The sequence below is a fragment of the Chrysemys picta genome, chromosome 1 (genome assembly GCF_011386835.1).
Source record: "Chrysemys picta bellii isolate R12L10 chromosome 1, ASM1138683v2, whole genome shotgun sequence".
Taxonomy (NCBI): Eukaryota; Metazoa; Chordata; order Testudines; family Emydidae; genus Chrysemys; species Chrysemys picta.
Genome location: NC_088791.1, coordinates 237,912,372 through 237,983,264, shown reverse-complemented (window position 1 = coordinate 237,983,264; position 70,893 = coordinate 237,912,372). Strand labels below are relative to the sequence as shown.

The 70,893-nt window shown below is 44.0% G+C and overlaps 4 protein-coding genes across 6 annotated transcripts in view; 2 read left to right on the top strand and 2 right to left on the bottom strand.

Annotated features, from left to right (window-relative positions):
- The window catches only part of PDCL3 (phosducin like 3), a 12,409-nt gene extending 10,406 nt beyond the window's left edge, over positions 1-2,003 (bottom strand). Inside the window, exon 1 of the mRNA XM_008167388.4 lies at positions 1,759-2,003. Coding sequence (XP_008165610.2) covers positions 1,759-1,764 — 6 coding nt within the window. The 5' untranslated portion in view covers positions 1,765-2,003. The remainder of the gene's footprint in view (positions 1-1,758) is intronic.
- Positions 2,004-16,962: 14,959 nt separating this feature from the next.
- Positions 16,963-19,276, top strand: LOC101934633 (histone H2A-beta, sperm-like). 2 transcript variants are annotated; one of them, XM_065580889.1, is made up of 2 exons: positions 16,963-17,119; positions 18,706-19,276. In XM_065580889.1, exon 2 carries the CDS (start codon positions 18,707-18,709, stop codon positions 19,193-19,195), a length of 489 nt encoding a protein of 162 aa, XP_065436961.1. In that variant the 5' UTR covers positions 16,963-17,119; position 18,706; the 3' UTR covers positions 19,196-19,276. The 2 variants fall into 2 exon arrangements, with proteins under 2 accessions (XP_065436961.1, XP_065436960.1); XM_065580888.1 differs by having other exon boundaries at positions 16,971-17,135.
- Positions 19,277-26,263: 6,987 nt separating this feature from the next.
- On the top strand, positions 26,264-31,646 carry LOC101937784 (histone H2A-beta, sperm-like). Of its 2 annotated transcripts, XM_065580886.1 has the most exons (3): positions 26,264-26,415; positions 27,228-27,445; positions 28,438-31,646. In XM_065580886.1, the coding sequence occupies exon 3, from the start codon at positions 28,450-28,452 to the stop codon at positions 28,861-28,863; it is 414 nt and encodes a 137-aa protein (XP_065436958.1). In that variant the 5' UTR covers positions 26,264-26,415; positions 27,228-27,445; positions 28,438-28,449; the 3' UTR covers positions 28,864-31,646. The 2 variants fall into 2 exon arrangements, with proteins under 2 accessions (XP_065436958.1, XP_065436959.1); XM_065580887.1 differs by lacking the exons at positions 26,264-26,415; positions 27,228-27,445 and adding an exon at positions 27,554-27,666.
- A 21,850-nt stretch (positions 31,647-53,496) lies between these two features.
- On the bottom strand, positions 53,497-57,177 carry NMS (neuromedin S). The gene is made up of 5 exons (XM_065597980.1): positions 56,678-57,177; positions 55,414-55,469; positions 54,687-54,734; positions 54,165-54,224; positions 53,497-54,072 (listed from the first exon to the last, which is right to left on the bottom strand). Exons 1-5 carry the CDS (start codon positions 56,811-56,813, stop codon positions 54,025-54,027), a joined length of 348 nt encoding a protein of 115 aa, XP_065454052.1. The 5' UTR covers positions 56,814-57,177; the 3' UTR covers positions 53,497-54,024.
- Positions 57,178-70,893: the final 13,716 nt, after the last annotated feature.

The window sequence follows — 70,893 nt, the reverse complement described above, 5'->3', positions numbered from 1 at the left end:
ATTTAGGTTTTCTTTATTTTGAGATTTATAGACGTCTGCTCCCCACATGTACTTGAACAAGCAGTGTGTAATTAAGGAAATGAACTAGACTGAGGACATATAGGTTCAATTAGTGGCTCTGCCATAGACTCCTTCTTTCTTAGTTCAAGTCTATAAAATGGGGCTAATGATTCCTTACTTTGTTAATACAGGGAGTCACTCAGATACTTGCATGTTTCGCATCACTTCAGTATCTGTATAGATTACTTGGGTGACTAATGCAAGATGTACTTCTATAAACTCTCCAAGCAATATAGCTTTGGAAGATCGAGATGGGCTCTATCATTCTGTCTCACAGATCAATAGCACTATCATTTCCTATTGCACCATCAAATTTTGTAGGTGCACAAGTGCCACTGAAGGTAGAAATTGGCCAGCAAAATTGTATTATTGGTGGTGATGCACAAGCCAGAAACAATCCAAGTAGGCTTCCAGAGCCAAGGGTGTATTTGTAAGTCTGTCACCTAGGAAAACAAACCAACTTCTTTTTTCCTTGTAAGCCAAAACAAATTTCATCTGAGCTTTGAGACAATAAACAATCAACTTCACAATGCTACCCAGCCACTCATAGTTCAGACTAAGACCACACTTTACATAAACATCCACCTTTCTGACTACAAGACCTTGTGGCAGACAATGCTTTACAGGACATCAAAATAAAGACAAAGCATGTTGTCAGTGCATGTCAAGTCACCGTTTACACATTAATATATTCTAGGGCCGTATGGGACATGAGCACAGATAGTGTTTTAAAATAAGGGGGGCAGACACAATGCTAAGAACAAGTATCATAAGACTGTTGGGAGTAAGACCACTGGTAAGTCAATACAATTAGGCTTTATTTTGAGGCAGTATTGGAATTTTACATTTTGTAATAAATATGACTGTGGTCAGGCTGAGCTCAGGGCCTGGTAGAATTGTCCCTCCACCCTTCCCTCTTCAGCCCAGAGCCTGGGAAGTGTGTTTTGATAGAGTTGAAGTTTCCTGTAGTATTGCTGTAGCTGTGTGGGTCCCAGGATATTAGAGACAAGGGGGGTGAGATCATCTCTTATTGCACCAACTTCTGTTGGCGAAAGAGACAAGCCTGGGAGCCACTCAGTGCTGTTCTTCGGGGCTGCTCCAAAGCCTGTCTCTCCCCAACAGAAGTTGGTCCAATAGCCGATGTCACCGCACCCACCCTCTCTCTTGAAGTCTCCTGTCCTGGCGCTTTGGTAGCTCGTGTGGGAGCCCAGCCCCAATGCTGCAGGCCCCCCCGGGGGCTATTAGCAATGCAAGACGCGTGCCCAGAGCAGGCGGAAGGGGATCGCGGCGGAGGCTTTTCCCCCTTACAAGGAGCATCCCCCATGCAACGTTGTAACCCGAGGCCCAGGAAGGGCAAAGCGAGTCCGCACCGCGCTCCTTATGTGGCTATGACCGGCCAGCACTACTCCCCCGCACCGCGGCTAGCGGAGCACGGGGGGGCGGCTCCTCCTTGCAGCCCCGGCCAGCGCACAGCGGCGCCCTGCCCAGGGGAGGCCCCGAGCGAGCCCCCAGCTGCGCCGAGCGGAGCAGGCCCCTTACGGGCCATGCTGCAGCTGGGGCCAGGCGACGCCGATCCCCGCCAGGGGCAGCCGGATCCAGCCCGCAGCGCGGGGGCTTTGCGAGCCCTTCCCCCGGCCGGCGAGGCAGGAACGCCGCCTGCCTCCCGGGAACCTCCCCACGGCGCTCGCGGCGCCTCACCTGCATCGTGTCCCCGAAACTGCAGCAGCAGCAGCGCCTCTCTGGGGCCGGCCACAGGGCAAGTTCCCCCGGCTACGCTCAGCCCCCGCGTGCCGCTCCTGTCTGCCAGGCCCCGGAGCAGGAACTGTGTAACGCGGCGGGAGCGGCGGCTTCCGGGGTAGCCTTGTAAGGCCAGACAGGGGCTGTAGGGACAGCCAGGATCATCCCCCACTTCGCATTCGGACTCTGCGGGGCTGTGTCCTCTGGGGCTGGCAGAGAGGGGGTGCTGGCCATAGTGAGCGGGGCTCCAGCCCCAGGGCTGCCCGGGGCCACCACAAGAATATAGTATTCTATAGTATTGCAACTTTTTGTTATGGAAGGGGACCCTGAAATTGCTTTCCCCAGGCCCCCTGAATCCTCTGGGCGGCCCTGTCCAGCCTTAATCAAGGATTTCATAATGTCCCTTTTCAGAGTGGTAGCCATGTTAGTCTGTATCAGCAAAAACAAGGAGGAGTACTTGTGGCCCACAAAAGCTTATGTTCAAATAAATTTATTAGTCTCTAAGGGTACGTCTATACTTACCTCTGGGTCCGGTGGTAAGCAATCGATCTTCTGGGATTGATTTATTGCGTTTTGTCTAGACGCGATAAATTGATCCAGGATCGATCCCGGAAATACTCGCCATCGACGCTGGTACTCCTGCTCCGCGAGAGGAGTACGCGGAGTCAGTGGGGGAGCCTGCCTGCCGCGTTTGGACCCACGTTAAGTTCAAACTAAGATACGCAACTTCAGCTACGTGAATAACATAGCTGAAGTCGAAGTATCTTAGTTCGAAGTAGGGGGTTAGTGTGGACCAGCCCTAAGGTGCCACAAGTACTCCTCTTTCTAATTTCCCTTGTAACTCTAGTGTTACCTGTTAAGCGGTCTCCTCACACATCAGAGCTCAGGGCCCTTCTCACAAGCCTGGATGAAGTGGATTCTGCTAGGCTAGAGAATGCCAAACATATCCGCACTCTGAGAGAGTAACCCTCTCCAGGTATTTAACTGGTTTCAATTGGAGTGCAATGGAGTGGAGATCCTAGGCTGTCAGTATTAAAAATGTCCTTTGAATTTATCAAAATCTCAATTCAAGAAGTGTTGGAGACAACCTGGGGGAATTATCTGCTAGCCCTCCCCTTCACAGATAAAGAGGAATTGATCACAGAACTAAGGATTACTGTTTGTTTAGGTGCAAGTGATCATAGTTTGAGTACATTTGTTATGTGCAAACAGAATCAAGTCCTAACCAGTAACTTCACTTGCTTTTAAAAAGGGCTCGTTTTGCAAAATCAAAAACAATTAGGAGCTGAATCAGCTGGGGGAAAGTTTTCACATTTTTCTGTTTAACTGTCTAGTTGGGAATTTTTTAAAAATAACAATAGACCAGCCTGTCTTAGAGGGGAAGTGAAAGCAACTATAAAAGATTTATATAAAAATAAATGAAGAATGAATGTAAAGTAGAAGGTAGGAAGTATAGAAAATTGATAAGGGAAACAAAAAGACACAAGGAGAAATCTGTGACCAGCAGCATGAAAGACCATAAAAAAAGAGTTTTTAAAGTATGTCAAAAACAAAAACAATCTTAACAATGGTACTAGTCTGTTACTGAGAGAATTGTCAATAATAATGCAAGAAAGGCAGAAGTACTAAAAAAATATTTCTGTCCTGTGTTGGGGGGAGGGAGGAGGTAAAGAACAAGATGTATTTGCATCATATTATGATTAAATACTTTCCACCCCAAGAGTAAAAAGTAGGGTTGACAATTTTGGTTGGATGTGTTCCTGGAGATTTCATCACATGACAATCTTAAATTAAAGATTAATCTTTAATTCCTGGAGACTCCAGGCCAATCCTGGAGGGTTGGCAACCCTAGTAACAAAGGATGATGTGGAAAAACTAACTACTAAAGTTAGACATTTTTAAAGCAGCAGGCCAGGTAACTTGCATCCAGAAGTTTTAAAAAAGCTCAAGGAGCTCTGTGGACTGTTAATGTTGCTTTTCAGTAAACCTTAGAATAATCAGGGAAGTTCCAAGTGACTAGAGGAAAGCTAATGTGCTAGTATTTAAAAATGACCTGTATCAGACTGACATCAGTCTTGGGCAAAATAATGGAATAACAGTGTCATTTAATAAAGAGCTAAAGGAGGGTAATATAATAATGCTAATCAACATGATTTTTGGAAAACAGGCTTTGTCAGACTAACTTGGTATTTTTTTAAGAGATTAGAAGTTTGATTAAAAAAGATAATACAGTTAATGTAAAATACCTAGACTTCTGTAAGGCATTTGACTGGTAGAATAGAACATCTGGGTTTTCAGCTCCTACTTTGGAAGTGCCAGGACCATCCTTCATTGGAACAGGTAATACCTTGCTGCTTTTAACAGTGGGCAACATTATATGCCAGTGGCACTGCCCACAGCCTCTCTGATAGGCTCTCTATATGTAATGTGGCCTGAGAAATGTGGTAGATACAGATAAGCCTCCAACCTCTCAGACACCCTCCTCAAATTAGTAATAACTACCTGATGACCAGTTTCCTAGATTAGGTACACAATGGGAGCAGAAGTTCTTACACAGTTACTCAACCCAATAGTTTGCACCGCAATAATAGGCTTCTGTTATTCTTCAAAACTCTCCTGCTAAGGAGAGCTGAGTATACACTGCAATCAGGGCTTAAATTCTCAGAGTATTTCCCGGAGCACTGGGACTCAGGGCTTCAGCTCTGTTGGGGGTATTGGGGCTTGGGGCTTCAGCCCCGTGGGTTTGAAAATATTTACCGGAGTTCGGCTCCAGACAGCTCCAGCTGAATTTAAGCCCTGCCTGCAATACAAAATAGGTCAGTCAGGCTAGCCCTACTCCTAGTATAATTGCTTCAGTAGCATTAAAGAGCGAAGTTCATATTGTTTAAAAGCTGCAAGCTTAAACACTTCCCTGGGAAAATGTTATTGAATTAACAGACGAGAACAGAATCAGATAGTAGATTGGAATTAAGTTTATTTGAACAGTTAAAAACCCCACACATTAAGATAATCAGTCTGAATATTTAGCAGCAATTTGCGCACACAACATATTGATTAACAAGAGTTACATGTTGATGAAGAACGGGAGACGAGGAGGAAACGTACATTTTCTCTGGGTCAGTCATTACTGGATTCTTCCTGGGAAGGAACAGCTTTCTTTTCTGTTTAGGAGTTCTCTGGGGAAGAAGCTGGGCAAAACTCCTCCCCCTGCAATGGTCACATCTGCAAATAGCCTCTTCAGCGCTTTATCGTTCCTTGCAGCCAGATGGATGTGTTGTGGTAAAATCTTGACTCCCGTTTTCACGGACAGCATTTCCTGACAGTTCCCGTTTTTCAGCAGTCAGATATTCCAGCACAGCCGCCAGGTAGACCGGAACACCAGCACCTATTCTCTCAGCATAGTTCCCTCTTTTGAGAAGCCGGTGGACACGACCCACTGGGAATTGCAGACCAGCTCTTGATGACTTTGTTTTCCTTATAAGCACAGTTTTTCTGTTGGCCTTTTTGCCAGTTGATGACATTTTTATTCAGCTGGGTGGGGGGTTGGTGAAATCTCATCATTCAAAGCATCATGCCCATAAGATTTACATTTTTGATAAAAGTACAGTAGTAGAAGAGCTAGTAAAAATTCCAGTCAGTATCCTTACAATTTTTCTTCACTGATAGACTGCTGTAGTTATACATAGCACTAGATAAATACCAGTCTGTCAGAGAGAATGATTTTTGAACCATTGGTGTTCTAATGTTCTGCTTGTGCACTCCATCTGTCATAGCTCATCTGTATGAGTCACAATGATTTTCTTGGTCAGTGTGTGGTGAGTGGATGGTTTGGGGTCAAGGTGTCAATGGTAGTGGGCAACAGCAGATTATACTGTGGTACTAACTCAGTGGCACCTTGGCCTTGTATTTGTGTAGCTTGTTCTCTTAAGGTGAGTTGGAAACCTAGGGAGTTCAGGAGTAGAGCTGGTTAAATACTTTTCCAATGAAATGTTTTTCTATCTAATTTTTTTCATGGGAATGTTTGACAAAATGTTTTTTTTTAAGCATTTCTATGTTGTCATTTCAAAACAACTTTTCTTTTAAAAATTGAAATTGAACATTTCAATTGACCCAAAATATTTTTTCAAAAAAATTTGTTTTGCAGGAAATTCAGAAATTTTGTTTTCATTCCAATTTGGAACAAAACCAAATTTCAGGATGTCAGGATTTCACATGAAACAGAAATTCTGAATTTCTGAATTCTAGTTCTGTTCAGGTGCAGGCCAGTTGCTCACTATCTTGGTGGGAAAGCTCTGCTCTCTGCCTGGAGACCAGGAGAGTGGTAAATTGGTAATGTCTCCATTATCCAGTCCCAGGCTGAAGTTCTGTAGGACTAGGGGTATGTCTACACTACGAAATTAGTTCGAATTTATAGAAGCCGGTTTTATTGAAACCGGTTGTATACAGCCGATTGTGTGTGTCCCCACATAAAATGCTCTAGGTGCTCTAGTCGGCGGACCGCGTCCACAGTATGAGGCTAGCGTCGACTTCCGGAGCATTGCACTATGGGTAGCTATCCCACAGTTCCCGCAGTCTCCACCGCCCCTTGGAATTCTGGGTTGAGATCCCAATGCCCGGATGATGCAAAAACAGTGTCGCGGGCGGTTCTGGGTACATGTCGTCAGGCCCCTCCCCCCCGTCACAGCAACGGCAGACAATAGATTCGCGCCTTTTTACCTGGGTTACCTGTGCAGACAACATACCACGGCAAGCATGGAGCCCGCTCAGCTCAGCTGAGCTCACCGTCACCATATGTCCTCTGGGTGCCGGCAGACGTGGGACTGCATTGCTACACAGCAGCAGCTGCTAACTGCCTTTTGGCGGTAGACGGTGCAGTAGACAGGTAGCCTTCATCGGCGATCTGGGTGCTGGCAGCCGTGGTGCTTGCCTTTTGGCAGTAGATGGTGTATTACGACTGTTAACCGTCCTATTACAAGTCAGGTCATCGCACGTTAGCAGAGTCTTCCCCGAGCACCCGATCGTGCAATAGGCCTGAAGACCATCGTCGTACACTAACTGCCAAGCGCCCAGTATTTGCTGCCAAGCACCCAGAAAGATGCCGAGGGCTATCAGTCACGCTGCACCGTCGTCTTAAGATGTAAAAAATAGATTTGCTCTGTATTCATTTGCTTCCCCCTCCCTCCGTCAAATCAACGGCCTGCTAAACCCAGGGTTTTCAGTTTAATCTTTGGGGGGACCATTCTGTGTGACAGTTGTTTGTGTTTCTCCCTGATGCACAGCCACCGTTCTTGATTTTAATTCCCTGTACCTGTACGCCATGTCGTCACTCGGCCCGCCCTCCCTCCTTCCCCTAGTCCGTCAGATACTACTTTCGCGCCTTTTCTTTGAATTCTGGGTTGAGATCCCAATGCCCGGATGATGCAAAACAGTGTCGCGGGCGGTTCTGGGTACATGTCGTCAGGCCCCTCCCCCCTTGTCACAGCAACGGCAGACAATAGATTCGCGCCTTTTTACCTGGGTTACCTGTGCAGACAACATACCACGGCAAGCATGGAGCCCGCTCAGCTCAGCTGAGCTCACCGTCACCATATGTCCTCTGGGTGCCGGCAGACGTGGGACTGCATTGCTACACAGCAGCAGCTGCTAACTGCCTTTTGGCGGTAGACGGTGTAGCATGAGTGATAGCCGTGGGGCTGGCAGCCGTAGGGCTGCATTGCACCAGCCCCTTGCCCTTTGGTAGGCGATGGTATATTATGATTGGTACCCATCGTCGTCGTACTGGAGTGTCTGTCAATCGTGGCCACCTGGGCAGACATGCTACTGTTTCGATGATGATGGCTACCAATCGTAATGTACTATTTTCTGCCAATTGCCCAGTATTGTCTGCTAAGCACCCAGAAGAGGCCGAGGGCGATGCTGGGTGCTGGCGGACGTGGGGCTGGCAGACGTGGGGCTGCATTGCTACACAGCAGCAGCCCCTTGCCTTTTGGCAGACGATGGTATATTATGACTGGTATCCGTCATCATCATACTGGAGAGGCTATCACTCATGCTGCACCGTCGGCTGCCAGCTTAAGATGTAAAAAATAGATTTGTTCTGTATTCATTTGCTTCCCCTTCCTCCGTGAAATCAACGGCCTGCTAAGCCCAGGGTTTTCAGTTTAATCTTTGGGGGGACCATTCTGTGTGACAGTTGTTTGTGTTTCTCCCTGATGCACAGCCACCTTTCTTGATTTTAATTCCCTGTTCCTGTACCTGTACACCATGTCGTCATTCGGCCCTCCCTCCCGCCCTCCTTCTCCTGGTCCATCAGATACTACTTTTGCGCCTTTTTTCTGACCAGGCGCCATAGCTAGCACTGGGATCATGGAGCCCGCTCAGATCACCGCGGCAATTATGAGCACTATGAACACCACGCGCATTGTCCTGGAGTATATGCAGAGCCAGGACATGCCAAGGCGAAACCCGGACCACCCGAGGAGGCGATTGCAGCGCGGCGAAGAGAGTGATGAGGAAATTGACATGGACATAGACCTCTCACAAGGCACAGGCCCCAGCAATGTGGAAATCATGGTGTCACTGGGGCAGGTTCATGCCGTGGAACGCCGATTCTGGGCCCGGGAAACAAGCACAGACTGGTGGGACCGCATCGTGCTGCAGGTATGGGACGATTCCCAGTGGCTGCGAAACTTTCGCATGCGTAAGGGCACTTTCATGGAACTTTGTGACTTGCTTTCCCCTGCCCTGAAACGCCAGGATACCAAGATGAGAGCAGCCCTCACAGTTCAGAAGCGAGTGGCGATAGCCCTGTGGAAGCTTGCAACGCCAGACAGCTACTGGTCAGTCGGGAATCAATTTGGAGTGGGCAAATCTACGGTTGGGGCTGCTGTGATCCAATTTGCCAGGGCAATGAAAGACCTGGTGATATCAAGGGTAGTGACTCTGGGCAACGTGCAGTCAATAGTGGATGGTTTTGCTGAAATGGGATTCCCACACTGTGGCGGGGCCATAGACGGAACCCATATCCCTATCTTGTCACCGGAGCACCAAGCCACCGACTACGTAAACCACAAAGGGTACTTTTCAATGCTGCTGCAAGCCCTGGTGGATCACAAGGGACGTTTCACCAACATCAACGTGGGATGGCCGGGAAAGGTACATGATGCTCGCATCTTCAGGAACTCTGCTCTGTTTCAAAAGCTGGAGGAAGGGACTTTCTTCCCGGACCAGAAAGTAACCGTTGGGGATGTTGAAATGCCTATCGTGATCCTTGGGGACCCAGCCTACCCCTTAATGCCATGGCTCATGAAGCCGTACACAGGCAGCCTGGACAGGAGTCAGGACCTGTTCAACTACAGGCTGAGCAAGTGCCGAATGGTGGTGGAATGTGCATTTGGACGTTTAAAAGCGCGCTGGCGCAGCTTACTGACTCGCTCAGACCTCAGCGAAAAGAATATCCCCATTGTTATTGCTGCTTGCTGTGCGCTCCACAATATCTGAGAGAGTAAGGGGGAGACCTTTATGGCGGGGTGGGAGGTTGAGGCAACTCACCTGGCCGCTGATTACGCGCAGCCAGACACCAGGGCGGTTAGAGGAACACAGCAGGGCGCGGTGCGCATCAGAAAAGCTTTGAAAACGAGTTTTGTGACTGGCCAGGCTACTGTGTGAAACTTCTGTTTGTTTCTCCTTGATGAACCCTCCAAACCACCCCCCCCCCCCCGACCCGGTTCACTCTACTTCCCTGTAAACCAACCACCCCACCCCACCCTCCCCTCCCGCTTGCAGAGGCAATAAAGTCATTGTTTTTTCACATTCATGCATTCTTTATTAGTTCCTCACAGAAGTAGGGGGATAATTGCCAAGGTACCCTGGGATGGGTGGGGGAGGAGGGATGGAAAAGGACACACTGCATTTTAAAACTTTAACTCTTATTGAAGGCCAGCCTTCTGATGCTTGGGCGATCATCTGGGGTGGAGTGACTGGGTGGACGGAGGCCCCCCCACCGTGTTCTTGGGCGTCTTGGTGAAGAGGCTATGGAACTTGGGGAGGAGGGCTGTTGGTTACACAGGGGCTGTAGCGGCGGTCTCTGCTCCTGCTGCCTTTCCTGCAGCTCAGCCATACGCTCGAGCATATCAGTTTGATGCTCCAGCAGACGGAGCATTGACTCTTGCCGTCTGTCTGCAAGCTGACGCCACCTATCGTCTTCAGCCCGCCACTTGCTCTTTTCATCCCGCCATTCAGCCCGCCACCTCTCCTCTCGTTCATATTGTGCTTTTCTCATGTCCGACATTGACTGCCTCCACGCATTCTGCTGTGCTCTATCAGCGTGGGAGGACATCTGCAGCTCCGTGAACATATCGTCCCTCGTCCTACGTTTTCTCTTTCTAATGTTCACTAGCCTCTGCGAAGGAGAAACATTTGCAGCTGGTGGAGGAGAAGGGAGAGGTGGTTAAAAAAGACACATTTTAGAGAACAATGGGTACACTCTTTCATTACAAGGTCGCATATTTCGGCTTGCAGGCAGCCATGGTAGGCCACAGTGTTTTGGCTTTTTTAACCTTCTTAACATGCGGGAAAGGTTGCAAACAGCAGCGCATTTCCCATATCAAGGATGAATTGGGTTGTCCATTTAAAATGGGTTTTCAATGTAAAAGGAGGGGCTGCGGTTTCCCGGTTAACATGCGGCACAAACACAAGTAAACCACCCCCCCCCACACACACACACACGATTCTCTGGGATGATCACTTCACCCCTCCCCTCCACCGCGTGGTTAACAGCGGGGAACATTTCTGTTCAGAAGAGCAGGAACGGGCGCCTCTGAATGTCCCCTTAATAAAATCACCCCATTTCAACCAGGTGACCGTGAATGATATCACTCTCCTGAGGATAACAAAGAGAGATAAGGAATGGATGTTGTCTGCATGCCAGCAAACACCGGGACCATACGCTGCCATGCTTTGTTATGCAATGATTCCAGACTACGTGCTACTGGCCTGGCGTGGTAAAGTGTCCTACCATGGCGGACGGGATAAGGCAGCCCTCCCCAGAAACCTTTTGCAAACGCTTTGGGAGTACATAAAGGAGAGCTTTCTGGAGATGTCCCTGGAGGATTTCCGCTCCATCCCCATACACGTTAACAGACTTTTCCAGTAGATGTACTGGCCGCGATTGCCAGGGCAAATTAATCATTAAACACGCTTGCTTTTTTGTGTGTAATGTTTACAAATATTTACAAAGGTACACTCACCAGAGATCTCCTGTGTGCCCTGAGGGTCTTGGGTGATTTCGGGGGTTACTGGTTCCAGGTCCAGGGTCACAAACATATCCTGGCTGTTGGGGAAACCGGTTTCTCCGCTTCCTTGCTGCTGTGAGCTACCTACAGTACCTCCATCCTCATCTTCCTCGTTCCCCGAACCGTCTTCCCTGTGTGTTTCTCCAGTGAGAGAGTCATAGCACACGGTTGGGATAGTGGTGGCTGCACCCCCTAGGATCGCATGCAGCTCCGTGTAGTAGCGGCAAGTTTGCGGCTCTGCCCCGGACCTTCCGTTTGCTTCTCTGGCTTTGTGGTAAGTTTGCCGTAGCTCCTTAATTTTCACGCGGCACTGCTGTGTGTCCCTGTTATGGCCTCGGTCCTTCATGGCCTTGGAAATCTTTTCTAATACTTTTCCATTTCTTTTACTGCTACGGAGTTCAGCTATCACTGCTTCATCTCCCCATATGGCGAGCAGATCCCGTACCTCCCGTTCGGTCCATGCTGGAGCTCTTTTGCGATCCTGGGACTCCATCAGGGTTACCTGTGCTGATGAGCTCTGCGTGGTCACCTGTGCTCTCCACGCTGAGCAAACAGGAAATGAAATTCAAACCTTCGCGGGTCTTTTCCTGTCTACCTGGTCAGTGCATCTGAGTTGAGAGTGCTGTCCAGAGCGGTCACAATGAAGCACTGTGGGAAGCTCCCGGAGGCCAATAACGTCGAATTCCGTCCACACTACCCCAATTCCGACCCGCAAAGGCCGGTTTTATCGCTAATCCCCTCGTCGGAGGTGGTGTAAAGAAACCGGTTTAAAGGACCCTTTAAGTCGAAAGAAAGGGCTTCGTCGTGTGGACGTGTCCAGGCTTAATTCGATTTAACGCTGCTAAAGTCGACCTAAACCCGTAGTGTAGACCAGGCCTAGGTGGTATAGAAGTAGAACTGATTTGTAATAAATAAATAAATAAATCTCAAACTGTCAGAACCAAAACTTTTAGTGGAAACATATCAGTTTCAACCAGCCTTTTTGGGAAGGTTTCTCAGATCCAGGATGGAGTGTTTCTGGCCAAAACCAGGAAGAGAAAGTGAGAAACCCTACAACAGCCCAGTGTTTAAGGTACTTATCTGAGGTGTAGGAGACTTAGGTTCAAGTGTCTGCTCTGAATCATGCAGAATGGGGACTTAAACCTGAAGTGCCACATCCCCAAGTGAGAGCCCTAATCATTGAGTGATTGGCTATTCTGGTGGGTAGAGGGGAGGTCTAATTTTTTGGCAAAAAGTTTTGAAAGGTCTCATTTTTGTTCTGATGAAGAGCAAAAACAATTCCAAAACCTCAATATTTTTCACAAAACAGAATGGTTTTCCAGCAGCTCTATATACAAGTACTAAAAGTAGGTCAGTAATTATTTAATTATATTGACTGTTCAGTGTAGGGGATATTTTAGCAACATACCACATTTAACCATTCTGACATTGTCACCAGCTTTATTTTTATGGAGATATACATTCATAAATTTACACATGTCCAGTGCTACAGAGAAGTATCACTTCCCAAAGCATCTCCTGCCTTTCTTGTTAGCAATAATAGCTTAGACCAGTCATAAGCGTATAACAGAGTTAGTCTGAGAACTGAACTGTTTTTTCCCGTGTGGGACTAGCATCTGAGTCTCTTAGTTGCCCCTACATTCAGGAACACTACCACACTCTTCCCTGCTCACCATCACTACCTCCAACATATCCTCAGGAGGAAAACAGTGTGTGAGAACATCTAATATAAATTCCCTTTAAGATTTTTCCAAGTGCAGGAAATTATACTTAGTATTTCAAAATGGTAGAGGAAAGACCCCTTCCAGTTCTCTTTTCATTTGATTTACTACTTCCCCATAGCGTCTCACTTACACTTAGTGAAGTGCAGGTCTGTACTTACACCCAAGTAAAAAAGCTTTAGTGTTTCTTTGTGACATTTCAGTCACATATGTGTAGTAGTAGAGAATAAAAGTCCACTCTTAGAAGGAAAAAGTCCTTCACATTAAAAGCATCACATACTAAGACATCAGTGGATTACAGTACATTTAAAATATTATAAGCCAATAATTTACCTTTTCATACTTTTTTCCCCTCTCAGAAAATTCTAATGTATATTTAAGACTCCTGTCCTTCTAGACTTGGGCTATGCCTCTTGTTTTTAAGCAAGGACCACTCATTAATACTTTTTTCAGAACAATTAATCCAGAGGAAATGACACCTCTGGCATTAATCAGCTCCAAAAGACATAAGATTATGAGGAGGAGAGAGAGGAACACTTCAGAGATTGAAATTACTGATTTGGAAAATATCAACAATTTTTATTGATTGATTTTTTTTATTGAAATCCTTGCAATAAATCCAGTCTTCATTTTCAGCATTTCTATGTTTATTTGTTTAAATAATCACTAATGCCCTTTTCTAATCTACTAATTTATGCATCAATCCTGCAAAAATGTATGCATGTGTGTAGCTTTACTATTATGAGTAGTTCCTTTGATTTCAATGGGGCTGTTCACAATAGTAAAGTTAACCACATACACAAGCGTTTGCAGGATTGGGGCTCATATGCGTAAAGTTCATACATGTTGTAGGATAAGTATAAAATTAAAGAATTAAAATTATCTTAAATTTGGTTAAGGAAATACATATGTGTTGTAAAGAAAGGCTCTGACTTGCAAGTAGAAGGAAAGTCTTGGAAATAATCAGTATTGAGGCCAGAAGAATAAAGTAGAGAGGATGTCTGGTGCAAAGAATAACTAAAGAGATATGGGGAAGTTTCTGAAAAGAAGGCCTCTGACCGCTAGGTGTGACTGCAGATGGTTTTAAATCAAACTGAGAATCTGTCTTAAAATGAGCTAACACAGCCCTTCCCTAACCCACACACCAGTGTTACAACCTGTGTGAACCCTGGTGCAATGGGAAAACTGTTGGATAGCAAGATGGAGCGGAAGAAAGGCCTTGGTTAAAAAAAAAAAAAAAAAGAGGTTGTAAATCTTAGCTGGATTAAAACAGGAAATAAGGGTTAACTGTCTTCAATTGTTTTTTAGCTGAAGTCAGTAACTGGCAATGACATCACTTCTTTGTTAAAGGGTATAAAAAGTAAACTAAAGGGTTTATTGCTAATAACCGTCTGACCACCTTGGAGCTGACCAATATGAGTCTAAGCATCCCTGGGTTTAGCCTATTTGTAAGTATCTTGGGCAAATGCTTATAAATGTTTTGTTACTGTTGGGATGTAGTAAATTGCTTATTATTTAGGCATGTTTAGAGTAAGGGTATAAAGTACAATTTGGCCTTTGGATTTAATAAAGGAATTTATGGTTAAATTAGTGTTTTCCCATATCAATATAAATAATTTCAGGTATTATTACCAATTCCAACATGTTTGCAGAACCGAGGCCTTAGTTGCTGGTTCCAATTTGTGCTATGCTGGGAGTCAGTGCTGGCCAGATCCACAAAGGAACTTAGCAACAAAGAGTCCTGTGGCACCTTTAAGACTAACAGATGTATTGGAGCATAAGCTTTCGTGGGTGAATGCCCACTTTGTCGGATGCATTCACCCACGAAAGCTTATGCTCCAATACATCTGTTAGTCTTAAAGGTGCCACAGGACTCTCTGTTGCTTTTTACAGATCCAAACTAACACGGCTACCCCTCTGATAAAGGAACTTAGGTGCCTAAAGCCTAGATTTAGGTGCTTAAATCCTAGTTTTATGCACCATTGTGAGCCACAAACTCCCTGGTTAGCTGCTGCTGAACCTTGTAGATGTTTAAACTCACTCAGCCCCTACATTTTTGCCATAAAAGTCCTCTTGGTGCCTAACTTATTGCCTCTGGGGTTGCACACTGCGGCCTCAGGTAGGCATCTGGGTGCCTAAGGCCCAGCACAGCCCTGAAACCAGGAGAAGATGGGCAGAGGAACATCTTACCAGCAGGGCTCAATCCAGTAGGGGTGATTATAGGCCTCTCACAGAAAATGGCTGGGTGAAGAGGCCTCCCTTTTAACCTTTAGCCCAGTGGTTGAGGTTCTCATTTGGGCTGTGAGAACCCCCTGGTTCAATTCCCCTCTCTGCCTAACAAGGGGAACATATCTATCATCTCTCAGTTAAGTGGGGCTATGGGGCAGCCTGCTGTGGGGGTGGCACCAGGGGATATTCCCTCAGTCTCTTTTGTTGAAACCATTCCACTTTATTGGAGAAAAGACAAAATAAGAAGGACTTTATAGTCCAGTGTTAGGGCACACACCTGAGTGGGAGTCAATTCCCTGTGCCAATCCCTTTTTCATCCGGCAGAGAGGGAGACTAGAACCAGGGCTGGCTCTAGGTTTTTTGCCGCCCCAAGCAAAAAAATTTTGGCTGCCCCCACCCCAGCCTTGTAGAGCAGTCCCCTGCACTCATGGCAGGACTAAGTATTATCTCAGGGATCGGCAACATTTGGCACACAGCCCACCAGGGTAAGCCCCCTGGTGGGCTGGGCTGGTTTGTTTACCTGCCCCGTCCACAGGTCCGGCCGATTGCGGCTCCCACTGGCCACGGTTCGCTGCTCCAGGCCAATGGGAGCTGCTAGAAGCGGCGGCCCGGAAGTCCCTTGGCCCGCGCCGCTTCCAGCAGCTCCCATTGGCCTGGAGCAGCGAAATGCAGCCAGTGGGAGCCGTGATTAGCCAGACCTATGGCTGGGGCAGGTAAACAAACCAGCCCAGCCCGCCAGGGACTTTCCCTACACAAGCGGCAACCCCAGTTTAGGAAATGCTGATCTAGACCATCCCTGACAGGTGTTTGTCTAACCTGCTCTTAACCTCCAGTGATGGAGATTCCACAACCTCTCTGGGCAATTTATTACAGGGTTTAACCAGCCTGACAATTAGGAAGTTTCTCCCTAATCTCCAACCTAACCCCCATCCCTCCTTGCTGCAATTTAAGCCCATAGCCTCTGAGGATTGCACAAGAAGCAAAAATCACTGGGTTAACGATTTTAAGGGAGGTTTCTGCCTTGTCCACACTATCACTATCCTTTTTTTGTAGTCTGAGGCACATACCCTACCTCATTCTCATAGACCCTATGCAAAAGGAGGCACCTCCCTCCAACCTTGATTTAAATGCCAAACTCTGTGAGGGGTGGGGATGAGGACACACTCCCATTATCAGCATCTGCCATAGTCTATCATAGGCTGCTCCCCACTTACTGTGCTGGCTTTTGTAGATCCTGTACAGTGCTTGGAGAGAGACAGGTACCAAGGAATGGGGAGTATAGGAACCTAAATCAAGCTTTGTAGATCCCATGATTTTCAAGGTGCCTAAAAATGAGGCATTGTAATGCTGAGTATTGCAACATCCAAGCCCCTTTATGCATCCTGGCTAGAGAGCCTAGGTATGCAGCCTAACCTGCAGCTTTAATGGCAATTCAGACAAATGGATTGTTGGAATTTCTAATAATATTTGAAATTAGTACTATGAGAAATCACCAAACACCAATTTAACCATAAATTCCTTTATTAAATCCAAAGGCCAAATAGTACTTTATGCAGTTGGTCTAAACATGCCTAAATAATAAGCAATGTATTGCATCCAAACAATAACAAAACATTTTATAAGCATTTGATTAAGGTACTTACAAACAGGCTAAACCTAAGGGTGCTGAGACCCATGTTAATCACCTTCAGCATTGTCAAGCAGGTATTAGCAATGGGCCCTTTAAGATTTTTCTTTTTATATCCTTTAACAAACAAGTGGTGTCACTGCCAATTTACTGACTTCCTCTAAAAAACAGTTGGAGACAGTTCACCCCTATTTACAGACTTAATTCAGATAAGATAAAAGAAACTTCCTGCACCTCTCAGGTGTTTGTAATAGATTTTTTGCTTTCATCCATAATAAAGTTTACCATTTTGGGGGGTGAATGGGTCATCAGTAATCCAGGTGGTCAGCTGATCTAGAATAAAAGCTGCTAATAAGATGGCTACTGCTGAGAGGTTAAAAAGAAGGCAGTTAGCTTCTACTAGAAGAAGAGTCTACTGGATAGCGCTGCTCACAAGCTTGGGATACGCTAAAGTAAGGTTTATTGAAGGTAATGGGATGTTTGTCTTGATTTTTAGTTAAGGTATATACCTGAAAGATAAAGATATTGTATTTCAGAGAAAGTTTTTTTTTTTTAAAAAAAAACAACAATAATACTGGGTATTAGTAGGTGTGTGTAAGGTAGAACTTCTGTCTTTAGTTCATATCTAGGATTTTTCTTGACTCTATATGCAATTATGTAGGGCTGTTTAGTTGGCCTTACTGTTTCTTCCTAGCCTAATAGACATGTGTGGTGCATGGTGGTTTTTGTTTTTTGTAATTTCCCTTGAGATCTCCTCACTCAACTGTGAATCTTAGACTTAAGATCAGTTTTTCATACTGTACTCTGCTTTTCACCAGTACTACACAGAAGAGTTTTAATGGCTCTTTTAAGTTGATGACCTCTGAACTCTAATATATCCTGCAGTAACTGTGGTGAAAACTAGTTAGTTAGTTTTTACCTTCTCAGTAGATACTATGAAGAGTAATACCTACTGATGCTTGTGGTTTGAGAGAAATAAAAGTCGGACTGTCCCATGATTCCTTTCTCTTACTATTTTATGTTGTGGAATCTCCTATCTTCTACTTTAGGGTTCTCGAAGGTCTTTGTTTAGCTTATTTATTTAATAATAATTAATAAAAACAGCCTTAGGGAGCCTAGTGGTATCTTCCTTTAGCAGAAAAATCCCCCAGAAACATCCACTAGCCTGTGAAAAAACTACTGGGAGCATTTTAAGAATACATTGCTTAAGAATCAGAGGGTAGCCGTGTTAGTCTGAATCTGTAAAAAGCAACAGAGGGTCCTGTGGCACCTTTGAGACTAACAGAAGTATTGGGAGCATAAGCTTTCGTGGGTAAGAACCTCACTTCTTCAGATGCAAGAAGTGAGGTTCTTACCCACGACAGCTTATGCTCCCAATACTTCTGTTAGTCTCAAAGGTGCCACAGGACCCTCTGTTGCTTATTGCTTAAGAAGTTGTTATAGGAATTCTTGGCACTTGAAAGTGGCTGGTAAGACCCTACCTGTGTCCCTTAAGAATAGGCTTGGTTGCTCTGAAGCAGAAAATAAACTTAAAGATGCTGCATCTGAATAGGAGAGCCAAATATTCCTCTGCTATTTTCTGAGTTTAAAAAAAAAAAAATCTGCTCCTGTGTCGTACAAACAGAGTGGATGGTGACACCCGTGCCTTCTCTTGGCAAGGGGAACCAAAATTGTTCTCGAAAAGTGGTTTCTGGGTAGACTATTCTTGACTAGCTTCCTTGCTAACGTAAGGCAGGCATGGGAGAAAATGATTCACCAAATTTAAACAAAACCTGTTGTATGAGAGAACTCGCTTAAAGAGAATTACTGGTGGTGAGCTGTATGTCAAGCTGAAGAAATCATTAAGGAATTGTCAAGGTGGGTTTTCTGGGGGAGGGGCTCTCTTTACTTGTGAGTTTGTGAATAAATCTAGGTGTGGGAGTAGGAGGGTATACTTAACCTTGCTACCATTTTGGCTCTTCTTATATTGCTGTAGCTCAAGCACTTGAATGCTCTTACAAAGTCCTAACATAGTTCTGCTTCTCCGGTTTGATATTAGAATGTCTGGACGTGGAAAGAAAAATGTGGTGGCTGCAAAACCTGCAGTTCTATCAAGAAAAACAAAGTCAGCGAAGGCTGGTCTGCAATTCCCAGTGGGTCGTGTCCACCGGCTTCTCAAAAGAGGGAACTATGCTGAGAGAATAGGTTCTGGTGCTCCAGTTTACCTGGCGGCTGTGCTGGAATATCTGACTGCTGAGATATTGGAACTGTCAGGAAATGCTGCCCGTGAAAACAAGAAAAGCAGGATTGGGCCACGACACATCCAGTTGGCCGTGAGGAATGATGAAGAGCTGAACAAGCTGTTTGCCGATGTGACTATTGCTGAAGGAGGAGTTATGCCCAACATCCTTTCCCAGCTCTTCCCAAGAAAACTCTTAAAGATCCTTTTACAAGAGGGGATGCTACTGCTTCCCAGGAAGAATCCAGTAACCACTGACTTACTCCTGCCTTTCTTTGACTCGTGTTTATCAATGCTCTGTATGTGCTAACACTGTTAAATATTACTCAGGGTGATTGTTTTAATGTTTGTGTGTCTTTTTAGATGTTTGTAATAAACTTTCTAGAATTCAGCAGTTGACTTGATCTACTGTCTCCCTTCAAGGAGAAGGGAGAATTAACACTTTCTCCAGGAAAAGTCTAACTTGCAGCTCTTAAACAACAAATGTGCTTCTCTAGCACTTTCAAAGCAGCATGCTCAGAGGAGAGCTAGCCTGGCCTCAGACCCTGTATTAGACTCCAAAGTCTAATTAAATCTCCAAAAAGAGTGGGGGAGAGCACAAATTCTTTGCACCTATGGATGTAATGAAGGTGAGAGGACTCTGCAGTGGGGAGGGATGAAGGGAAATAGAAGACCTCTGCTTTTACATGCTAAAATAATAACAAATCCATCTTCATATATGAACTTGTAATGGAGGAGTTGAGTCCAGTACCTTCAATGGTCATGCACATTGTAGAATGGACTTATTACTACCCTGATCAGCTAAAAGACTTTTTGAATGGATCAGCAATGGGTAGTGTTCTCTCTCTCTCTTCAGAGACACTGTCTAGAAAGGCATGATGGTGAATTAAATATAAGGCTCTGTAATAGTCTCACTCCTTTCTTACTGCCTTTGGGCAGTTCACGTCCATTGCAGCGCTCTGTACTCAAATAAGGGTCGGCTCCTGCCATAGGTATGTGTTAACTATTTTGGGGCAGATCATTTTCTTCCTTCAACCACCACCAGTTAGTCAGGATGGCAAGCTCCTGGACGTGGTTTGGCCTTTCCTTGCATTTGAGGTATTCATCAAGCAGCTGAGTCTTTCCTCTGGGCCACAGAGGTCAGTTGTGATGCTGCTATAGTTGAATAGCTGGATTTTCCCACTTCGCTAGTACAGCCTTTATCCAGGATTTGGACTGTCCCATTCAAACCAGAGTTTTAAGTTTGATGTAAGCTGCCTAACTATATGTTGTGTAGTGGACTAGGACTTGGTGTGCTTTTATCCTATGACGGCACAGGTGGTAACAGGCTACTCTACCTTTAATTGTCCCTTAATTTAACGCACATGTGCATCTGTTCCACCTTTCATTTAGCTGTGATATTCTGAGTACCTTTGCCAAACTGGAAGAAGAGCTCTGTCTTGAAAACTTGTCTCATTCACCAACAGAGGTTGGTCCAATAAAAGAGATCACCTCAGTCAACTTGTCTCTCTAATTAGCTAAGATAGTCAGGCATGCAGCCTGTGCTCTGGATGTCCCTAAACCTCCAGCTGGAAGGAGCTGAGGCTGGACAACAAGGGATGGATCACTTGAAATTGCTCTCTTCCTCTGAAGCACCTGGCACTGGGCCACCATCAGAAGACAAGATGCTGAGCTCAAGGGACCTTTGGTCTGACCCCATATGGCTCTTTTGTTGCTTCACAGAAGTGGGGTGAGTGAGAAAAGAGAAATTTATGCTTGTTTCATGTAATTCATGCTGGGTAATAGCGTGAGGTCTCCATGCTCTTCCCTAGAGTGACCGTATATCCTGTTTTGGCCAGGACAGATCCTTAAGCCCTGTCTCTTTTGGCAAACTGGGCATTTGCCTGTCTGCTCTTGCCAACTGATAATCAAATACACTTTTTTTTTTCTTTCAAAAGTGGGGTGTTGGGGGAATGATGGGTGAGGCAACGCCAGCCCTACATGGAGGGAGGACTCGGGAGAGCAGCTCTGGCCGGGCCAGAACTATACGGGCTGGTGGCAGGGAGTCTTGGGGACAGCCCCACATGCAGGGATTGGGGGGGGGGGTGGGCTTGGGCTGTCCCCTAGTGGGCAGGTGGAAGGGGGCCTTAGGCCAGCCCCATGCATGGGCTGGGGGGTGGCTCATGGGGAGGGGGGGGAGAGGCCTCAGGCTGGCCCTGTGTGGTGTCCTGTTTTCCCTTTTGGGAAACTATGGTTGCATTATCTCTCCACATTCTGTGCAGGTTGACCTCTGGCTGTAGAATAACAAGGGTATCTGGCTGGCTGGCAGACAGGCTAAGGCTGGCCAAACACTTTCTCTCTCCTTTCTGATGAGGAAAAAGCTTTTTGAAAAATAAAGAAAATGTGAATCTTCTTGTATTAAACTCAGACAATTTTTGAATTAAAATGAAACTTCCCTACCCACTCTCTTTGGGGGGCTGGGACAGGAGAGAGAAGAAACTAACACCTTTTTGTTTTGAAAGTGTGTGTGTGTGTGTGTGGGGGGGGGGGGGGAAATAACTCTCTCCATTGCTAACATCTTCAGGCAGCCATAGGAGAAAGTGACTCACTAAATTTAGGTTCTAGTTGATAGGTTTGCTCTGACTCCTGCAGAGGATGGCATCAGTTAGATTATCCACTTAACTTTTAGGATTTTTATTAGAAAAAGGAAATTAGGCTGGCTCCACAGAGATGGAGGTATGAGGGAAAAGGAAGCTGTGCCTCTGGCTAACCACCTCCCTTCATAGAGTGTACAGTGGACTGGGAGAGTGTAGCAGCAACCCCTCTCTGGGTTGTGTGGGGTGTGACAGGTGGGTGAAGGTGTAAGAGGGCTTCAGTGAATTTTTCAAGATGGGGTGTGTGTCTGTCAGAGACAGACACACATGTTCCCCTGGTGTTATCTGGACTGGTGATCTGCTAGGTCACTCCACTCCTTGAATCTGGGAGCCAGCCTTGCTCTGCTGTAAGAACCCTACTCCTGGGCTGTTAACATACAGCCTCTGGCATGTAAGTTGCTCCTGGGATTGTGAAACTGACTGACGCTAGCCAAAACCTCTGGTCCCAGACACAACCCTCAGCACCTCCATCTTGCAGTGTCCACTGCAAGCTTTTGGAGTTCATCAGTTTTAACAAAGAAATTAATATGTACCAGGCTTGTTATCCTAAGGGGAGTTTCTGAGCTGCTTCAAACCAAAAGCAGTGCTTCAGGTAGAATAAACAAATTTATTAACTATATAGATTATAAATCAAAGCATAAGTCAGATTTGGTCAAATGAAATAAAAGCACAATGCATTCTAAGCTGATCTTAACACTCAGTGCCCTTATAAACTTAAATGCTTCTCACCTCAGGCTGGCTGGTTGCCCTTTAGTCGGGGTCTCCCTTTTGATCAGTGCTTCAGTTGCGTGGTGGTGGTGTCTGTAGATGGAGGTGGAAGAGCATGGGAAATATTTCTCTTTGATCATGTTCTTTCTTCCCTTGTGGCTTTAACTCCCCCCCCCCCCCCCCCCCCTTCAGCATCTGATGAGCATTACCTCATCGCAGTCCCAGACTGACCAAAGGAAGAGAGGTGACTCACTGGAGAGTCCAATAGATTATTTGTGTTGCCTAGGCCAGTGTCCTTTATTCCTGTGAGGCTGGGCTGGGTTTGTCCCACCCATGCCCTGATGAGGTGTGAATTGCTCCTCTGCTCTTGGGGAGTTTTTGCTTGGGCTTGCTTTAAGGCATGAGGACACAGTTTCAGCCTCATAACTCTATACATGAAATTACAACCTATAACAATTCTCAGTACATCGTGAGCCTTCTGAAGAGACCCAGTATGACAAACTTTGCATTAGAGACCACACAATCATATTATAAACATGAACATAGGGGGTGTAGTGTTCCCACGAGGTACAGAACGTCACAGTGTGCTGGTAGCAAAGGGAGGCAAAAACACTTCTGAAATTCAGAACTTCAGACATCTGAATACTCTGGGGCAGAGACTGATTTAGCCTTGTGAAATGAAAGCATGTGACTGGAGCAAAACCTCACAGGTGTCGGTTTTATCCCTGTAAATGAAGAGGAAATTTTAGGGAAGGAGCAGAGACAAGTAAGAGAAATTAGTGCTAAACCTCAGTTGCAATACGTATGGAGGGGAGAAAACAAAATAAAATTTCTAAAGGACTTGTGTAATGGAGAGAGAATGGGTCCAGGTAAAATATCCCCAAATCTAATCATCAGTATAAGGACTTAAAATAACAGTAGCAGACAGTGACCTCATTACACTGGTGTAAATCCAGAGGAAGTGAGATCAGAATAGGCCCAAGACCCAGCTTGCCTTGTAAAGTATGTTATATAAAAATACTAAAGAAAACAAATTGTTTTCTGTGAGGTAGTCTTGGGTGGGTATTTCTGGAAGGAGTGGATGGGGATACTACAAAAACATTAATCTTTGTGTTTTATAACACCACTTGCTCATCCACTTGTAATGTGTTCAGATCATGTTTGTCTAATTTCACTTCTTGAGCCAGAAGTTTTATGTTCCTCTAGCTGTACAATCCCAAACACACTAATCATGTTGTACTAATAAGTACATCCCACCTAAGTCATGATCCCCGAATAGACCATCAGTTCGATTCATAGTCTCCTACCAGTAGTAAATCAGTTAATGCCAAATCCTGCAGTCCTTACCTAGTGAAACCCTGCTGAATTTGGCCTTTAGTGATTACAGTGAGAAGAGTGCACAGCATTTTGTTAGTGTTCTGTTCATGTGTTCAACTAGCATTGGCTGCCTGCTGAAGGGGCCTAAAAGGAGGAAGATGACTTCTAGCACTGGTAAATTCCAGTGACTCTGAGTTTGTGGAGAATCAGTGTCACTCTGAGGAATGCACTGATCAAGGCACTTCCTCACTCAGTAAAATGATAGAGTAACATGTATTTTCCCTTCTGGTTTGGTTATAGAAAGAGAGGTCCCTTTATTTTGATCAAAATACTTATTTTGCAATGAACTGTTTGAATTCATATAAAACCATTTATTGCAGCTAACCCAATTTTTGCCAGTTCATCTACAGTGACAGCAGTGCAGGACGCCCTCATTATGACTGTTTCTGTGAGCTTTCCCTGGAGCCCAGTGTTCAGCTGGTCAGCTCTCAATTAAAGAAGTTCTCTTCCCACACTGGAAGAAGACCCAGTATTAGAGAGACAAGACCTCACCCACCTTGTCTCTCTAATATCCTGGGACCGACATGGCTACAACTACACTGCATACAACAAAAGACCCAATATGTCATAAGTCATGACTACATATATATTAATATGAAAATCATGGCCTCCATGACTGACAGACAGACAGACAGACATGGGGATATGTAACAGGGCAGAGATTTCTAAAGCCTTAAGTCTTTAAACTGCACTATGTTGTTGGGACGGGATCTGCCTAGGCTTGGGTATCTTAAAGGAATATGGTGTAAGTCACTCGTTCCAATCTGTGCCTGGCTAGGAGTGAGTGAGAGTAGCTACCTACAGGCATCTAGACATGTCTGTGCAAATTAACTATGCAAATTAACATTTTTATGTTAATAGATATTCACAAACATTTTAAAAGTCAGCTCTTGCGGAAACACTAAACTATCCCTGAGTTTGTTGAGGAATTAAATAAAGGTTCTTAATTTGGAAGCCATTAGGTATGTTCTAGATACTTTTAAAATCATTTCTAGTACTTAGTATTCATATAGCACTTTCCACCTAAAGAGCCCAAAGCCCTTTGTAAAATATCAGCCAATCAGAGCTCAGAATAACCCCACAAGGTAGAGTAATATATTATACTCATTTTACAAATGGGGAAAATGGGTCACAAAGCAGTTAAGACCCAGATCTACAAAAGGTACAGTTGCCTAAATGACAGATTGAGGCACCTAAATCCAAGTTTTAGGTTCCAACTGCAAGCCACAAAACTCCCCTCCAGCTACCGCTGATCCCTGTACATGCCTAATATTTACTTGGTGCCTATATTTTCACTGGGAAAGTTCCCTAGGCACCTACATTTCTGCCTCTGGGCATGTGCCCTGCTGCCTACGCCATCCACAAACTGGGTGGAGATAGGAGGGCTGCCTGATCCAGTAGTTGTGCTCAGATACCACCTACAGGATCAGGACCCATTCAAAATATGGCCAGAGGAGGCCCTGCTCCCCTTGCAAACTTTATAACTTTTAGCCTAGTGGTTAACGCACTCACCTGGTATACAGGAAACCCAGGTTTAATTTTCCCCTCTGCCTGATAGGGAGCAAGCTTTTGAATAGGGGTCTTCCACCCAGGGCTGGCTCCAGGGTTTTGGCCGCCCCAAACAGCCAACAACAACAACAAAAAGCCACGATCGCGATCTGCGGCAGCAATTGGGTGGAAGGTCCTTCACTCCGAGCAGGAGTGAGGGACCGTCCGCCGAATTGCCGCCGAATAGCTGGACGTGCCGCCTCCCTCCGGAGTGGCCACCCCAAGCACCTGCTTGCCAGGCTGGTGCCTGGAGCCGGCCCTGCTTCCACCTCTCAGGAGAGCGTTCTAACCACCAAGCTATGGGATATTCTGAAGGGGAGGGGAAGCCCTCAATATCTCCTCTTGGAACTGTCCCACCATGTATAAATATTTAAAAAGTCATTGGAGGAGAGGGAGTGAGGAAAAAATAATGACACCATACCCTGGAGGCTAAGGCACCTCTGGAGGCAGAGGGCCCCAGAATGCAGTGCTGATGCTCCAAATACTCTTTAATTATTTATATAAAGTGGAACAGCTGCAACAGCAGAGATTGAGGGAGCCCTCCATCAGAATATCACACAGCTCAGCCACTAGAGCACCGTTCCCAAGAGGTTGCCTCTCCCTGTTCAAATCCTTCTGCCCTCTCAAGGGGAGGGGGGAATTGAACCAGAGTCTCCCGCGTCAAAGTCTCATGGGCTAAAAGTTATAAGGTTGTTTTGAGTTGAATTAAGGGCTTGCCTAGCTCATTCTCTTAGCCACCCATCTGCAGAAGAGAGGTTCCTGTTGTGGATTGCTAGCAGAGATAGGTGCCTCCTTGTAGCCTGGATTTAGGCACCTATCTCTGTGAGAGGGGCAGGGCTTAAGACACGCCCATCAATAGCTTCCATTGCTTAGTGTAGGTGGCTCCCCATCTACTAGTGCACTGGCTTCTGTGGACTGCATTCTGAGGCACCTATCTCTCCCCAATCAGTGCCTAGGCTCCTAACTCAGGTCTTTGTGGATCAGGGCCTAACTAATTCATCAACTAATAGAGAAACATCTTCCCCTCACAGGTGTTTATGCTGTTTCTCTCTTTTCCCTACAAACAAGTTAATCATTTTGGGGTGTGTGGGTGTGTAACTGAATCATTAATAATCCAGGTGGAGCTCAAATGATCTAGAGTAGACACTGCTAATGAGTGGTTATTACTGAAGGGTTTAAAGAGTAGTTTCTACAAAAAGAGGAATCTGTTAGATTCAGATAGTAGTGTTCCTGGGCAGGAGAATAAGTAAAGAATTTGGCTAAGGTAAAAGTGTGTTTGTTTCTCACAAGGGAAAGTATACCTTATTTTAGGGGGGGGAAAGTGTCTCTTCTCTAATGATCTATTAATTTTGGTTTAAGTAGACCTTAAGTAGCTGTATTTGACGTGTAGTGCAAGGCAGGTTTCTAAACAAAATAACTTCAGTTGCTGTTACTATTCTGTGTCAATGTAAATCACTAGTTTAGCTTCTATTTTCTCCCTAATCCTGATACTGAGATAGGGTGTCTGATCTCCTGAAGACATTGCTGTTCAACTTCTGAACCCTCTGCCTAAACTCATCTTGCTTTGCATCTGGGTACCCTACTTCACTGTCACCAACTCTAAATAGAAAATGGTCATTACTTTTAAATCTTATTTCTCTAATAATTATAGTAGTTTCCCTTCCTTACCAAATCCTGCAAATAACTGTACTGAAACCTAGCTACAGGTCTCTAGCAACCTAATAACGAGGTGCACATGTTGAACAGTAGTAGTTACTACTAACTTTGAAGTTTTTTAAAAACCCACTAACTGTATTGAGGTCCCCTTATTCAAAGATTACAAAACTCACTTCAGGGGGCTTCTACAACATAAGAAAATTCTGAATTCCTTTTACTCTTGTAGTTGCTTACCAGTTTGTGTGTTTTGGGGCTGATTTGATGAAACTGCTTATTTTTCCTCCCTGGAGTCCCCAGTGTTGTAGGAGAGGCTCCTGACACGGTTTTTATGCAGAGCTTCTCAAAGCTGTAAGAATCCTGAATACATAAAGCCTTAAAGTATTTATTCTACCTCTTGACCAATTTGACCTTTCCTCTTAGGAAGGGGCCTCGCCTGTTCTTTCTGAAACAGAAATCTTGGGTTGAAGACCTTGAGCCTGGACAACACTTCTCTCTCTGGGCAGCAGGAAAAAAACGTTCATTGCTTTTTCTACCTGCCATCTGAATTTACCGGAGACTCTTGATGGGCTGTGGTTTTCCCTTGACCGGACTTCTAACCAGCTGTCTGACTCAAACAGGCTCCTTCTTCAGGAGAGAACGTGAGGCATTTCACTTGATAAACTACTACTACTCACTTGCATCTGAAGAAGTGAGGTTCTTACCCACGAAAGCTTATGCTCCCAATACTTCTGTTAGTCTTAAAGGTGCCACAGGACCCTCTGTTGCTTTTTACAGATTCAGACTAACACGGCTACCCCTCTGATACTACTAAGTTGGCATCTTAAAATCAGGACCTTCCTCCTAAAGAGAACAAATAAAGGTGGGAAAGTGAGAGGGTGTATTATTGGCTCCTGCTTCTTTATAGCTTAAGAAACACTTGGATACTATAATGACATCCTGAAGCTTTTCTACACTTAAAATGCTAGAGCAGTGCCACTGTAATGCTTAAGTGTAGACACTCCCTATGCCCAGGGGCAGTGGCGGATCAGCCACTGGGCCAATGGGGCCCATGCCTAGGGGCCCTGGCCAGTTGGGAGCCCCTGGAAAAATGAGCACCCTGACCCTCTCCGCCCACCCAGCACTCCTGCCAGGGAATGGAGTTAGGGCATGGGGGCTTGACCTGCTCCTGCCGGCGCTAGTGCTGAGGAGTGGGGTCGTGGTGCGGGGGCTTCTCCTGCTCCCCAGCAGGAGTGTTGAGTGGGGGGGTGGGGTAAGCCCCCATGACCTGACCCCATTTCCCCGGCAGGAGTGCTGGGGGGGGGGGGGAGTGCAGGTGAAAGGGGTGGCAAGGGGCCGTCACTTGCTCTGGCCTGGGGCCCCACAAAACCATAATTTGTCTCTGCCCAGAGGTTCTTCTCTCGGTTTAGAGAATCCACATCCCCGAGAGACAGGAGCTTAGTCAATGGAAGAATTCTTCCATAAACCTAGGGCTGTCTATATGGGGACTTCGGTAGGCATAACTATGCCCTTCAGGGGTGTGGATTTTTCACACCCCTGAGCAACACAGTTAACCCAACCTAATTTTCTAGTGTAGACAAGCCTCTGGCTAATGTTCACTCTTACTTCCCCCTCCCCCGCTTCTCTACACTAGATTGATGTTAGGATGTCTGGACGCGGAAAGAAAAATGTGAAACCGACAACTGCCTCGAAGACAACCAAGTCAGTGAAGGCTGGTCTGCAATTCCCAGTGGGTCGTGTCCACCGGCTTCTCAAAAGAGGGAACTATGCTGAGAGAATAGGTGCTGGCGCTCCGGTTTACCTGGCGGCCGTGCTGGAATATCTGACTGCTGAGATATTGGAACTGTCAGGAAATGCTGCTCGTGAAAACAAGAAAAGCAGGATTGGGCCACGACACATCCAGCTGGCCGTGAGGAATGACGAAGAGCTGAACAAGCTGTTTGCTGGGGTGACCATTGCTGAAGGAGGAGTTATGCCCAACATCCTTCCTGCTCTTGTTCCCAAGACCACAAAGGTGCCTAAGCAAGGACTAAAAGATGGCCAGTCACAGGAATTCTAGTAACAGCTAGTCTGCTGAAAGGGTGCTGTTTCTAAGGCTGGCTTTCTCCACAACACTAGCACTTCATGCACCTAGGACTCTTGGTTGTAATCCATATATTTATACATAGACTGTATGTCTTCACTGCTTGTAAATAAGGCACCTCCTAAGGACTCCCTCCTGTGGTGTGTGGTTTTTAAATCGACTTTGAAATAAATACTTAGTGCATAGAGAAGCCCCTGAAACTTGTTTTCTGAAGTTGGCAGATAGAGAAACTATGGCCTGACACTTGAGAAGGAAGTTGCTGTCCCACCACTTCTTAATTTAAGGAAACTTGGGGACAAGATTTAAAAAACTAATGATTGCATGTGCATGAAGTGAGACTAATTTGGGTGGGCCTGATTTTCAGAGTGTGGGTGCTCAGCACTTTCTGGTAAGTGGGGCCTTCTTATAGTATCTCAGATTGGGCACTCAAAAGTACTAGGCAGTTTAGGGAAACCTTGACTCAGGTTTCCTATAGCGATGATAAAGTAGGTGTGGATTTCTCTCCTGTGCTGTAAGGGGTGGAGTAGGACTACCCTGGTAATTTTAATGATGGTCACCCGTGCATTATTTGTTCCTTGAGGTAGTTTAAGAAAGGCACTTATGGGCCTAAACCCAGACTTAGGCACGTATGAGAAGTTCTAGGCTACATTTCAATCCACAAAATTCCTGCTGAATCCTGTAGGTGCCTAAACTTACTCAGTTCTTAGGTTTATGCCCCTGGGCATATGTGCTGCTCACTTACTCTAGGCAATCCATAAACTGGGAAGATAGGTGTTGGGCTTTCTAATTTGCTCAAGGGGCCCAATCTCGTAGGAGGCCAGAGGAGGTGCAGCTGCTCCCAACTTTGTAACTCTTAGTGCAGTGATTAAAGCACTCCTGGTCAATAGGGGAGACAGGATTTAACAGGGGTGCCCTACTTCTCAGATGTCCGCTCTAACCAACGAGCTATGGGCCACTCAGATGTGGGGCGCCACCAAGCTCTCTGATTGAACTTGTTCTTCTATGGATAAATACTTAGTCATTGGGGCAGAGGGCCTGGAGCCACAGTTCAGGGCAACTGTAGCATATTATCCCTCTATGGTCCCTTGGCACCTATTCTAGACTCCTGGCTCCTCCTCCATCACCTCTCTTATGCATGAATGCATAAATCTCTCTCCCCCTGACTATGTGGTTTCCAGGTTGCACAGTTCCCTGCCTACACTGTCATATTCCTTATTTAAAAAGAAGCCTGCATATGGTAACCTGGACAGCCATACCATCTAAAAGACCAGTGTAGATTATTTGCTTGTTTTCCCAGAGGTTATGAATAGTGTATTGCCAGCAGTTATAAGTCATCATACAGCTCTTTCTAAGCAAGCACATTTATTCTTAGGGTAAAAGCATTACAGAGAAAACATAAAAGAACATACACACATGCTAAAAAGCTTACCAGAGATCATACCAGTTCCAGCCGCACCCCTGGTAGCTGTCAATCCTTCATAACCAGCAACTGAATTTTCCTTGTGGTTACAAGTTCATAACTGTCTCAGATTCAGACACACCATGAATAGTTCAATCTTTCCTTTATACACCTTGGTGTTTGATCTTGGCTTCATGTGACAGGTGAGCAGCAGCCAATGGCCCAGTCTTCAGATTGTAGCTTCAAAAGGTTGGGTTTTTGCATAATTAGAAGTGTGGAATTTGTATTCCCCTCCCCCATATATTTCCCAGGAAAACCATATAACACTTTTTGTCCCAAGAGTCCATGCTGGTCTGGCACATTGTTCAATATAGTCCTTTGAACCAGGACTCACATATGTCACAGCTTCCCCCTCGAGAGGTAACACAATTGCAGTCAACAACGATACATAAACCACTCTTTAATACAATAGACTCCAAAGGCACTTAAACTTAATCCAATGAGGTCTCCCAAGGGTATTGCAGGAAATTTCCATATCTGTAACACCTGAGTCTCCCACTGCTCACGTGAGTCTCCTGAACACCAGGCTAGAGTTATTCTCACTCTCTGTAGCCCAATGACTCTAAATGGCATGTGGGACTGACTTCTACAAAATGAGCACTTGAAGACAAACCTTGGAAGGGGTGGCTCTGCACATAGGTCTCAGTTTGTGTGGCTTGGCTGGCTGAATAACAGTCCATCAAGACTGGCTGGTAGCAGAGCTGTTCCTATTTAAAAAGAAGCCTGCATATGGTAACCTGGACAGCCAAAATTGGACACAGCATTAGAACATAAGGTTGTGAGGGTCTCTTTAGAAAAAGATGGTGCTGCAGAGAATTGCATCAACCTTTCTAGATAAGGTTTTCCGCTCGCAAAGGTGGAGACATGAACTGAGGTGAGAACAAGGAAAGCTAACTGAAACAATGTTGCTTGAGACATTTGACTCAAGGTACAGTGAGAATGTCAGCCACCTAAGTAAAGTATAGGATGTCAAAAATGCCTGTCACAAAAACAACCCTTTCAATACCTGAAAAAGAGAGGGAAGCATCCAATAACCCATGAAGTGTGACTGATAACTGTCCTTTCCCCTCTCTTTCCCCACTCCTCTGGGGATGGCACTTGCTAGCAATCCTGCACTTTAAGTGCAACGTAGTCTGGCTTCTTTGTTTAATGTTGTTCAGGCAAAAAGATTGGACTGAAGACCATTGTATTTTAGAAAAGATACATTAAATGCTATTAAACATTTATATTAATGCTAGTTAAAAATCAGGTATAATGGTTATTGTATCAATATGAATGACGTATTTTACAGGGAACGTTTGGGGGGAAATCATGTTTTATTGTCTTTATCAGATGATAGTTAGATATTAAAATATCTTTCGTGCACTATTGTATCATTTAGTGCATTTCCTTACCAATCTGTGATTATTCCAAATAGTGTGTATTCTAGTGTTTTGACTACTCTTAACTTTAAATTCATAAGCTCTGGCTTTTCCTTGGGAATACTATAAGGCCCAGATCCACAAAAGGAATTTATGCAATGTGATGCTCACCATCATAGAGTCTAACTTTTATGTGCCTAGAACAGGGATCGGCAACCTTTGGCATGCGGCCCATCAGGGAAATCCGCTGGCGGGCCGGGACAGTTTGTTTACCTGCAGGGTCCGCAGGTTCGGTCGATCGCAGCTCCCGCTGGCCGTGGTTCGCCGCTCTAGGCCAATGGGGGCTGCGGGAAGCAGCACGGGCTGAGGAATGTGCTGGCCACTGCTTCCCACAGCCCCCATTGGCCTGGAGTGGCAAACCGCGGCCAGTGGGAGCTGCGATCGGCTGAACCTGCGGACGCTGCAGGTAAACAAACTGTCCCAGCCCACCAGCGGATTTCCCTCATGGGCCGCGTGCCAAAGGTTGCCGATCTCTGGCCTTGAAAATCACAGGAACACCATTGCAATGTGATCCACAATACCTGAGTTCGGTACCTAAGCTCTCTCTACGATGAATGCAGGGAGAGAGGTGCCTTAGAATGCAATCTACAAAAGCCAGCATGTTAGGCTGGGAGTGGTCAAAGCTAGCCAGTGGGAGATGCCAATGACAGGGTGTGTACTAAGCCCCACTCATCTGATGGCAGGGCTTAATAAGCACCCTGTCATCAGCATTTCCCATTGGCTAATTTAGGCGGCTTCCTGCTTAGCATGCTGGCTTCATGGATCCCATTCCTAGATGCCTGTCTCTCCCCATTCATTGTATAGGGAGCTTGGGTGCCTAACTCAGGCTTTGTGGATTACAATGTTGTTCCTATGGTTTTCTAGGTGCCTAAAAGTTAGGCTTTATGATGTTCAGTGTCACAACTCCTCAGCACTTTTTGTGGATCTAGACCTAAGTGCTGTTAGAATTTCATGGCATAATATGGCTATGACCATAAATTTCCTTCTTTGCCCTTAGTTTTATTCATAGCCTTTGCCATCAAAATAGACATGAGGCATTTGCAAAGTAGGTGTGGGCACATGTATCTCTCCAGTGTGGGCCTAAAATGTAGGTGCACCAGAACTAAACCTAACCTGTTATGCCCTGCATCAGGAGGGCCACATGGAGGCCAGCAATGGGTTAGCTGGTAGAACAGCATCCTTTAAAGGAGAGAATTATATAACTGAAAACTCTGTGCAAGTGTGAGAGATTGGGTGAATGAGGTAGGAGTTTGAGCTGCTGGAAACGGGTGGGGGTGACCTGAAAGCAGGAAGTCATGTGAAGCCTGTGAATGATGCAGCAGCTGATCATGACTGAGGAAAGAGAAGGAGCAGACTGCAGACAATGCCCATTATTGTCACCAGTGCACTAGAATCCTGGCTATTAGATTGTTTCAAAAGGTCAGAGCACAGACTACAGGTATCAGCCAATCCACAACTTCTTATGTAGGTACCAGGGTGCTTTTGAAAATCTCATTTGGCACCTAAATACCTTTAAAATTCTGGGGTTTAATCTTGCTGCCTCAGGTCTCTGATCTGGCCACTTGTATTTACTTTCCAACCTCATGGGCAGATTGCTTATTAACTAGCTAATGTTTATTGAGTGCTTGGCAGCTGTAAAGTGGTAGAAATGTTAACCATCATGACTTTGTTTATGAAAGTAACTCATTAAAACCCCCAATAAAGAGGTATTTAAAGCATGTATGTGGAGGAAGGGAACAGCTGATTTCTTAGCACAGCAGTGAAAATGACACTTTCTCTAACAGCTCAAACTACCTGTACTGCATGAGTGGCTTTCTTATAGATGCTGTGCATCGCATCTGTGACGATATTTTTGCCAGCAGTATGGTGATGGGGTTCCATCAAGACTCATTCCATCCAGGAAAAACAAATACACTGAAAGTGAGCTATTAACCATATCAACTTTTATTATGTTATTAGCTGTTTGCCAAGTCCGGGGGCGGGGGGGGGGGGGGGGAGTCAATCAGACTCTTTAAAGCTGATGAAATCACACCCACAATAAGCAAAATTTAGGGACTGACCTGATAGTCTCTGTCTCCCCTGAACTCCCATCAGAGTCAATCCCCACATGATTGGGCCCTTAGTGATTTGCTAGGCAGCCTGATCTAGCTCCTATTGAATGAAAGGGGTCTTTCCCTTGACTTCTGTGGGAGCTGGACTGGGCTATTGCTTTGTTCCTTGTTTTGAGTTCTGGTTAGCTAGTGATAACAGTGCTTCCTTCCCACCACTATTTTGGCTCCTTGTATCGTGCGTGGTTGGCTGTTTCTTTAGATTCAGGTTTGTTTGTAGAAAAATGATAACACGGCTGTTAATATAGTGCTTACATGCCTTTAACTTGTTTTGGAGTGAGTTCCCTATTGAATTGGAACACTCGATTCGGAAATCCCTTACCAGGGTCACCACCACAATGCCAAGGCTTTTGATCCTTTGAGCATCTCTCCTTAGCAATCTGTAAGTTAGTATTTGCTTAGTGCTGACAGTGTGCTGGTCATTGTACCGTATCAATCACAAAGAAAGAATCTGTCCATGCCCTGGAGAGTTTACAGCCTAAAAGACAAGAGGAGACCGGTCACACAGGGAACACCAGAGGAGGGAATAACATAAGGTTTTGTTTCCTATGAGTTTATAATGGTGAAAAACAACTAACAGTGTTTAGGGAAGAAGTGAATGGAGGGATTTGAGATGGGGATTGAATTAACAGTATTGAAAATACAGAAGATCCAGTTATTACTTCCATTGTCAGGGTTGCCAGTGTATTAAACATGTTATACAAAGTTTTCTCTTAACTACTTGTTGCGAGCTTCCTCCACTACAAAATAAATTTCTCCTTCTGTGATTTGCCTAGCTAAGCTAAGTTCTATTTCTAGAACATAATTGAATCCCATGTATTCAGTCACAGCACCCTTTTTGACACCTATGAATCACTCCTCAAACTGTCCCCTCCTCCTGCCTCCACTTTTGAGTTTGCACTAGATTTTCAATTTCTTCCAAGAGAAAATTAACAAAATATGATGTGACCTTCCTCCCTCCCCTTAGCTCACCTCCCGCCTTTTCTCTTCCCCATCGCTACTCTCTCTTCCTTCTTCCCATCACAGTTCCTGAAGTTTCTCATCTGCCCTCCTCTTCTAGTCTCGCCACTTGTGCCAGTGACCTTATCCAATCCCATCTCCTGATCTCCTTTGCACCCACTCTCACCCCATCCTATACTCTTCTCATTAACCTCTGACACTCCTCTTGCTCTTCCCCTCACAATGTGAGCATGCTTTAGTCTCGCTCAGTTTAACCCCACTCACCTCTTGAACTACCACTCCGCCTCTCTGCTCCCTTTCATCTCTGTGATAACTGAAGGATGCTGTGCTGTCTGGAGTTCCTCTCCTCCAGTTCCATCCCAAATTCTCTCCAATATGGCTTCTGCCCTTTGCACTCCACTGAAACAGCTCTTGCCATAATCTCTACTGATCTCTTCTTAGTTAAAGATCAGAGCCAGTACTCCCTTCTCATCCTCCTTGAGTGTCAGCCACCTTTGGCACAGTCAATCATGCTCTTCTTGAAATCTTATCCTCCCTTGGCTTCCATGGTTCTGTTCTCTTCCTAGCTCTCTAATCATTCTTACAGCCTGTCCTCTGGAGCAGCCTCCTCATCTGCCCACCAGCTTTTAGTGGGGTCCCAAGGGGCTTTGTCCTTGGTTCCCTTCCTTTCTCCCTCTACACCTTATCTCTGGGTAATCTCATCCACTAACACAAATTCAACCACCATCTCTATGCTGATGCCTCACAGATCTACTGCTCTACTCCAGACCTGACTCCTTCTGTCCAAACTAAAAATCTCAGCCTGGCTCTCTGACATCTCCTTGTGGATATCCAGCTGTCAGCCATAGGCAGACCATGACTCTTGCATTTGGGGAGGCTGGGCGCAAGTGCCAGAAGCTCCCTAGAAGGGGAGAGGGCTACTGGTGCCTGGACTGTGGCCCCGCCCCCTGCTTCACCCCAAGGCCCTGCCTCTGTTTGGCCTCCTCCCCCCAAGGCCCCACCCATGCTCCACCCCCGCTGTGCCCCAAGGCCCCACTTCCACTCGGCCTCTTCCCTCAAGGCCCTGCCCCCACTCCACCTCTTCCTGCTCTTGCTCTGTCCCCTCCATCAGGGGAAGGGGTGGAGAGGAGTGAGCAGCGGCGGGGGCGAGGGGGCTTGGGAGAAGAGGCGGAGAGGAGCAAGCGGAGGGTGGGGAGGGGCTCAGGGGAAGATGTGGAGAAGGGCAGGAAGAGGTGGAGTGAGGGCAGGGCCTTGGGGGGAAGAGGCAGAGCGGGGGCAGAAAAGGCACAGCGCGGGCAGGGCCACAGGGTAAGAGACCAAGGGAGAGCTGGGCCTTGGGGTGGAGCAGGAGCAGAGCCCGGGCAAATCCATAGTCAGGGTGCCGTTGGCCCCCCACCTCTCGGGAGCTTCCGGCAGCGGCGCTGCAAAGGCAGCGGGCCAGTGTGCCTCCAAAGGGAGCTGTGCTGCATCTGGCATTTCTTGCCACATTTGGAGAGGCTTAGCCACCCCAAGCAACTTATACTCACTGCCCATGCTGTCATCTGAAGCTGAGCATGACTAAAATAGAGAACTTAATATTCTATCACAAGCCCTCCCTGCTGCCTCCTTTCTCTGTCAGTGTGGACACCACCATCCTACCTGTTGCTCAAGTCTATAACCTGTCCATCTTTGACTCGGACCCCTGTTTAGGTCCTTACATCCAGGTTATATCTAAATCTTGCTGATTCTTTCTGCATAACATCTCTAAGATACAGCCTTTCCTATTCATTCATACAGCTAAAATTCTCCTCCAGCTCTCAAATACTGTAACACCCTTTTCTCTGGCCTGGACAACTGCAGTCTTGCTCCGCTCTTATCCAGTCAGAATGCTGCTATAAAGATCATTTTCCTAGCATAGATGCTGGAACTAGGAGTTCTGGGGGTACTGCCACACCCCCTGGCTTGAAGTGGTTTCCATCCTATACAGGGTTTACAGTTTGGTTCAATGGCTCCCAGATCCCCCACTATACAAATTATTCCAGCACCCCTGTTTCCTAACCTGTTGCTTTGATTATACCATTTTCTCTTTGCATCCCTCCATTGGCTCCCCCTTTTCTATTGCATCAAACATACGCTGGATTCACTTTCAAGGCCCTTTATGGACTATCCCCACACACGTATCATCTCTCATTATCAAAACTATCAAGAGGTCGACTCCCATCTCCGATCAGGCCATGATATCAGCTTCCATTGCCCACTTGTTAAATTTTTAAACTTTCTTCAGTTTCTTAACTTAACTTTCAAACTTTCTTAAATCTTCAGGCTTTCTCCCATGCTGCCCCTCATGCTTGTAAGAAGTTGTTGTATTGATATAGATCTAAAGAGTCAAAGGTGTTTATAAACTCTTTCACTGTCCAACATTAACAGTAGGTTTAGTAGGTAGGTTTGGGGTTAAACAGAGGCCTTGGTTTTACTTGGTTAGTTGGCAAACACCCAAAAGCATTAATTCAAATTAAAAGTGTGTTGATTAAACACAAGAAAGAACAGGAAAGTAACATAGCCCTTTGTATGGCAATTGCTGAATGGTTATGCAAAACAAACTTAGTCAAAACCTTCTCCTTTTGAAGGCAAAATATCAGAGTCTCTTATTTTTAGAACTACCTTTCTTTGATGAAAAGGAAAGGGTTAATTTTACTCTGGGCCCTGATGTGTAGAGGGCATTTACTTATCCTGTTCTTAACAGACAGACACAAAGTGGAGGAGAGACAGGATGGAAAAATGGTTGAAATACGACTTTTGTTGATGTTTTGAAAACTGGGCCTCTGGATAGTTACAAGCAGATGTTTTGGTTGGAACGTTGAATATAACATGTGCTACTTGGACCCTGGTTTACAATCTGGTCGGGAATGTCATCTGATTGGTCCTTTTCTTCTTAGACAATACATTCTTAAATAAATACAGCATAGCTGACATCAGGATGGGATGAAAAGCCAGGAGAGTGAGAGAGATGGTAGACGGAAAGAAAGAGGGGGCCGATAATAACACAAGGGAAGGGAAAACAATGCAGGATCTTATCCATCTCTGCAGGGCTGGAAAATAGATATCCCACTGATGGGCTGAGGACTGGATGTCATGATAATGTGATGACTTTCAGCACTCACAGGTGACAACAAATGTCCTTGAACAAGATTGAGGCCAGCGGCCTTCCTCTCAGGAAGAAAGTCCTTTAGATCAGTGGTTCTCAAAGCCGGTCCACCACTTGTTCAGGGAAAGCCCCTGGTGGGCCGGGCAGTTTGTTTACCTGCCGTGGCCGCAGGTTCAGCCTATCGTGGCTCCCACTGGCTGTGGTTCACCGTCACAGGCCAATGGGGCTGCGGGAAGCAGTGCGGGCTGAGGGATGTGCTGGCCGACTTTCCCGCAGCCCCCATTGGCCTGGAGCGGCGAACCACGGCCAGTGGGAGCTGTGATCGGCTGAACCTGCGGACGCAGCAGGTAAACAAACCAGCCCGGACAGCCAGGGGCTTTCCCTGAACAAGTGGCGGCCCGACTTTGAGAAGCACTGCTCTAGATGAGTCAAGATGAGTTGCAGTGCTGGCAGGTCGGGGGATAGGCTGGGTTGCAAGGTGGGACAGGAGATCATAGAGAGAGACAACTGAACTGATGATGGGTTTTTTTCAGTCTCTTTTAAATAAACCCCAAAAGGGCAAAAGTGGGTAGCATAGTTCATCCGCCTCGTTATTTTGTCCACCAATTAGGCCTAATATCCCTCACATCGATTTTGGTCTTTTAACTTCTGGCCCCACATCTTCAGTTTTTATCAAGCATAATTTCAACAGTCCTTGAATTATATCAACATGGATATTTTGGTTTAGATTAATCTAGCTTCTTTGTTTGGTTCTCATGCACTTGTTAAAATAATTCAACATCATAAACAAGGTGACTTATTTTTCATGGTTATTGTAACACACTATGAGCTTTCACATACTGTTACAATTGAGCTCAAACTAGGGGTACACTTTGTAGACCCAATGAGCACAACAGTGCTTCCTGTACACATCTGCAAAGCTGCTTCATTATCCACCTACAAAATCCTGCTTAAACCCCCCTTTTGCTGTGAGGCCTACAAAATTTGACACCAGCTAGGCTGCTGGTGTGCAGAGAGCCCCTGTCATACTGACCAATATTTTCTCATTGTTTCCTGATGCTCCCCTGTTGGTCTGTCCATCTCTTGTCTTATACTTCGATTGTAAGCCCTTTGCGGTAGGGACTGTCTTTTTGTTCTGCATTTGTACAGCGCCTAGCACGATGGGTTCCTGGTCCATGACTGGGGCTCCTAGATGCTATGTTAATATTGCTATTACTAATAATAATTAATAATAAAGTGGTAGTAAGTCTAAAGGGGTTACTTTTCATTACATGGAATGCTGCTATGAGAAAAGCAAGCTAATAAGTTAGAAATAGCTTTCCTTCCTCTGGATCATAATGAAAGAGAAATGTCCAAAGCTTTTTCAACAAGTTCATTCCAGATAGCAACTGAATCCAGGGTCCTGTCTATGCAGGAATGAAGGAAGCATGTGAAGAGAAGCACTGAGGTGCCTCAAGTAGCCAAGTAATTGCTGATTTTTGCTCCATATTGTAGTTCTACTATTGAAGTTTTTCAGAAACATCTGGGATAAAGCTCAGACAGCTTGTTGAACTATCAAACTGATTTTATTGTGATTCACTCTCCCTTTCAACATCATGTGGTTACTTGATGAGGCTTAAATTATTCTGTGCTAGCCAAGTTCATTGAGAATGGTACATACTGCTCCTGGAGAAGTCAAACATGGCTCATTTATACATCTGTTGAGGAAGAATTAAGCATCTGTCATATGTCACTGTCCCACCACCTCCCAGCTTTCTTATCGCTCCTTGTTACACATTTTGTTTTTTTCCTTTCAGATCTCCTCCAGTGGAATTATCATGACCTGTTTATTAACTCAGTTGAGACCTAATCACTTTAGCTTAGTTGCTACAAAACTTTATCTCACTCACTTGGCAAATCTGCAGCTCATAGAGCCATTCAGCTGCACTAAATGTATTTCCCCTTTACTCTTCTGATGCTCTTCCCTCTGTTTGATGTATGGCCCTGATTCTGCCTTCACTGAGCTGCTGTGAATCAGGAGTATCTCCACGGAAATCAATGGAGTAAAACTGGTGTAACACCAATGGGAGATCGGGCTCATGTCCTATTTCTCTATGAGCATTTCTGTAGAGTCCATCACTGTGGCACGTTGGTGATACAAAGTTGAGAATTGCTGCAAATAATATCCAAAGTAAAACCTGCCCCTGTTCTAGGCAAAGGCTGCTGTGATCCAGAAGAATGCTGGCAGAATTCTCCTTCCTTTCCAGTATGCGTGAGAAGGAAAGATGCACCTTGTAGTCTCCAGCTGGGAGCTGCGGAAATCCCAGACTGCAGAAGCTAGAGGTGCTGAGACCAAGGCAGATACTGGCACCTGCAGATGCCAAAGGAAGGTTGGAGCCTCTGGGAGCTGCACAGGCTGAGGAGCCTGGAGATGCCCAGACCACTGCATCAGAGACAGGGTAGGAAGTAGCCCAGGGGGACTAGTGGTTGTGCCAGGTGGCATCAGTGTGTTTTGGTCAGATCCCCGCTTACTCAGTGGCAAGCACACTTGCCACTGCCAGAGCCCTGGGCTGGGGCCTGGTGGAGCAGGGAGGGCCTGAGTCCCCCTACCCCGTCTGCCACCGACCCCTAGGTGGCAGCTCACTTCCCCGACTGGCCACCGGGCCACACAGCCCTGCAAAGAAGGGCAGCCATATTGACTCTGTCTGTTGGGCCTCACAGCCCTCAGGGAGAGGGCAGATAATTGAATTTGGCCACCAGGCCCCATAGTCCTACCTGGAAGGGTGACTTTATAGATTTTGTCCACTAGGCTCCACTGCCCCGATGCTGAGGGTAGACTGGCAAACTTAACTGTGGGGCTACCATGACCCTACCCCACCCCAGAAGGGGGATGGGGTGTACTTGCCCCGTGACAATTTGTAGCACACATTCACCAGTGGGTTGCAGTACAACTAAGCCCTTGGTCTTGTGCCTATCAGCCTGCAGTGCACCTGAAGTATGGCAATGCACCATTATGACGTACCGTGGCATGTATTGTTGCTCACAAATATGCTGCATAGACTGCAGTGGCTTTGTTGCTGGGTGCAATTCAAGAAGATGACTTTAACTTATCAAGCCTTTTGTGGTCTGGGTCCTATATTATAGGTGGAACCGGTAGCATCTCATTTTGTTAAAGTTGCTTGAAATTTCTCATTATAAAACCCTGTTTTCAGTTGTATATAACTTTGCCATACTCTGTGTGGGCTGAAATTTTCCAAGCTGAGTGTCTGACTCAGGCTATTTTTTATTTTTTTAAATTTCAGCTATAACAGTTCAACTGAATGTGAAAATGAGTCTAGGAAAAAGAAAACACTGATTTGCTCATGTTAAAAAATTCTGGGGACCTTTTCTTTTGAGAAACTCTTGTGCCTCTATGCTTTGGAGCAGCGACATTAAAATTTGGCATGGGGAGTGACCTTTGTGCCAGGGATGCATCTTTTGCTATTCCCATGAAAAAGCCAATCATATTTGGCCAAGTTACAAGCCTTTGAAAAATCTTGGTTCTGCAGTGCTTCATGCTCCCATTTTCCTTTTTAGACTTGACTCCTGATCAGACTGCATCTCCCATGATGTCCCCTAGTCTCCTTTCTTGGAGGAGAAGGTGCACCATAGGAGTTCCTGGCCATGGTACATTATGGGAAATATAGTTCAGCTACAGATCCCAGCCCACAGAGGAAGATGGGAACATAAGCAACCAGACTACAGCTCCCATTAGGTACCATAGCAGCATATCCCATTCAAAATATTTCAGTTTGGGGGCCTTTTTTTCTTTAATTTGTTAAACAAAACATTGACAATTTTAACTGAAAGCAGGCAGTTTTAATGCAAAACCAATTATCCATTGAAAAAGTTTCAACTGATTTTTTTTTTTTTTGGACCAATCATCGTTACTACTTTTTAATGTTTGTTCGGTTATGTCCTTAATTGATGATTACCCCAGTTCAGCAAAGCACTTAAGTCCATGTTTGCTGAATCAAGGCCGAATCAGACAGGGATTCTTGCCTGGGAAAGGACTTCAGGACATTTTGCAGTTCTACATATGAGTTACAAATGGAGCAAAGGGGATGTAAAAGAAGCTACTTGATCACGAATGAGGCTATGTGTTTCACTGCAGCATGTGGAGACTGGAGAAAGTGACCTACAGTAGCTAAAGATTTGTTGTTGTTTACTGGATGGCTTGTGAGTAGCACCATATGGGCCCAGTGCTGCTCTTGTCATCCACAGGTGAGTGTATTTTACTGGTTCCACTCTGGGCCCATCTGCAGAGGAGATGACCTGTAACAGTCCCCAGATACAAAGACTGGGCTCTTTAGCTCAAGCCTGGTGATATACTGGGGGAACTGAACCAGGGATTAGCCAAGAGTTCAGCAGTCACACTCTCACTAAAGTCAGTGGGAGTTTACCTTACTGTGGGCTCTGTATTAGGGCATTAATAAGTTAACGTTTGAAGATGTAGTATGCCGTATAAATGCTAAATGTTAAAAATACTGTTTTCTAATATTTAATCGGGTGCAGCAACATAATGGAATTTGGTAATCTAGCAAAGGTGCTGTGGTGAAGAATTTTAATTGATAGTTTGTTGAATGGATTGCTCAATATAAATACATGAAAGGATAACATAGGCAGACATTTTTAAAAAACATGCTTGTTTGGAACCTAGGAATTGCCATACCAACTCTGATCCTTCTAGTCCAGTACCCAGTCTCTGTACCAGGCGCTTAAGATGAAGGTGCAAGCAATTCCATAGTGAACAAATATGGAATAACCTGGCCATAAGAGAATTTTCTTCCTAACCTCTGCCAGTTAGTGGTTTGTGCATAACTTGAAGCATGAGTTATTGTTCCTATATCTTGAATCTATTGAATGTAATAGATGATGTTCTTATCATAAATATCTAATATATTGTAATGCTACTAAACTCATGGTCTCTAGGTCTCTGGCAATGAGTTACACAGGTTAATTGTGTGTTGTATAAAAATAATGTATTTTTACTTTCTTAAATGTGTTGCCTCTCAATTTAATCAAATGTCTTCATCTGTTCTCTTATTATGGGACCATAAATAGGAACACCAAATTTATTATCTCTATACCATTCATTATTTTTCTATACTTCTCCCTTCTTATTTGTCTTTTCTTTTACCAAAAGAGGACCAGTGTTTTCAGTCTGTCTCCCTACAGAAATCTTTCTATGCTTCTGATCATTTTGATCACAAGTGTCTAAAGCCATTTTAATGATTTATGTCATGGCATTTTAATATTTTCAGTATTGTTTTCTCTCCTTCTCCTCACATTTCCTTTGGTATATTTTCTTTTTTGATTATCACTGTTCATCGAGCAGTCCACAGAAATTTTCCTGGATGTTAGTTAATTTAGAATTGTATATGAGTAGTTCAAATTATTCTTTCAAATGTGAATTACCATGCATTTGTCAACAATCTGTTTGATTTGGGGCCAGAAGGAATTATTAGATCAGTGGTTCCCAAACTTTAACAACCTGTGAACCCCTTTCACTAAAATGTCAAGTCTCGCGAACCCCCTCCTAAAGTGAATATTTCCAGGGATTTTCTCCTTTACCTGATTATAAAAGCAGTAATCTTGGAAATATAAAATTTGCTTTTATGACATGCTTATTACACACTATTTATTATTATTTATCATTACAGTATTTTTATTACATTATGAAAATGGCAACACTCTTCCAAGATCTCACTTTCGTAGCTTGTATCACTTTGAATAAGCCTGTTATAAGACAAATCTCCTATGTTTCATCAAGGAGTATCAGATGTGAAACAGCATGAAGGTACTTAAGAAGCCAACTCAAAGAGTTCCTCCTACACAAGCATTCCGGTCTTGAGCAGTCCAGGCAAACAATGCACGTTACAACAAAGCTTAAACTTGTTCTTCATAATAATTTTAATAACAATACTAGCTGCCTATTTAATTTTTAAAACAGCAAAAAAAAAAAATCCACCTCTCTTTCCATTTCTTATAAGGAGTCTTGAAGTTTAAATCTCCTCAGTGTGAGAGAGATGCTTGCTTTGATCTGCTTAGCTCTTGGAAATCCAGGGGTGCCATGCTGCCCGGGGACCATAAGGACAGCGCTGTCTGCCATTAGGGAATTTTTTTCCTGAGAACCCCCAGGGGTTCACAAACCCCAGTTTGGGAATCACTGCATTAGATCATCTAGTCTGATGTCTTATATAACATGGGCCAGGGAACTTCATTCAATTACTCCTGTATTAAGCTCAAAAAATTGTGTTTGGCTAAAGCATATTTTTTTTTCAGAAAGGCAAAGATTTGAAGACATGGAGAATCCATCACTTCCCTTGGTAGTTTGTTCTAATGGTTAGTTGCCCTCACTGTTTAAAATATGTGCCTTATTTCTAATCTGAATTTGTCTGGCTTCAGTTTCCAGCCATTGGTTCTTGTTATACCTTTCTCTACTAGATTAAAAAGACTTTTAATACCTGATAGTTTCTCCCCATGAAAGTACGTATACACTGTGATGAAGTAACCACATATTTTAATATTATGCATACAATTCCTCTAAGCGTTGTAGTCCCTCTCAACTCTAGTTCTGACTATTTCCCAGGGCACAAATACCACAGGCTGCTGGACAGACAAAAAACAACAACAACACACACACGCACAAAAACTTGACTTCAATGGAACATTCAGATGTTCAGCACTGTGATGCTGTCTGATTGAGAATGACCCTTTGTATCATTGTTCTACAATTGCAACAAATCTTATACAAAGTGTGTCATGTAAAGTGTCAATGAAAAAGTTACAGTCTAGCAAATACCATTATGCTGGCTAAATCCATGTATCATCACTACATCTGAAGTTTTGAATATTGGCTATATATCTGTATCTCAAATGTGTTTGTTCCTGGGGTAACACCTAGAAGGTACTTTACATACAGTCTTCCCAGCCCATTGTGAATGGTCTATTCAAGACTGATGGGCCATTAAGAAGAATCAATTCTCCACAAAGCTCTTCCTGTAGCTGCATCAGCAAGAATATGGCCAATGGCTGCCCCTCTGAGTCATTAAAGCATGTAAGGACATGTGATATGCTCACATGATCCTGGACTCCATCTTAGCCCAATAACTTTCCACAAACAGAGATGGTAAATTTCCAGGCACATGGCAGAGGATATAAAAGGCCCCTGAGATATCTCCATTTTGCCTCTTTCTTGCCCTGATTTTCTGATTCTGTGGATTTAGAACTAGAAGGGGTATTTTGAATATGGACTGAGGACCTTCCAATCTTTTGGAAGTTACCAGAGAGACTTTACAAGCCAGCACTCTATTCCATCACTGCTACAAACCTGATATAAAGACTTTGCAATGGTTGTATGCATATGATCTATTAACCATTTATAACTCTCTTCTTGCGTTTTATTATTAAATCTTTAGATTTTAGTTACTAAAGGATTGGCAGTAGGGTGATTATTGGTAAGATCCGGGTTATATATTGACCTGGTTAAGTGGCTGATCTCTTGGGATTAAAAGGACCCTATATTTAATTAAATTGGTTTTCAGTAACCACTCATCATAGAGTCCAGTGTCTGGGTGGTGAGACAAGGGCTGGAATGCTTTAGGAGACTGCATCTCTGACCTCTTGTTAACCAGTGTGGTGAGACAGAAGTTTACCTTTGTTACTGTCTTGGTATAGTCTAATGATAGAATAACCACCAGTTTGAGGTGAGTCTGCCCTATTTCTCAGCAGTTTATCCTGAATCTGGTATTCTCAGCTGTGACCCACTGAGGCACAGGGACAAGCACATCTCATAATTTGGTCCCTGATTTATTCTTTATGATGCCTAGTAGGGGAAGGGTGGAAAAGGTAAATCACAGTTTCCATTTTGGCAAATTGGTCAGATACGGTCAGTCAATAACAATTGTCATTGATCAGTGACACTCAAAGTAGATTATTTGAACCTATCAGTTATCATGATCAGCTTTTTGTTCTTGTTTTGGAGAAGATAATTCATTTATGAAAATGTTGTTGTGCTGTGCAATTTGGGGTAGAGCAATGTGTACCTCAAATCCTAAACAAAATACATTGCATAGTCATAAAAAGGGCATGTTGATCATGTATAATCCTAACAGAAGTCATCCTACATAAAAAGATAGAGGAAACATTTTGAGAATGGTTCTTCATTGTACACCTCTACCTCAATCTAACGTGACTGGATATAATGCGGTAAAGCAGCACTCCGGGGGGGCGGGGGCGGGGCTGTGCATACTGGCAGATCAAAGCAATTTCGATATAACGCAGTTTCACCTATAATGCGGTAAGACTTTTTGGCTCCCGAGGACAGCATTATATAGTGGTAGAGGTGTATTATCTTAATATATTTGATTTGGTTTTCTGTCCATAAAGAACTCTATTTTGGAGCCAGACAAAGAAGTGTAACATAAAAAAAGCTGATAACTGCTCAGTGACCAGAAGTGTGTGGGTAAAATTTGACAATGAAAAAATGTAAAGAAGTACAGAGTAACTAATGACTGCAAATTTATTATGGAATAGTAGCCTCTAGTTAAATGAGTCACTTAAAACAATAGACACACAGTCCAACAGGATTTTTTTTTCTTTGTATAAATCAAATCTTCACGATGTTAAGTCAACCCATGAGCTTCATATTCCATGGAATTCTGAAAGAAATTAGCACATGTTAAGACTATACTTTGTGTTGAGCTCTTAAATGATGTACTGAAAAAAATCAATTCTGTATGTCAGTTCCATCCCAAAGCTATAAATATAATGGCACAAAAGTTTAGCCCTTGCAAGTAGTAGTGGATGAACCTCAAAAAGTTTGAATAACTATCCAGAGTCTAGGTCTTTCACCCACACTATGAATCCTTCCTCCCTACACACTTTTTTCCTTCATCACCAAGGTCTACCGCCATCTCGGAGGCCTTCTTCTTGAAGGCTGGGGAGCATAGTGTTTATTTTGCAGCCCATTAAGCTGACTCTTTAGAAGACACACTGCACAGTAGGTGAAAACTGATGCCCTTAAAGGAGGCACAGCAGTAAGGCACACTTTAGTCCACACAATAACACTTGAGTGGGGTTTATTTGTTGCCATATACCTTCTGTTGGCCCTGGCATTGGGTGAATTTCACCCAAAGTGTTTAAACATGTTCTTACACTAACCATAGTTGGAATCATTTTGCCAAAAAGTTCTAGGCATGGTCATTCCACATCTCTCCATTGATCATCTAGTGTATTTGTGGCTTGTTTCTTCCTTAAATGGTTTAATATCAAAAGTATATTTTTGTAGATTTTTGTTGTTGTTGCTGTCATTCTAGTCACCATCCTTTCTTATCACCAGCATTAGCAGGTGCAGTGGAAGCAGATAATTCACAAACAGAAAATAGTGACCTTTTCTTTTGAAAAGTTCAGAAGGGGTGGGAGAGGATGGGGGAGGAGGAAAGAGCACGTGGTTTCCTTTATAGATAAATATCTACTTAATTTACCATTAAAACCTAATCATGACTTTAATAGAACAATCAAGATGTGAACACACTGAAGCTGAGCGAGCATGTGCTATTATTATAACCCATTGTCTTTCTTCACACCCACCCCTATTGTTTGTTGTTATTCAGCTAAAATTAGGTCTCAATCCTAATGTCAATGGGACTCCATATGAGTGCAAAGATCCATGTTAGTGGGTTCTGATGTAGTATCAAGTGGCTTTGGATTATAAGCATTTCAGGACCGAGATCTTGTCTTTATATTTATCTCTGTGGAGCACCTTGCATGCTTTTGGGTGTTGTGTGAATAATAGTATTTCCAAGTTTGGAACAGGAAAATAGTAGAAATGTTTTATGCTTGTATTACTACTTCTTTGACAGAGCATTAAAATTATAATGAGCCCACTTTATAAAAAAAATTCAACTTCATTAGCTTGTCTACAGTGCACACATAAGACCCCCTGATCCTTCAAGGGGTTTGTGCAGACAGACACCTGTTCCTGTCAGGGCCGGCTCTAGGTTTTTTTGCTGCCCCAAGCAAAAACATTTTTGGCTGCCCCCCCACCCTAGCTCTGGGCTCTCCCGCCCCCACCCCCAACTGCACCCTCCTGCCACCCCAACCCTGGGTCACTGGTAACTCGCTCCCAGGGTGGGTCATTCAGCAGGAATTTTGGATGTGCACAGAACACAGACAGGATTGGTTCCCATATGGTTACAGAACTGCAGTAAAGTGGAACAATTTTCAGCTTCTGTGACTGGAGGATATCTGGATGCATATTATAAGACTGTCCTACATAAATGAGGAAAAGCTGAGGTGCCTTTATTATTCTTTTTTCCATTCTTTGTTTCTATGGGGAATGCACTATCACAGTCTTCCTTTTAAACAAATAAAACTAAAACTTAAAAAAGCAATGGCTGTTGAAAATAGCAATTCCAGTCCTAATAACCACTGGGAAGCATTTCTTGCTCAATTTATTCTACTTTTTCTACAGCAAGTTACAGTGGATCAGTATATTTGATTTGGGGGGAAATGAAGTAACAGCTGCCCAAATTGAGCTTGAGCACTCCTGAATTCTGAGGGTGTTCAAATCTGGAAGGCAGGTGCTAGATTCCCTTTCTGAATATTAGCTATATCTGGAAAGAAAAAGTCAATTTCTGCTTCCATGGCTCAGAAGTGGAAATCCTCCTAAGTGCCTGGTACTGTATCTAAAGCTGCCAGGTCCAGAGCCCCCCCTCCCTTCCTTTTCATTTTAAATTCTAGTGGGATCCACATACCTCCCTTGCTAGGTTTCGGATAGAGAGGTGCACTGTCCATTTAGTCCCCCCAATTCCTTCTTTGGGGGAGAGCCCAGCGCTGGGGCAGCAGGAGGTGTGGGTGGGGGGGGAAGAGCCCAGGGCTGGGGCAGCAGGGGGTACGGGTGGGAGCCAGAGCTGGGGCAGCAGGGAGTGCGGGGGGGGGGGGCGGGCGGGCAGAGCGCAGGACTGGGGCAGCAGGAGGTGCAGGTGGGGGGAGAGCCCAGGGCTGGGGCAGCAGGGGACTCCAGGTGGGGGCCAGAACTGGGGTGGCAGAGGGTGCGGGGGGGGGGAGAGCCCCCAGGGCTGGGGCGGCAGGAGGTGCGGGGGGGGAGAGCCCAGGGCTAGGGCAGCAGGGGAGTGCAGGTGGGGGCCAGAGCTGGGGCAGCAGGGGGTGTGGGCGGGGGAGAGTCCAGGGCTCGGGCAATACACGGGTGCAGGGGGAGCCCAGGGCGGGGGGGGGGGGGAGCGGCAAAAAACCTAGAGCTGGCTCTGTTCCTATCATTCACAGCAAGCTACAGATTTCAGTTCCATACTCCTTCCCCCGCCCTTTCCTGTTGCTAGTGGCCAAGGGAATGCTGGGAAATGTAGTTCTTTCCCTGCTGCAGGGCTGGCTCTATAGGCAGGGAGCTAACCAAGGAACTACAGCTCCCAGGGTCCCCTGTTGGTTCTCAGCTCCTATGCTGGATTCTTGTGTCCCTTGCAAATCTGCTGCCCCAAGCAACTGCTTGCTTTGCTGGTGCCTAGAGCTGGCCCTGGTCCCTGTGCAGAGCAGCTAGCAGTGAAGGGGGTTAGGCGTGTAACAAATTATTTCTAAATAACACTTTCTCCGTCAAAGATTATTATTTGCTGAGTAAATAGAATGAAGCCTTTTAAAATCACCTTTCAGAGGCCTACTCACCACCATCTTCGATAGTTCTTCCATTTCTAGGCTGAAAATGTAATTAAATAATCATATTGACATCAGAAAAGTAAATGCAGCAAAAGATGACTCCCATAGTGCATTTAGGAAAATCATAAAATCTTGTTCCAAATTTACCACACGTGGCTGATGGGTCTTGAGTGAAAATAGGGCTTATCTATGGGGTGGGTGAATTCCCATGGTCTGTAACATCTTCAATCAGCCTCTGGACTGAAGAATCTGATTAATTTTTTATGCAACATCTTGGTTCCAATCAACAAGATATATAAGCATATGCCTAACTCTGATCATGTGAATCATACCACTGACATCACTTGGAATATTGACCTGTGTAGAAGGTAGGCACATTTTTAAGTATCCTGCTAAATCAGGGCCCGGGTTATAATCAGGGCCTCTTTTTAACTGATTTTTCTTGTTGTGTTGATAGAGGCATGTGAAAAACATTTTGCCCAGGTCAACATAGTGTGTCTCTAGCTGAATCTGGGTTAGAACAGGATCAGCAAGATACTTACTTTGGGCAAAGATCCAACAGTCACAATGAGAAAAAAAATAACCACAGATGATTTTCATAATTTCCATTTTTTTTTACTCTGTTGTGCACTGAATGTGTTAATCGGATCATTTGGTCAATGCACTGCTAATGCTTATGTTTGTCTGCTGAATTTAGTGCCAGTGCACTAGTCAGTCTAACAGGAAATAAACATTTGGCCCCAACCCTATCTCTAGGTAGAACAGCTCAAGGGATAACATTTTAATGGTCACCCCTGTAGAACAGAAAGTTTTAATCCATTAAAATGGATTTCACAGTCTTATAGACCTTTTATTCTAACCACCGCACCACATTGACTCCCTAAGCTTTTCAAGCAATGACCTTAGACTGCAACATCTATAGAATACCAGGCAACAATTTTTAGATGTAAACGGTTTTATATTGTTTTCTATGGCTATATGAAATTGTATATGATTCAAAATTGTAAAAAGGAAAAGACAAATCTGATACCCTGAAAAGAAAAAAAGGCCGTCCCATGGTACCAGCACTATCCTGTAAAATAAAACACAAACCATTAAAAATACGTGTATTTTTAAACTATAGTATGGCTATATTGACAAGTCTCTGTGTCACTGTCAGAGCTGTTGTCATCAATAATTCAGGAGCCTTTTCAGCAGTATGCAAATAACTAGATACTGCTAGTCCCCAGTGCCCATTCACCTGAACTACTGATTAAACATTAATACCGAGAGGGAATTGTCAAGAATCATCCATTTTGCCTGATGTACATATATTAAAAAACCATAATTAAATATGATGTTGCATGGGCTTTAGAAAATAGCTTGAAGGCTGATTTAGAAGTGATTGATTATCTCTCAGAAGCAGCATGTGAACAAGTTCAGAACAACTGTGGTCTCTGATTTTTTTTTTTTAATCTAAATTAAGTTAACGTACCTTTTTTGTAAACTCTGCAGCAGCAATCTGTGATTCCTGCAAGGTGATAGTGCATATCAGTTTTAACATATCCAGCTGTTCATGAGATTTTCATAATCCTCTAGTACAGGTTAAGTACATTGCTCCAATCCGTTTTTTTGGGGGGGGAAGTGAGAATTTTAAACACAAATCAGATAGTTACAGGAAATCTAGAAGCAAATCAAAATTTGCTGCCTTTATTTTAAGTATTTCTTTAACTGATTTCAAGGTAAATACATTCTTGTCACTGTAATTCAAATTAGACAGTCATGCTCTTGTGAACAATGCAGTGCCTGAACTGAAGTGAACATAAGGAACAGCATTCACCAGGTTTCAAAGTAATATTGATTTTTCTTGCCTTGTTGAAATGTGGTTGGTTCCCCATCTTTAAGATTTCCACTGATTTTTTTTTTAAATCCAATCTGGGTTGCTGCTACTAAACTCAGCTCATGCTGTACTTATTTTTCAGAAGGTAGTTCATTCTGGGACCAGTCTTGCACTACTGAAGTCAATGCAAGTTTTGCCATTGACTTCAGCGGCAGCAAGATCAAGCCCTGTGTGAGTGAAGGCTCTGATTCTTCAATCTGATCGGCAAGGACAACCCCTTGTAGAGCCCCACTGACTTTGACTGGACCTTAAATGGAAAAAACAACATTTAGTAGCATCAGCAGAGATCAGTGACAGCAGCAGCTGCACCAGTGATTGGATTTAATTATCAGGGATAAGTTTTAAAGATGAGTAAGTAAAATGGAAGACTAGAGCAAGGATGTAAAAATAAAGGAGGAGAGGGGTCAGAAAATGGGGAACAGACAGCAAGAGGAAGAAAAGGGGAGATGAGGTTGAAAAGGGAAGGGAAGGAATTTAAATTTAAAAAAGGAAAAAATAGAGAAGGAAAGAGGAGAACTCAGGACAGGATATAAAGCAAGGGGATTTTCCTTTGTTAGATATTTACAGTTCGAACATTGAGACAATGATTTATAAAACAATTGAAATTAACTTTTAGTGCCATAAAATACTATGGAAGAAACAAGTGCATACTGGATCAAGGAATCTTTTCATTCTTCTCTCAGAGAGCTTTGAAGCAAGGCGCATTAAAGGATGCACAGGGGAAGACTACAACAAAGAGATATTGTGAACACTAGTTTTGTATTAAGATCAATTAGACACACAACATTCAAACATAGTTGCTGACTAAAAGTTTTTGATAGCCTGGAGCTTCAAAAATCAGACTTATTTATAATACAACTTAATTTACTTTAGTGCAGAATCATTACAAAACATGAGCTTCTTAACAGAGCTTTGTAATAATCATAGGTTGAATTTTCCAAGAGTCTAGTTGAGATAAGGACCTAAATTCAATGAGATTTGGGTGCTCCCTTGGGCTCCTTTGAAAACTCCAGCTGTAAAGCTTACACAAAGATTGGAGGGAGAAACTAAACTCTCTACCCAGTTCTTTCAGGTGACTTTAAGAAATGCTACACTTTGGGTGAAATACTGGGCATTTTGCCATTGACTTCAGTGGGGCAAAGATGTCATTCCTTGTGTTAAAATTTAATCTTAATGCCTTAATCAAACTCTAATCCACATGATGCCACACAAATTCATAGGACCATGTAAGGGGAGGATCTATTCAATAAGAAATGGCATTTTATGCTAAGGCTGAATTTAGCCCATAGTTTCCAGGGTATTGGGGAAAGTTCAGGTGGGCCAGAGACAGGGAGATTGATGTCCTAATAGATCTGTGAAGCTGGACAAAAGATTAGAGTTCACATGAATCCTTCCTTCTCCACCTCACAGCTGGACCTAATCCTGGCTCTGAGCCATTCTTATAGCTTCTAATAAGGCGCCAAATAGACCATATTCTCGAAATGTGGCCACAAACTGCTATGAGGCAAAGGTCAGTTACATCGCTTGGAAAGATGCAATATGGGTCATCTTCCAAGCCTGAAGAATGATCAGATAGCGTGAAATCTTGGATCCACTGAAGTCAACTGCAAAACTACCATTGACTTCAATGGGATCAGGATTCCACCCATAATTTCTAGCTGACTTTGGGAACCCCTAATCAGCATTTTGTGGGTTTGTGGTTTAGCTAACATTGTATTAAATATATTTACTACACAGTCAAGGTCTAAAAGATGTTTGTTTGGTTTTTATTTTGTTTTGCTTTTGTTTGGGGAGGGCTGTAAATTAGAATACAATGTAAAGACTGTAATGCTTTTTTATTCAATTTTTTAAAAAAATGTGCTCAGAATTAGAAGGTAAAGAAACTGACAAGAAAGTATAGAAAAGATAGAGAAGCACCTTTTAAGAACACTTCCTGTAATTATTTTAAAGTCATTGCACGTGATCTGAGTAAACATTGTCTGAAACTCCATAATCATGGTGCATTTTATCCTTTTCTGACTAAAGCCATTCAGATATAAACAGGGTTCAAGGAGCTCTGTAATTTTTGTGGGTAAATCCTCTTGAATAGTTAGCATTAACCAAAAAGGTGCACTAGGAAAAAAAGGCTTTGTGGGCTGATCATGACATTGACTACAATCAACATGAGTTTAGGGCCTCAGTTGAGGCCTGAACTTCTATAGATGTTTGAGCAAGGTACTTAAGCACGTGAGACACCCCTGCTGAAATCAATGACTCTACTCACATGCTGAAAGTTAGGCATATGCTTAAGTACATTGCTGAATCATAGACTTAGTAAGCATCTTGTTCACATAGTTATGCTATGCAAAAGTGATGATTATGTTAAAATACTGACCCCAGTTTTAAGTGGATATGTTGGTTCTTGAACTCTGGAGTAGTGAAATAAAAACTGCATAAAAAGAGCAATTTTAGTATACAGTCTTATCGAATTTAAGGGTTGAAGTCATATGCATATATTACTAAGATGGAAAAATACTTACTCTTTTATATATGTCCTCATTGTTTTCCTAGTAAAGATAATGATGATAGTCAAACTCTGTTTGGTTGGACAAAATGTTGGGAAAGTTTTCTTCAAGGAAAGAAAATCATTAGACCTTACCTCCTCTATCTGCATGCTATTAAAAATAGCATTACAAAGATCCATTACTTTACTGGAGATCTAAAAAAAAATAATTTTTTAAACATACATTCATTTATGGTATGTTTTGTACATGACTTTTGAGGTAAGAAGCCTAATTTTCATCGCCAACAGTTTAAATCATGAGTAATTCTGAAGCCAATGGCATTATTCCAGAGTAAATCTTTCTGCAGCTACCAGATATAAAAATTACATAATATTTTATATCAGGAAAAAGTTATTAGTACATTAATTATGTCAGCATAATCATATGCTGCATACAAAACAAATACTTACAATCGAATTTCACTAAATGACACTATGGGAAAATAGAACATAAGCCAGCAGAACCATTTACATCATTACAGCTGAGTATTCAACACCTTGGAGGAGATGGAAGAGGCATTTATATTTATCATTTCAGATACTAATTTTAATTGTTATGGGATAGCCAATGTACCTGGAAGAGTAGAGTCAGTTCAATAAATTATTAAGTCCATTTACCTGGGGTTGATTAGACAGTTCTGTCCACTGACTGAAACACAGTGCCAGCTTAAAAATAAAGATTAGACATTAAGATCAGTTATACACTTAAACCCGTATTTTAGCGTGAGAAAATTGAGCATTGGTAATATTCTACCAAGGCCTTTCCCAGCTCAGATACTCTTAATGTGTGTATTTTGTTAAAATGGGCAGCAAAATGTTGCTTTATAGACATACGCTAACTGGGAGATGATCGAGTGGACATTCCCCCATTTCATGTTATTGTTAATTCATTGATTTATTAATTCAACCTCAACTGTAACCTAGATTTGATCATTGCATTGTCTTATATTTTCAATTAGTTTAGCGAAATTGTAAGTAAATTAGTCAGTAATATATTTGTTTAGTGTCCTATTTGCTTGTTTATTTTCTTTGTAAAACCCATATAAGTGATACCAAACTTGTTTCTCTCTCAGAATTGCAGCATAGTCAATGACCTACAAAAGGCATTGGTGAGCCCTAGACCCGCTCCTGAATTATTCCACTCTGCATATTTATGTGTGTGTTGTTAGAAAGGGTAGCAAAGAGTTTTTAATAATGCATCCTTAGCCACTGGCTAACCGGAAAATGATCACGTGTATTCGGTTTCTCATTCCCTAATGGTAATTCAGCCGTGTTTCAGTGTCCCCTGCACTGTTATGAACATGCTTCCAGTTTATGATTGCCATGTTATGAAAATGTTTCGTACCTCGCTTTTAGGAATGTCTGGCGCATCCATAGAACGGGAGACAGGCTGAGGAAACCCTATTGAGATAAAGCATTCACAAATATTATTTCCACTAAAAGGGTGACTGTGCCCTTCATTTGAAAGCTACCATAGTACAAATTCAGGGAGCGGATTCTCCAAGACCACGAGGAAGCTATAACGGGTCCACAACTCCGGTACAAATGAAACCCGAGCCGGGTTAAAACACTAAGACAGAGAGAGGGCTTAACAGGGGTGCTTGGCTTTGTTCTTTTAAAAAATATTTTTCAACGAAGAGCAAAAAAAAAGTATCCTTCCAATGTGAAACTCTAGAGCAAAAAATAACCCAACAACGCCCCCCCCCCCTCGGCTGGCGTGCATTACAGGGGCAGATCTAGATGTCGGGATGGGCAGCCCCCACGCCTATCCGGAGTGTACACACACACGCCTCCGAACTGCTCCCAGGATGTGCTGTGATGCCGAATCCCCCAGTTCTCTGTGCCCACCACCGGGCACATCAGCGGGGTCCCGTGCATGCCCCGAGCGCGCAGCCGAGAGCAGATCCCGCCCCCCTTCAGCACCCTGGACAGAGACGCCGGCAGAAGAGGCAGTCCCCAGCCTTCTCTTCCTCAAACTTTCCCTGCTCGCTTTAGCCTCTTGTCCGCCCTTAGCACTGACAGCTGGTGTCAATGGGGGTAGCTCCGCTGAGGCTCTGGTCCCAGGGCTATATTCATTCCCTCTTTGCCCACCAATCCCCCGGGGCTTATTGAAAATGTCCATTTCTCATGTTCAAGTCACTTGTCCCGGTCACTTTGATAAGAACCTATTGTGCACCTACTAAGAGCCCCCCCGTTCATCAAGTAAGGGGCATGTCACCCAGCCCCCTCCTGCCCTGCTGCCCCCTTCAAATGAGCACTGTCTAGTCTTAAAAACTGTAGCAGCCCTTCGGTCTTTTGCTGCTGATGGTTTGGGAGGAAGGACGCCAATAGCCAGGTCCTTTGTTTAAACTATTTGCAGCCTTCATCCCAGCACGTTCTGCTCCTTGGAAGAGCTTAATGTTAGAGATCAGGTTCAAATTAGTTTGGAACAGGTGTTCTCCGAGTCTGAAGCGAGCCTAGCTTCTCCGAACTGCAAAGCAAAGCCAGGAGTGTGAGGGAGGGAGAGAGAACTAGTTAAGTTTTCTGTATTAGTTCTGTTCTAGCGACTATTCTTTATCCACATAGATCAGGTACGTAGGAGGCAGTTATGGGGATAGATCGGGTCTTACCTGAGGTGAACTGTAGAGCACAGAAGCAGTAGAGAGCGAAGATCAAAGGGAAGGGGGAAGGATGTTGTTTCATTTTCAGCCACCGGTTCCTTCCAGCTAGGGACAGACTTTGGTTGTTCTGCCAGGACCTGAGCATTTCACATCAGACTTCAGATGGCAAGGTGGATGCTCAGCCTGTGGGCGACTGGCCCAAACTGGAGACGTGTATTTGTAACAAGTTGTATCCCATTGCGAGGGGAGCCAATCAGCACTGTGCATGGGCCTGGTTTTCTCAGTCATAAGTGTCACGCTGTGCTTTTATTTATGCAGCAATATCTCTCAAATCAACGCTCTCTGCAACTCGACCTCAGCCATTAGTCAAGACTCCAAGAACACAGAATGGAGAAGTTTAGAATCCGCATTGCCTCTCTCTGTATAAAAAAGGCTTTACATGAAAACTGCTCTCATGCAAACAGGCTGTACTACAGACAGGTTGTACATCGACACTCCACAGGCCAGAACTGACAGCAAGGAGGAGCAGTTGCTTTCTGTGAGAAAGGAATTAGATTAGCCAAAGTAGCATGATTCTGTTCCTGTCAGGACACACAGGCAGGGCAGCAGTACCTTGTGGTAAAAACCAGTGGTAGAATGAGCAGCTTCAACATAGTTACATTACGGCTGCATCACAAACATGTTCTCATCATTACATGCAAACTGGTCGGTCTTACTGTAGAATCAGAGTTCAGTGAAAGTTTGCTAGGAAAAGTAAACTGCAATCATTTTCCAGTTCTTTGATTAATTTTTTTAACAAGACTGAAAATTTCATAAAAACTAGGCATGAAATAGCTATGGATGCAATACTTAAATCTAGTGACTGTTCATTAGGAACCCCAGGAAGCCCAATGATTAGGAATGAATTTATTGAAACCATTTCAAAACCCTAGCTTATCAATAATATGGAAATATGAAGCAAAAAGAAGCATTTCAAGTGAGAGAGGCCAACCCCCTTAAAATAGAAGACACTGTTGTACACTATGATTTAATAATCCCTGGGAAATATTTCTACTTGTGACACCCTGGAAAATAAAGTCTGCTTTTTCATTTAAAAGAATGGGAAATTTCATAGAAGACAATTATTGTCTTATTTGTCAGTTTTATTAAGTAGGCCATCACTTGAAATAAGAATTCCTTTCCATTACTCTGTCTAGCTGTAGGGCGGCATTTCTAAATACCGTACATCATAGTATCTTCATGTGTTGTAGAAAATGCTGGGATCAGTTCAGAAGGGACATGTAATTCTTCATCCTATTCTGCTATAATCACTGAGTTCTACTTTGAAGTGTGCTGCCAGGGTTTATTCTGCTTTGGTTCTTTGGGGGAAATGCTCTACATTGTCATCTGAAGATGGCAAAGGTAGATTCCTTCTGATCTCCTTTGAGAATGTGTTCTAAAGCTTTGGGCCTCCTGCCGTAATTATTTTTTCCCCAGTTCCCTCCAATTTGCACATGGGCTGAATTATTTGTGATATGTTGGCCAATTGTAGCTGCCGAGGTGGGTTGCAAAAGAAGAAGCATTTCTTGCGAGAGCAAATATGCTTAATTGAGGGGGTAGCTGGTATAGCTGCCCCGTTCCTCAAAGCATTTCCCCCTTTCCAGCCTTCCTGGGTTGTTTGAGCCAACTGTTCAACAGTCTCCAGTTTCCACCATGCAGGCTCCAATTTCCACCATATTTTGAGATATTTGGGAGGCCACACTGTCTATGCAAGATATGAAAGGCATGAAGAGCAGTATGTCATTGATACATAACTGGCATTGCAGCCCATGTTGTCTCACTATGTCCCTCAATGGTTGTACATCGACACTCCACAGGCCACAACTGACAGCAAGGAGGAGCAGTTGCTTTCTGTGAGAAAAGAATTAGATTAGCCAAAGCAGCATGATTCTGTTCCTGTCAGGACAAACAGACAGGGCAGCAGTACCTTGTGGTAAAAACCAGTGGTAGAATCAGCAGCCTCAACATAGTTGTTTCACCTCCGTCCATTGTGATGAGAGATTATTGCACTTTTGCTACTCCACAGCTATTTTGGTACAGTAATCTGGCTTGAAGGAATCTGGGATATCAGTGGAGGTCAGATGTTGTTGAAGTTGGTCTACTATCATCATCTTTATCACCTTGACTAGAAATGGGAGATCCAAGACTGGATGGTACTGGATGAGGTTGTTGGCACAGAGTGTTGATTTTTGTTCTCTTTGGAGGACAAGAGAAAGATTGCTGCATGATTCCTGCATGGGGGATTAGAATGTCTGTTTCTGATAGCATTGGGCCAACACATTCCTCAATGGCTTTGACCACCAGGAAGAGGCATGGGTCCAGGTCACAGGTGGGAGTACTGGCTTAATAATAAGAATGCCTAGCTCTTCAATAGTGCTGGTTCTCTGAGTACGTTACCAAGGATGTCAGTACCACTATTCCCATTTTATTGATAGGGAAACATAAGCACAGAGAAGTGAAATGACTCGCTCAAAGTCACCCAACAGGGTAGATGTAGTGCCAAGAATAGAACCCAGGTCTTCTGAGTCCTAGTTAAGCACCCTAGCTCCTAGGCTACACTTCTTTCAATGAGTCTAGCAGGAAGGACAGAAGGATAGGAGGGGGAGCATGGGAGCTATAGACTGTGTAGGGAGGGATCGGCTCCAGGATGGGAAGTTCTTACTGCTGTTCCTACAGCCCTGAGCACTGATGTCTCCCACCGAGAGGCCAGTTTCCTTGTCCTATCACCTGCCCCACCCGAACAGCTGGCACACAAGCTCCTGCTCCTTCCCAAGGCCAGGTGTCTCTGCAGGGACTGGAAGTGGCTGAAAGATGGAACTGGGCTGGTCCAGGAGTCCTACCTGGTCTACAGCAGCCACCTTGATCTCATCTGTGCCACAGGCCAGTGATGGCTGCAATGCCTCCTCCGGGTTTTGCTTGCATTTTCCCCCCCTCCTGCCCCACACCCACACGTGGAGAACATAGCCAGGTACTTATCTGCTCTCACCTCTGCCAGACGTTGTGGGGGCAGAACTGGTGAGGAATGGAAACACAGATCTACCCCCCAATATTCCCATTGAGGGGGCACACAGAGCCCAGTTCTGCCACCCCTGGATTCTAGTACCTCTTTTTGCAAACTGTGTGTGTTGCTTTTCTGGTAAGGTCTGTACAATTCTGGATTCAAGTGCCTGCTTGGATTTGTTAATCCTTGTCATCAAAGTAGGAAGAGATTTTTTTTCACAGCAGGACGAGGTTGGAGTTGCTGTTGAGAGGAGGCAGTCTGAGCTTTATGCCAGTTTTATTCTGGTGTAATGTCATTGCAATTTAATGGAGTCACCCTAGCATGAAAGAGGAGTAACATCTTGCTAAACCAGGCCTGGTAAATGTGGAAGGATGTGTTGTCCATATTAAAATTAATTGTCTGCTCTTTCCTTTGACATTTTTCCTTTGCCAGAAATAAAAGTTATCGTTCACCTTGTGTTTCTCTTGTCATGTAATGGAGGATTTGAACCACGCTCACCCTTTGGCTACAGGAACATGCGTTTTGTAAAGCTGTGTTCTGGAATCAGTGTTCAATTAACTACTGAATTAATTGTAAATTAGAAAACTGTTAAGAGCTTACTTGGTTTGATTGATGTTATGTTCTTCTAAGCTGAGTCACGTACAACATAATTTAGTTTTAGGGACCATCCCAAAGTTACTGGGCCTGATTCTTCACTCATTTGGATTTTCCCGTTTGTTAAGCAATGTGCAGGCTATGTACTGTATTCTTCTTCAGGCAGGAGTTACTATCTCAACTATTAGACCTCCTAATTTGGCCAACTAATTATAGTCCCAATTCAGCAAAGTACTTACACACTGCCTAACTTCAAGTACATGAATAGCCCATTGAAGTCCATGAGGTTACTCGTGTGCTTAAAGTTAGGCACATGCTTAAGTACCTTGCTAAAATTAGGTACTTAGTTATAAGCTTAGTTATTAAAAACTTCAGTCACAACACTCAGGATGGTAGTGTCTCAATGGAAGTATTATAATGAGCGGGGCAGCATGAGTGCATCTATTTAAAGAACAGAACACAAAAAACTTACCACATGGCAAATTATTAAAACATTCTCTTTCCTTAAACCAGAATTGTTTTTCTCCTTCTGTATATTTCATTTCAATGGTGTTAGCTTAATATACAGCATCGCCAATGGATTTATCAGTGCCAAGCCAATTTAATGAGCTGTAATTTTACTGTACAAATGAAATCCCTGCTTGGAGGTCCTGAACTCCCTGCACTAGGAGAAAGAGAGGCATGAGGATTAAAGTTAATAATTCCCCCGTCCTCCGCTACACACATGCATATGTACAGACAAGGGAAAGAAGGAGCTTCGTTGAAGTGCTGAGAAGCAGAAGAATTATGTGTGGGTGTCAATAAGTTTGGGATATAGCTAGTCTCAGTAGCATTTTAGCACCCAGGATTTCTGAACAAAAACATGTGACTAATAATTGAAGAATATGGAGAAATTTGACTGAGACAGAAGCAAAGAGGAGAGCTGATTTGCAGTTTGTAAATGGTCTCTGCAATGAAAGTTAGACAGAAAAGACTAAATTAACCCAAACACAATATCAGCAGGCATTTTTATCTCAAGATGGTGGGCTCCACTTAAGGGCAGGCTGTTCAGTAAGAGTAAAGTTAATCCAGTGCCAGCTGTGGGTCAAGCTCCTTAGACATGGCAGCTAACAACACTGCTTATTAACCCCCTAGGCTTTTGCCAGCCTCAATATAGAGTTTAAACAGTCCCCTTGGGATCTCCACTCTCTCTTGACACCAAGTAAGTGGAGCCTGTGATATTAGGATCTTTTACCATAACGTCCCAGAAAATCCAACTTCCTCTGTTCCAAAAGGACCAGACTCATACCAAGGGTCAGTTCCTCCTTAGATCTTCCTCCTTTACCCACCCAGGCAGTGCTCAGTCTGATCCTGTAATAAACTTATGTTGGCTTTATTAATTAAATGAAAATGAAGCAAGAGAGATTTGCCCAATGTTAAAAATACAGACAAAGACGTAAACTTATCTTATTATCTCATAAAAATTCAACGCTACAAAACCTTACAGGTTCAGCTTCTGAGGCTTATCCCAGTTGTGACAGCTCTGGGTCCTTTACCTGGCAAAGTCCTTGCTTCTTAGGATCCAGTCTGGTAAAAAGAACCTTGTTTCCTTTCAGTAGGCAGCTTTTATCCGAAAACCTGGCCATGTGACTGTTCTGACCCTAGGGCTCGTGGATGCAGTGGTGAAGGGGGAGGAGGGTCCATGATGTAATACTTTGTAACTCATCCTTGGGTGGGAGTGGCCCCTTCTCCATTGTCCCATAAACTGGTTTCTACCTGTTGTATTGAGAAACAAGGAGTTTCCTCTGGACATGTTGATTTTTACTGGGTATTAAGAGATCACTCTCTCCTTTAAGGGGTGTAATCATCTCTATCAGCAAAACTCAGCAATGATTAATGGCTCTTGTTGTCATGGGGTCTGTCCCAGCCATGTGAGTTATGTAGCACAAATGTACAGATGTGAAAAACACTACAGATTTTACTGCAATTTTAGCAACTTAATTGTAATAATGTTCTACCAGCCAGCATTAAGCCTGACAGACTCTTAGTTGATATATAGACCTAGAGTTTGCCTAAGTCCCCAGCATCATGGATATAACTCAAGGATTGTTTTATAAGATCATGTCAAGTGAACAAGAAAAGTGGGGGATGAGAAATCAATGTACCAAAATTGGTGTGTCAGAAATTGGGGGACTAAATAACAAGAGGATGTGCTATTAAACTGAACATTCTTTTTGCGGCACCTTAAAAGAAAAGACTTGGGGGGGGGGGGGGAGAATGGCACCAAGCTGTCTGACGACAACAACTGCCAGCTGAAAAACGAGAGGCCCGAAAGAGTGAGTTTTACCATCACATCTGCCACCAGTTCACCAGACAGAATAAGTTATACCACAAAGCACTTTTATGCCAGTATAACTGTGTTTACACCAGGGCTTTTGCCAGCATAACTATATCAATTTAGGGGTGTGATTCCCCCCCCCAGCCCTAACCAACATAACTATGATGGTAAAATTTTCTAATATAGGCCAGGACTTAGGCATGGACTTAAATCCCTCTTATAGGAAAAGGACCTAGGATGCTGTTAGGAAGGATATATGGGGAGGTCCTTCTAAAGGCATGATCCTGATTATCACCACTTCCCTTGGTTAAATTAAAACTACGATTTTTCAGATAAGCGCCGGAGTACAGACTTATTTATGGAGAGACTGAATAGGACAGTTTCCTATTTGTTTCAGTCTTTCCTATTCTAACTTATAGCTTTTTTTAAAGGGTTGGAAGTAGAGTCAGTCAAAATGTTGCTAAAGTTTTTAGATGAAAAATGGCATTTTGACTAAAACAAAAAATGTTGCAGGAAAACTTGAATTTTCCTGCAACATTTGACAAAATCGACAAAATTCCTAAACAAAAATTATTGGGGGGACGAAAAATTCCACTTTCTCTCACATATCTATCTATCTATCTATCTATCTAGTGTGTATACACACATACACACACATACACAAACATTCTCTCTTTCTACTGGGAAAAAAGTGTGTGTGTGTGTGTGTGTGTGTGTATGTAAATAAAGAAAGTGAGTAGGTTTCCCCCCAACAAAACACATTTAAAAAAATGGAAAAAGTTTCAAAAAATCTTGTTTTGAATTTTTTTAATGAAAAATATCATGAAACATTTTGAAGAAACAAACAAAATGTTTCTTTCAACATTTTTCAAGAAACATGTTTCCCTGGTTTTGACCAGCTCTAATTGGTCACAATGTCAGTTTAGGAAGTGGTCCTTTTGAAAAGCTATATGTATGGGGTTGCTTTTTACAGAACAATTATTAATATTTATTATTTGTATCACACTTGCACAATGGGGCTAGGCACTACTGTAATACATATAAAATAACACACTATGTACAAACGTAAGATACACTCTGTCCAAAAGCATTTGCAGTCTAAATAGGAAAGACAGATAAAGAGTGGGAGGATAAACAAGGGCAAAGCGACTTACCTACAGTCATACTCGAGATCTGTGGTTGAGCTGGGAATACAGCCATGTCTCTTTTCTCCCAGCCTAATAGCCGTACCACTGAACCATGCAGTCTTCTTGTCAAGGCACTCACTTAAAATGTAGTCATATCTTGTGCCTTATTCTCATACATTCATAACTGTTCATATGCTGAATGGATATGAGCAATATATGATGAATACAGAACAACACTTCCTCCCGGGCTGTATCTTGTGTATGCCAAGTTTCAATCCAAAATGAACATTTATAGTCAAACTGCAGCCCCTGATGAGTATGTATAGAGATTAGATGTTTCACAAATAATTTTAAGCAATGAGAAAAAAATAGTGGGATAAAAGAAAATCCTGCACTAGGAAGTTCTGCCTTAATTCACTCAGGTACCAATGTAAATAGGTATGTTTGTCTTACAGACATTTACACAGCATATCTGGTACCTATCTAGCACTTAATGGATCAGTGCAGCATATCAGATATTAATATGGAGCATAACAAATGCAGGAGTCCATCATAAGAGAGTAAATACTGCTAAGAGCACTTGTAGCCAGACAGGGAGTTTAGGTTTTCTCTGTGTGCCTTCTCCTGAGTAAAGGCCATTTTTTTTCTCTTCCGTTCAACTAGAGGCAGAGAAATGATATTCCTGTGGAATGCAGCCATTTACACCGCCTAGGTTAATTGCTGCATTCCAAGGAAATTAGCACAGTGGAAATAGATTACAATGGACTAAAAAATTTCTGTAATGGGAGTGAGTCTCCTGAAATCTATTGGAGCAATTTGTGACTTCAACTTCACTTAATTTTATGTGACATTTGCCTAGCGGTGTAGGGGCTGTGGAAGGCTCCCATTACAGTGGGACTGCGGTTCTGCTTCGGCTGCAGGAATGGTAGCTGCAGAGCAGTCACCAAGAACGCCGCATCCTCTGATCATAGCATATCCCATCTCTAACTAGGCTAGGAGTTTGTCATCAAATGGGGACGGGGTGTGCTCTGTATTTGCATGGACCCAGTTCCTCACACCTCTGCATATGGGTGTGCAGAGTTCAAGGGCCTCTGCTTCAGCCCTGAGGCTGGCACAGCACTACTGGAGGGGCCCTGCAGCTGTTCTGCTCACTGTGAGCTGGGATAGCTCTTATCCCCTCCAATCCCCTGTTCATGGTGGTCCATGAATTTCACCCTTCAGGTGGACAGAAGGTGAGTGAGGTAAGATCTTTTATTGGATCACTGATGGCAAAGGAGACATGATTTGATCTACACAAAGCACTTTTTCAGGACTGTGAAACGTAATCAGAGTATCACAGCTAAATACAAGATAGAACAGATTGTTTAGCATACATAGTTAACATATAGTCTAAGAGACCAGTCAAGGTAAAGTGGCCCATCAATATCCCTGCTGTCACAGGACAAAAAAAAGGGGGTTAGTGGGTTCCAGATTGTTGTAATAAACCATAAATCCAGGGTCTTTATTAAGACCATTATTTTTAGTGTTTAGCAAAGTTATGAATTTAAGCTCCCAAGCTCATCTTTTGAAGGTGGTGTGCAAGTTTCCTTTGATGATGAGGACGGAGAGGTCATATATAGCGGGATCACTTTCCGAAAAATGTTCACCCACAGGTCGTATGGTGTTTTTATCTTTTATCATTTTTGTGTGTGAGTTCATCTGAGACCATAATGATTGTCTGGTTTCACCCACATGGGTGTTACTGGGGCATATAGTGCACTGGTTGAGGTACACCACATGTTGTGATAGGCATATGTAGGACCCATGGATCTTGTAAGGTATATTGGGGGGTGGGTATTGATCATTGTAGCAGTGGGGATATATCTACAGGTTTTGCATCTTGTTATGGCCGGGTCCAGTGCTGCTTTGAGTTGGTGTGTTCTGGTCTGTGGGAAGCTTGCTTCTGATGAGCTTGGAGAGGTTGAAGGGATTGTTTGAAGGCCAGAAGAGGGGGTTTGCAAAAGATTTCTTTCAGGATGTTGTCCCCATCAAGTATGAGTTGTAATTGTTTAATGATACCCCATATGGATTCCAGTGTGGGTTGGCAGGTTACAAGTAGGGGTATGCAGCTGAAGGGTTTTTTTTCGTATTGAAGCAAGTTCTCTTGGGGTATTTGGGTGGCCCATTCCCTGATATGATCTACTTCTCTGGTGGAGTGACCTTGTTTAGTGAAGGTGGTTTTAAATGTGTTAAAATGTGTATTCCGGACTGTTTCCTTAAAGCATATTCTGTGGAATCTGAATGCCTGGCTGTAGATTTCTTGATGTGTTTGAGATGCTTACTGAAGCTATAAAGGTAAGTGTGGTGATGGGTGGGTTTCTTGTATACAGTTGTCTGTAGGGCTCCATTGCTGAAGTTGATCATGGTGTCCAGGAAGTTGATGCTGGTGCAGGAATGTTCTAGAGAGAGTTTGATGGATGGGTAGTAGTTGTTAAAGTTACGGTGGAAATCTTCGAGGGAGATTAGGTCATCTTCCAGAGGATGAAAATATCGTAGATGTATCTTAGGTATCTCAGGAATCTGTCCTGAAATTCTTCTTCAAGATGGCCCATGAAAAGGCTGGTATATTGGGGAGCCATCCTATTATTCATGGCAGTTCCCATGATTTGGACAATCCCATGATGGTTGTTGAATGTAAAATTGTTATGGGTGAGGATGAAATGGATGAGTTTGGCAAAGTGTTTGGGGTGGATATCTGAGCGTTGTACATTGTCTTGTAGATAGCTGAGGTAGCAGCAATGCTGTCATTGTGAGGGATGTTGGTCTATAGAGAAATGACATCCATGGTGGCAAGGATGGTGTTCTGGGGAGATTGTTAATGTTGCAGAGTTTCTGGAGGAAGCTGGTTGTGTCCTGGAGGAAGCTGGCCATTTGTGCGGTGAGTGGTTTGAGGATGGTTTCTGAGTCCTGAAATTTCTCCAGTAAGAATGCCATGGACAGATATGATGGAGTCTACCTGGGTTCCCTTGTTTGTGTATCTTGGGAAGTGTAGTGGAGTGGTCATCCTGCTCCTGCCCTGAAGGGGTTAAAGCAGCCCTGGAGAAGGCTGTGGCTGGGAAAAGCTAGGCTGATTGGAGAAGCAGCCACAGCTGGGGCCACGCCCCAATCAGGCCACAGCTGGCCCTATAAGAGGGCTGAGGGCCAGGAGCTGGAGGAGTCTCACTCTAGCCCTGGAGTGGGAAGGGCTAGCTGCCCGAGAGAAGGTACCTGAAGTGTACCAGTGCTGGGGAAGGGCAAAGGGAGCTGGGGAGCTCCAGCCTGGTAAACCCCAGGTTGCAGGCCTTGGTAAAGGCCCAGAAAGGTACTGGGGCTGCAGAGGGGCAGCCTGGGAATAGGCAGAGGCAGCTGGTCCTACCCCTTGCCAATGATGAGTGGTTTACAGACTGCAGTCTGCCCCAGTGAGCGGGAGCTAGATGATGACTGGCAGTAGCCACTGATGCAAGGTGGGGATAGAGGTTTGGGGGTTCCCCTGGGAGGGGAGCTGCAGACTGTGGGTTACTGCTGGGGGCAGAACCCTGACATAGGGGGGCACCAGGGTCCAGGAGGGACACGGGGGCCAGCGGCAGGCGAGACACCGGCCTGAAGAGGGCGCTCTGGGCTGGAAGAGCTAATTACCAGGACGACCAGCAGGAGGCCCCGCGCCAGTGAGTCGTCGCCTCGCTACAGGAAGCATTTATAAGGTACCTGAGGTGGGCTCATGGGGAGTGAGGTTGTAGAGTTTCTCCTGGAGTTGTGTGGGGAAGGATTTGATGATTAAGACTAAGTTTTTGTCATGGATATTTTTAGAAAAACTCATTGACAGGTCACTGGAAATAAACAGAAATTCCCAGCAGCCTGTGACCTGTCCCTGACTTTCCCTAAAAGTATCCCTGACAAAAGAGAGAGGTGGGTTCAGCACCCACTGCTGCTGGGGCTCCTGGGTCCCCCACCAATGGGGTGCATGGGAGCTCCAGGGTCCCCCTGCCTTTGGGGCTGGGCTGATGTGGGGTCCCCTTGCCCAGGCAGCTGGTAGCTGCAAGATCCCCCAGCCGCTGGCCCTGGCTGAGCAGCTGTGTAGGGTCTGCCGACTGCCCAGGTCGTGCCGCCTGCCGCCTGGTACGGGGTCCCGCCACCTGCCTGCCGCCACTGGACAGCTGCGCGGGGTCTGCCAGTTGCTTGCTGTAGCTGGGCAGCTGCGCTGGGTCCCCTGGCCACCCACCACCACTGGGCAGATGCAGGGTCTGCCAGCCGCCTGCCGCGACTGGGCAGCTGCGGGGTCCTCTCCCCACCAGGTTGGGGGCTGTGAGCTGTGAGAGCAGGGCAGAAAATGATTCTGTGACTGCCGGGACCTCCATGACATAATCGTGATAGCCTCAAATTCATGGGTGAATTGTGGTGTGGGGTCTTCTTTGAGTTCTTTGTTGTAGGTGGTGCTGGAGAGTTGTCAGTTGGCTTCATTGATGTAGTTACCATGGCTGATGAACTACTATGGTACCCTCTGCTGACAAAGGGGTCACACAATAAAAAAGAGGGTTTTAAAGTATATTAGGAACAAAAGAAATCCCAGCAATGGTATAAGCCCATTACTAGATGGAGATAATAAAACTGTTGATAATGATACAGAATTGGCAGAAGTGTTCAATAGATATGACTGTTCTGTATTTGGAAAGAAGGAGAATGATGTACTTGTATCACATGAGGATAATGAAGTACTTTCCAGTCTTCTAGTAACTAAGGAGGATGTTGAATAACATATACTTGGTGTGACACTCTGTATCTCAGGGGAGCACCCTGCACCCCCATGTTCATCCTTATAATATGATTGTGTGGTATCTAATGCAAAGTTTGTTATGTTGGGTGTCTTCGGAAGGCTCATGATGCACTAAGCATTGTTGTTAGAGTAATGTTATCGGTTGTAATTTCATGTATATAGTTATGAGGCTGAAAATGTGTCCTCGTGGCTTAAAACAAGCCCAGGCAAACACTGGCCTAGGCAGCAACAAAGGATCTGTTGGACTCTCGAGTGAGTCACCCCTTTCCCTTGGTCAGACAGGGACTACGATGAGGTAATGCTTACCTAACCCTGAAGGGGGGTGGCAAAGCCAAGAAGGAAGAAAGAACATGATAAAAGGGAGAGATGTTTGCCATGCTCTTCCTCTCTCTTCCACCTCCATCTACAGACACCACCACCAAGCGACTGAAGCGCTGATCAAAGGGGAGAGCCTGGCTGAAGGGCAACCAGCCAGCCTGTGGTGAGAAGCATCTAAGTTTGTAAGGGCACTGAAATTGTTAAGATCAGTTTAGAATGTGTTTTGCTTTTATTTCATTTGACCAAATCCGACTTGTTGTGCTTTGACTTATAATCACTTAAAATCTATCTTTTATAGTTAATAAATATGTTTGTTTGTTCTACCTGAAGCAGTGCGTTTGTTTTGAAGCATGTCAGAGACTCCCCTTGGGATAACAAGCCTGATGCATATCAATTTCATTGTTAAATTGACAAATTCATATAAGCTTGCACTTGCAGCATCCAGCGGGCATAACTGGATACTGCAAGACAGAGGTTCCTAGGGTTGTGTCTTGGACTGGAGATATTAGCTAGTTTCATTCAGTTGCACAATCCAAGCAGCTTACATGCTAGAGGCTGTACGTGAACAGCCCAGGAGTGGGGGTTCTCACAGCAGTGCAGGATAAGGCTGGCTCCCAGAGTCGAGGATTCGAGTGACCTAGCAGATCACCAGCCCAGATAACACCAGGGGAACATCACACTTGGGATAAACATTTTTAAATGAGCAGGCTTGGTAACTTGCATCCAAAAGTCCTAAAAGAGTTGGCTGAGGAGATCTCTAGCCTGATTAATTATAATAAACCTTGGAATATCAAAGAAATTCCAGAAGACTGAAAGACTACTTATGTTGTGTCAATATTCCAAAAGGGCAAGAGGGATGACCCAGGGAACTATAAGCCAGTTAGCCTGACAACAATCTAGAGAAAAATAATAGGAAAGCTGATATGGGTTTTAACTGATTCAAAATTAGAGGTTAGGTGTAGTGCGATGATGTAAACACAGAGAACCACTACTTTAGGCATTAACTAGAGAATTCCTTGATTAGGAAGTTTGTATGTTTATTAAGCTTCCCCCTGCAACACATTCTGGTCCTTTCTGGTAACTTGTGAGGACCAGGAATGCTAATTAGGTTTGGCAGAATTTTATTTTTATTTTTTGATCATTTTGACAGACTATCAATGTTTATTTTTAAGCATTTTTTGGATGTTTATCAAATTAAATTTTCACAGTAGTGCAAAATTATGGGTTTGAAGTATTTGTTTTTATTTTTATCTATTTGAATGTTCACAGTTGCAGGAAATTGTTGTCAGACAGTGGGGAAAGTCAGATAATAATATAATGACAGGCGCTGAGATTCAAAAAAGTTAAATATTTATAACTTTTAAACACAAATTGTCAACATCACATGTCAAAATATCCTTAAATCAAACTCTAATAATTTTTCAAGGAGCACTTTTTTTTCTTTGCCTATCTGTCAACTTTGATTGTTATCTATAGAAATACTTTTTCATAGATTGTTGTGTGTACTGTAAAAATCAACATTTATGGAATAAAATCTAATTCTTCCAACTGACCTATAACCACTCCTTGTCTCCCTTTCTTTATAATAAAAAAATAAAACTTGTATTATAAACCAATGTATATACACACAATGATTCAAAATAACTTCAAATTCCTTAAAGATGTACTTGTTTCCTGACAGAGTACCTGAAGAGCCTAGATTCTCTCTGTTGTGTAGGGAAATATTGAAGATGAACCCAATTCCAATGGAGAAGTCCTTTTAGAGTCTCCACTTTGAATCCTAGGTGAAGGTCATCCATTTGTTTTGCACTCAGTAATGCCACTAAGGCTTGTGGTCTGTTTCCATGTTAAAATCTAAGCCAAACAGATATGCCCTGAACCATTGGCAGGCCCAAGTGACTGATAGAGCTTCCTTTTCCACTTGAGTGTACTCCTGCTTGGTTTCTGAGATGCTTCTTGATGAGACTGCAACAGCTCTCTGATGTCCTCCTCCTCTTGTGTGAGTGTCACTCCTACACCAATTGAAGCTGCATCTACTGC

Excerpts from the sequence above, each read along its gene's own strand:
- LOC101934633 (XM_065580889.1), top strand. The coding sequence starts at position 18,707 with ATGTCTGGACGTGGAAAGAAAAATGTGGTGGCTGCAAAACCTGCAGTT.
- NMS (XM_065597980.1), bottom strand. The coding sequence starts at position 56,813 with ATGCTCAGGTCCTGGCAGAACAACCAAAGTCTGTCCCTAGCTGGAAGG. Across the intron at positions 55,470-56,677 it reads TGCTCTACAGTTCACCTCAG|GGTTTCCTCAGCCTGTCTCC; the intron begins GTAAGACCCGAT and ends TTATCTCAATAG. Across the intron at positions 54,735-55,413 it reads CAGACATTCCTAAAAGCGAG|CTGGCACTGTGTTTCAGTCA; the intron begins GTACGAAACATT and ends TTTATTTTTAAG.
- LOC101937784 (XM_065580886.1), top strand. The coding sequence starts at position 28,450 with ATGTCTGGACGCGGAAAGAAAAATGTGAAACCGACAACTGCCTCGAAG.